Raw genomic sequence first — 64,199 nt, forward strand, 5'->3', positions numbered from 1 at the left:
TTCAGACCTGCTTGCCGCTTGGTCTCATAACTCAAAATGTTTTTTTATCCTCGTATGTACAAAATATATTTGTTATCCTCGTATCTATATTATAAAAACTACTACATAATTAAATAATAAAAATATACACGTACCATTTTACGTACATTGATGCGGAAGAGACCTGAGGTTTCAAACAGGCTTAATTGACCAAAGATATTATATCTGTAGAGTGTAGACTATAGTCAATTAATTTTTCTAGTCACTCAATATTGCACCCTATTTTATTTATTCAACTCTTATTAGTCATTCTCTGAAAAAAGAAACTTTATATAGCATAAGACCCAATCGGGCCGTCGGGCTGTTTTACGGGCTTTGTACGTCGGATTATTTCAAGCCGGGCCCAACACCTAACCAGATCGGCTTGTCTAGACTATCAATCTGGCCGATTTGCTATGACAACTCTAATAAATCTTTTTTAACTACACAAACTACTAAAATTGTGATTTTCGAATTACATGATTAAGACATCGGAACAGTATATGCAAATTAGAATCTCTATATTAATCCCCCTACTAAAAAGAATGACGAAATTTATAAAACCATCATTAAAATTTTCTCGTTGTAAATGTAAAAAGAAGTGAACTACTAGATCAATTATATAAGTAGATGCGAAATTATTCAATTTACTATTTAAAGCTAGTTTTGCTTGATTTTAGAGCCAATTACATAACCTGCTCGAACAGTATTCTTGATATGTGCTGTTCAATTTCTTGAGCAGAAAAATAAGCCTTGTGATAAAATGTTTTTGCAACCACCAAAAACATTTGTTTCGTGGCTTTACTTATGCCATTGGATGAGTCCTGCATCACTAATTGCACCAATAGCTCCATTTCCTTTTCGATTTTCCCATCAATAGTCTGTGTTGGCAAATGAAACAAGAAACAATTACTACTCCATAAGGAATATCCTATATCGGTCTAAAGTGATAACTGAAACCATTGATACTACTCCCTCTGTTTCATATAGTGGAGTCATTTTTTTTCAGCACACTATTTAAGAAAAATTTTGTTAAGTGAGTTGAGTAAAAGAATAATAAAGTAGTAAATGAAAAAGGTAAAGAGATGAAGAGAGAGAAAAAAAAGTAAGAGAGAGTAAAGTAAGTGAAATAAAAATATGTTGACTTTTACTACTAAATAGAGAAATTACTCCACTACTATGGAACGTATTAAAATGGCAAAATGACTTCATTACTATGTAACGGAGAGAGTATGTTTTATACACCACTCCTCTTACCAATTGGTTTTTAGATGAAACCTAATGAATTTCTATTGGTCTACAGCTACGCATTCATTGGGCAATTACTTAATTAAAAAAACTCTATAATAAATTGAACTATTATCATATCTATGATATTTTATTTTACCTTGTGATTTTCAAGCTTGAGAAGGTGGTGGCAAAGTTGATTAGTGAGTTGGGAGAGAGTCTCGTATTCATGGTGAGATAAAACCTCTTTGGAGAGAATATGGCCACCACAAATATTTATAGTCCTTACTATCACTTCTACTTCTGGAATTTCTTCTCCAGTCCCTTCACCAAGCTTCTTTAACCATTCTCCCCACTGTGTAAATTAAATATCCAACTAAGAGGACCAAATTGTCACATCAAATAACACAATAAAACATCACTACACATATAGAATATACCTCATTTAATATACTCCCTTCTTATTAGCAGTAGGCGACACGAGTTTTGACGCAAAATTGATAAATATGAGTGATATAGAGAAAAACTATGGTTGAAGTATTGTAGTGAAAATATGTTTCGTCTCATTATGAGTGACATAGAGAAAAACTATGGCTGAAGTATTGTTAGTGAAAATATGATTCTTCTCATTGTAGAGATAAACTTATCAAAAACATAAAGATACTAATTTATATAAACGTTTACGTGACTATCAGTAGTTCATATGCGTTATATGTATGTATATGCGTGCACACAAGGGCGGAGCCAGCCTTTGGCAATTTTCTCAGAAGGACAAATGCCCCGACACTAGACATACTTCCCATAATTATCTCATACTACATCCGGACCCCAATAGAAGTCTCACTTTGTCTTTTTCGTCCGGTCCCCATTAAAATTCTCATTTCACTTTTACTAATTTTGGCAAGTGGACCGCACATTCCACTAACTAATTACTCCACTCACATTTTATTATAAAATCAATATATAAAAGTGTGTTTCACATTCTACTAACTTTTTCTACCACTTTCATTTACAAAGTCAAATAATTTTTTAAAACTTGTGCCGGTTAAAAATAGGAATTCTATTGGGGACCGGAAGGAGTAGTATATTTTTGTCTTTTCCAAGATAATTTCCTGGCTACTCCCCTACATGCACGTATGTGTGCATATGTACTCACCGCCTCGTGAAGTAGGTCGTCGCTAACATCTCCCTCGATTCCTTCTTGTGCATTTCGAGCAATTTCCTTCATTTGTGTTAGGGCTTCAAACAGTATGGTTATAATCCGTTGTACATTCTTGTAACTGGATTCCTCATGCACAAGTAAATTTCATAGTAAAATAAAATATCTTCCTTAAATCCAATTAATTAAATAAAATGCATACCCTTTTCCAACAACATGGATTTTGGTGCTGAATGCTGTAGAAAATTCAGTGTCCTGATCTTTAAACTGATCACGTTGCTTAATGAAGTAATAAGTTGAAAGAATTTCAGCTAGAATCTGAGATTTAACCCAAGCTAGTCTCTCTCCCGATTTCTCCGCCTCCGATATGCTCGCCACCGCGAAAAAATGGGCTTCTAGAATGTTCTTTCTGCTTATCCCGAACTCCTCAAGGTTGCAATCTTCATACCATCTAATCAAATTAATCATGCAGATGATAATGAATCAATGATGATAATATTGAAATTATTTTTAGCTACTACTAATGAGATTTGATCAATTTTTACACATACTTTTGTAAATGGTTCCATTCCATTTGATGTTGTTCTTGACATTTGTTGTAATCTGATTTTGCAAGCTCAAGATATGTATTCCTTTTAATGTCATTAAGCCTGTAGTAATAAAGAGTTTGGTCAATTAGTCATGAGTTACAGTATTTAACTCGTACTATCATAAAGCTTAACCACAAAAACACATCAAACTAATTACTTGTAAATTGAATCGCCGATCAATACTTCATCTGCGTTGTAATGCTCGATAAAGAATCGAGCATCCAGGCGAGGAAGTCTCGCAAACCATGGTGTTTCTAGCCCATATCTTATCTGTTCAAGTTATCGATGCTTTTTAATTCACAAATTTAAGACGACGAAAAGCAATTCAATTAATTAACTAGAGTAAGATATTTCACCACCAATACATGGTGATGATATATATGATGAAATACAAAAAAAAAGTAACCAATAATTGTTTTGACAGGATTGATTCTCTGATTTCACTAAAATGGTAAATTTTTTAGTAAAAACTGTAATATAACGAACCTTGTCGATTGGTTGCAACTCGAAGCTATCAATAGTTCCAGAACATTTATTAAGCTTCGATTTACCTGCAGTTTCAGTGACTAGATAACGACGGTTAATTTATGCAAGTACACGACACTTTCTCAAGCAGTAATATTTTTTAATCATGGTTATAAGAAATTTTTAAATAATTTTACCTCCTCTTGCATCTTTTCTGAAAATAGGATGATTATTCACATGGGGTGGAATTTGTTGTCTCACATTCTTCCATATCCCCGAACCAGTCTCTTTTTCAAAATATAGTCGAAATTAAAAGAAAATATCGCACATCAAATAATTGAAGTAGAACTCAAACTCATAACATTTGCCAACTTACTTAACACTCACACAAATACAACCTAATAACTACAGCCTTTATGAATTTATAATTGGACCATACATTCTTGATTCTTGAATACACACACAAACAAGAACTCACCGTTGCTGCGATTTTGCGACGAAAGACGACGCCCTTGAGCAGACGAGATTGATCCGCGGCTATTTCCCAAAGGGAAATTGATCGGTGGAGTTGAAAGGATGTACATTTTTTATGCAACTTGAGATTTTTATGTAATGTAATTAAATAGATTATGAGTATATCAAGTTATCAACTAATTATAGTTAATATGGATTACTGCTTATAACATTATAGGGATTAATATGCTATTGCTATTGCAATAATTAAAGTGGTGTAATCTAGTCAACTTAACTCGCTAGCATTAACAACTCTATTCAGTTTTTTTATTTGGGGAAATGAAAATAGTGAGGTTAAACTCTAGAGTTCGTTGTTAATTAACTTGAGTGTTATTGAATTTAAGTTCATGAGTTTTAACATGGCTTACTAAATTCATGGTTCTTTCACTGTCTAGATTGAAAAAGAGCCAGAGTTTTTTTTTCTTTTCTTTTAGCTTGTTTTTTTTTAAATGAGGAAATGACAAATAAACTCCTATAAAAAGCACTGCCGGCCGGAATGTAAAACCATATCCCCAATTTTTTTCTTTTAATTCTATTATTATACCTATATTATTATTTAATGATAATTTTAATACTGTATCTCCAATTAAAATTTGTAAAGTGGATGCATCTGATTGAAACCTAAACTATGCCGCCTAGGAAATAGTGATGTGGTGATATATGCAGCCTCATTTTAGTTTTATTGTCCAATTATGAATATGATACAACATTTAATTAATTCTGTATCTCCTATCGCCCTTTTTTTTGAATTCATGTTATAGTCATAAAATTATATACCCTAATTTTTTTAGATAGTAACACATGAGTATATTTTCTATGCTAGAAATAGTTTATAATATTGTTTGTGTTATTAAGTTTTACCGTCATTATAATTTTGGTCGAACACTTGGAATTCATATAATTTTGTTTTGTTATGATTTTGGATGCATATGCAAAAATATATTAAAAGGAATGAACTAATAGTTTGATAAGGTTACAGTGACCAATGTAGTCACTCGCTCTGAAGAAATGAGGATTCGTCGAATAATAAATATTTGTGTGATTTTCTTTTTTATTGATGTATTACTCTAAAATTAAACAATGTTTCAATGTATAATATTTTTAGCAATATTTTTTTCTGACTGTTATGTACTCTCTCTGTTCCTTGTTAATAGAGGCATTTCTTTTCGGCACGGAGTTTAAGAATAGTGTGTTAAAAGGATGATGAAAAAAATAAGAGAGAATAAAGTAAGAGAGATAAAGAGAGAATAAAGTAAAAAGGATAAAGAGAGAATAAAGTAAAAGGGATAATTACTTTTTACCAAAACTAGAAATGACTCTATTAACTTAGAACTTCCTAAAATAGAAAATGACCCTATTAACATGGAACAGAGGGAGTACCTATTTATCATACTATTCGCACCCCCGAATTAAAAATCCTGAATATATTATTTTTTTAAAATAAACTTTGTCACTGATAGAAATGAGGAAATTGCAACTGATGTCAAGATATTTTTTTAAAAATAAACTTCTATGAAGAAGGAAATCCGAATTAAAAATCCTGAATATATTATTTTTTAAAATAAACTTTGTCACTGATAGAAGTGAGGAAATTGCAACTGATGGCAAGATATTTTTAAAAAAATAAACTTCTATGAAGAAGGAAATGTCAAATAAACTCCTATAGAAATAAAAAAATTGCAACTGATGTCAAGATGGTTCGAACTCGACACCTTATACAATAATAATGTATAAACTCTTTGCTAAAGGACAAAGGCTGTGGACTCTTTTCTTTAGCATGTTTTTTTATACACTAGTTTGTTTAACTATCCTTATGCTATTAGATTTGACTCAACGACAATAATACTTGGAGTTCTTGTGCAATTATTTGCAATTAATTGTTTTGGCAGTTTGCGTAGTTGAGTTACTAAATAAAAAATACGTAATTATCACAATCTTAAATTGAGGATATTTGATGTTATCTTTCAAAAAAAAATCTATATGTACTATTTTTAATATATATTGTTAGCACATATTTGGTAGGGTAGATAATTCATCTAGAGATAAAATTTTATGAAAAAAATGTCAATTTTTGTTTAATTTCCATATATTTAAGCAACAGTAAAAGATAGTTGAGAAATAATGGTTACTTGAATTATGATTTCTGAACTAATTAATGTCCAATTTCCTTCTGACCTTTTAAACACGACAAATAAATACGTCAGAGTAAAAAATTTAGCTGCAACACCCCTTAATTATGGCTGACTAAATTTTAGGTCGGCGGCCAATTTTTTTCGTAATTAATTCGCCATTTTTTTTGTGATTAATATGGAGTATTTAGGTTGTATTTAGTATTCTTCCCAATTTATATAGGCAGTGTTCGGTTTCCAAGATAAAATAATGTCAAGATATAATCTAGAATTGAGTTGTGAGATTCTTTTAGTCATAGGGGATTAGCTATGACTAATTATCCATCTAGAATTGAGTTGTGAGATTGAATCTCATGAACCAAACACAATACAAATTTAATCTCGGATAGAATCTTGCAAACCGAACACCTCCATACTGTATATATAAAACTAATTTTATTCGTTCGAATTTGTTTATTAATTACTAACATACTACTTCTAAAGCTAATACTCCATCCGTTTCTTCATAGTTGAGTCATTTTTCTATTTTAGGAAGTTCCCTCATAGTTGAGTCATTTTCCTATATAATAACTTTTTCTATTTCTTACTTTACTCTCTATTACTTTATTCTATATACTTTATTCACTTTCTACTTTATTCTCGCTACTTTTCCCCCCTCTTACTTTTCTATCTATTTATTTAACACATTCAACATCTCTTTCTTAAACTCCATGTCGAAAAGTTTTGCCTCAACTATAACGAAACGGAGGGAGTAAAATATTGCATCCCTGATCAATGGCCGGTCTGTAGCCCCAGCCTAAAACTAGCACCTAAAACTTATTAACTTCAATCAGCCTTTTATACGTTGCCAACTGCAATTAGAATTTTAATTAAAATAGTTTGCCTCATTATAACTTGTAACACACGAAGTTATTTTAATAAATATATAAAAAATAGGATTGTGATAATATGCAAATTTATTATATTTTAAAAATTTTAAGCTATGATTTGAATATTTAAAAAATGTCAACAGATGACAAAATAACAACAACAAAAAATTTTAAGCTATAATTTGGATATTTATTATATTGTGTTGACTTTTTTTTATTACTGTTATTTTGTCATCTGTTGACATTTTCTAACAGTCCAGATCAAAATTTTGGTTTGTACATTATTTAGAGTTTGCATTTGATTACATTCCATAGTACAGTAACTCTTATGTTGTATACTTATCTTCTTCCACTAATTCTAAATAAATATTATGAATATTATTTTATTCCACACATTCTATAATTAATTTATTTTAATAATTTATTAATGGTTCAAAATTTTAAATATTTATCTTACAAAATTGAAATTTTAAAATGTAATCAATTGTTTTCAGATTTTCATTTATATCTTTTATAAAAATGTGTGAGCAACTATAATAATGTAATTATTTAGCATTATTCTTTTAATTTTTTAATTTGTGATCAACAAGATGTGGGATTTCGGGTTAAGAAAGTAATTAATCTCAAGTTGCATTCGAGTGTGATTAAGAAAAAGTCTATGTGTGTTTTTTATGTAAACTTAATAAATAAATTATGTCGAGTTGACTGGTTCAAATTTCTCATGTAATTATTTGTAGTCATATTATAAACCAGACATCCCATTTTTCTTGCTTTTTGCTGGGAAGAGGGATGCATGGCGCAAATGGACAGCCTCTTCCCTTCAATGCGATGGACATTTTTGTACTCCACTAAGTAGTTTTTTTTTTAATTTAAGTCTTTTTTACAATGGACCAGTAAATCAGCAATTGACTGAAGAATCCAAAAAAACACTTGAATGAAAAGAAATAACTCTATGTGTGGACTAGATAACTTTACTTTCCCCTTAATAAATTAAGGCAAAATATATCCAGAGGTTCTTATATGAGTACATTTTATTTCATTAGGTCCTTCTATAAAAAATTTTGGTTTATTAGATTCTTGTACTAATGCATTTTATCTCATTGAATCCATTATGAAATTATACTAATGCATGTTGATGCAAGAGGTTCTTTGATTGATTCTTTATTTAACAAACTCCTTAATTTAATTAACTTTTCTTGTGTTGATTAATTTTTTTTCTTGTTTATTTTAAAATTAATTCAGTTGCAATACACTCAAAATTATTGGAAAATGCTAATTTATAACTTGTGAACGTGCAATACAATGAATTTTCTATTTTATCAATTATTCTTGAAAAAAGAAAATAAATAAATTTAATTAACACAAGAAAAATTAATTAAATTTTGAAGTCCGTTAAATAAAGATCCAATCAAATTAAAAATAAAAGTACTAAGTAAAAATGAATTACTAGCAAAACAATTATAAAATGATCTAATTAATACTCCCTCCGTCCACGAAAAATAGGGCTATTCCATTTTTATCCCTCGTTTCGAAAAAATGATAATAAATAATTAAAGTGAAGAGAAAGAAAAGTAAGAGAGAGAATAATATAGACAAAAAACTTCTCCATATTATTCTCTCTCTTACTGATACAAGGATCAAATAAACCAAAAAATTGTAGAAACCTAATCAAACAAAATGTTTTGCCTAAATTTAAGTGATATACATGTGCGTAACATGTGTATTTATTTGTATCAAATTTAGGTAGTTTTCCATTTCTTGGTAAATTTCTCTTACCTGGAGTAAGAGAATACTAGATCAGTTTAAGTATAAAACATTTAAAATGCCTTTTGTGGGCCTACAAACTGGTGAGCCCAAAATGGTTGGGCTTAGGACAATAAAGTTCTATTCGAACTATACTAGTTTCCTAGTATTTCCTTTTTTATGTCTTCCATTTCCTCTATTTTTGTTTTCTATAGGTTTTATAAATATAAGAGTGAACTACACTAATTTGATCTTGTCGAAAAATGCACCAATGGTCTATAAAAAATTTTTATATTTTTTTGTCCCTAGAAATTACATTTTTGGTACTTGTCGGTCTTTTATACCCCTCTACATTTGAAAAATCTCCTAAATGCCATGGAGGGCATTTTTGGTATTTAGAAATTACAATTTTGGTATCTCTTCAATCATGCAAATTTTTTTGACATATATAAAAACACATTTTCAGATAGAAAATATTTACATTTCTGATATTATTCCATTTTATATCTTTACAAGATAAAATATTTTCTTTTGAATTATTTCACCTAAATATTTTAAATAATTACTTGAATAACGTAGATTAAGCTTTATAATGAAAAAATTACTATAGTTTACTTTAATATTTTTGGTAAAAAAATATTACTTGCAATAGTTCGCTTTAATTTACGTTAGATATAGTTCACTTAAATTTTGATTATTATACTTAAAAATATTTTTCGCTATACTTTATTTTAATTAATGTAATTAAAATATTTATTTTTCACTTAAGTATAATAATATTGAAAAATTACTATAATTCACTATAATATTTTTTCTTCTCAAATTTAAAAAATTTAAGTAAAAATAAATTTCCCAAAAAATTTTCTGTAGTTCACTTTAATATTTTTATTGAAAAATGTTACTATTAGAGTTATTTTTTTCTTCGCAAACATAGAGATTGAGCTGTATAATAAAGACTAATATTTAATTTTAAAAATAATTAAATCATAATTAAAATATTTTATTTCTTATTTAAAATTTTGAAATTATAAAGCATTAAATATTATTTAAATGAAAGTATAATTGAGTTTCTAAAAGAAAATGGTGATGGAAGAAAAAATTTAAAAAATTAAAGGGAAAGTTGCAAGGTCTAAAATGCCCTCAAACTATAAATATTTACACTAATGGTGCCTAGGGTCGCTATTTTAGTCTTGTCGTACCAAAACCGATATAAAATTTTTTTAGGGATCATTGGTGCATTTTTCTACAAAATCAGGGACTATTAGTGTAGTTCACTCTAAATATAAACTATGGTGCATATGATAGAAGTTCAGAAGGCGAGGATGTTAATCACCTCATTTCATTAATTCAACAAATTGAGGAATGTTATCTATATGCATCTTATCCGGTTCCTGAACCACAAGGTACATGCACCTAGAACGAGAAGTTGTCATGGCAAGGCCCGTTGAGGATTACTTCACGGCCGAGCCACAATGGGGGCATATGTATTCAGTCGCCGGTTTAGGACGCGCACGAATAAATTTCTACGCATAGCAAATACCTCCGCTGCGCAAGAAGAATACTTCGGGCAGCAGCCCAACAGGCTTGATCGGCAAAGCCTGTAAATGCTACAAAGTGTGCATCGGACATCCGAAAACTTGCGACTGACAAAGGTTCTGACATGCTCAACGAGTACTTGCACAGTGTCGACCTGCAAGGCCATTTGTAACGCATTCGACAATACAATTGAAGGCCACGTGCCCGTCCCTACAACATACTAGATTACTATTTCGCTAGACATTCATGATGTCATTTTCTTGCACAACCGAGCCCAATAGAGTTCTTTTTGTTCAGAAGCAAAGAGGATGTCCACAAAGATGTAGAAGTATTCGAAGTTCTTAAAACATGTTTCAACATTATCAAAGACCCGAGGCGTTTGTGGTTACGAAAAGTGCTTGCCGACATCATGTGTGCGTGTATTATCATGCACGAGATGATAATTGAATGAAAGACCAACGCCCCTAATTGAGTCGACGAGGATATCGTCTACTCGTCGAGCTCAAGGTGCACCGCAACATGTACGAAAATAGCTAAGGCGCAGTGAGTCGGCTCGTGATGCCGCTACCCATGATCTAGTCGAACGAATTCGGGAACGCTTCGGTCACATTGACAAGTGATTATGATTTCGATTATTATTTTCCATTTATAACAATGAGTAACTTTAGGATTTAATAAATCTAAAATTTTATTTGTATTAAAAGTAAATTACATATTGAATTTAATTAAAATCTTATCAACATGCATAATTTAGGAAAGAAATGATTAAATATTGGTATTGTTTATCAGGATGATAAAAATTAAAAAGTCATAATCATTCAGAAATGATGAATTATTTGCGCGGGCAGAAATAAAAACGACTCATTTTATCATTTTTTAAATTCTTTTCTTAAGAGTCTTTATCCAAATCAGGTTGTTTTCGTTCAACCAAATAAACTTCCAAATTTTGGATAGCTGAAGCAAATGGCGGTCTTACAGTTACAATCGATTCCCACCATCACAATTCCATCACCACAACCAAAACTCTCAAAATCAAGCATCACATTGTATAGCCGACGACGCTTGAGCCCCAGCCACTATCACCAACTGCAGAAACACCGCCTGAAACGGAGCGCAGTCGCCGAAGAAATCTCAGCGGCGGAGGTCGATCAAAGCGTGATTGGCGATGAAGAAACTCTCAGGCAGAAGGAAACAGTCGGTTATGATTGGAGCGAAGAATGGTATCCGCTCTATCTCACCAAAAACGTCCCCGACGACGCGCCGCTTGGCCTCACGGTGTTCGACAAGCAGGTCGTCCTGTTTAAAGACGGCGCCGGCGAGCTCAGGTGCTACGAAGATCGCTGCCCCCACCGGTAGGTTTGATACTGCTTTTTTGTTTAAATCGATAATTGAGGTCAGCTTTAGCTTCTGCTATGCTAGAAAATTTGGTACCAATTCAATCATAAGTTGAAATTAGGGCACTTAATTTGGGGAGCAACTAATGAACAATCTAGTACATTTCCACATTTTGGCTTAGTTGCTCTAGGTTTATTTTTCAATGTTTCATTCTTTTGAATTGTGTTCTTCAAATTATTGATGTTATCAAAATGTAGGTTGCTGTATACTATGTGCAACAACTGTTTTGTGCTCTCCTGTAAAAGGATATAAGGTGTTATGTATTAGCATAATAATTTGGGGCTTCATGAGTGACGTTTTCGTGTTCGTGTAGACTAGCAAAACTTTCCGAAGGTCAGCTATTTGATGGTAGATTGGAGTGTTTGTACCACGGTTGGCAATTCGAAGGCAATGGTAAATGTGTGAAAATACCACAGGTTTGTTTGTGTTGATTGATCAGTTTCCACAGATTATAAAACATGCTCCTAAAAAACGGATTCCTTCTTCGACAGCTCTCAAAAGGCGCAAAGATCCCATCATCGGCTTGTGTGAGAACATACGAAATCAAGGATTCACAGGGCGTGATATGGATCTGGATGTCGCGTAAGAGTCCTCCCAATCCTGCAAAAATACCTTGGTTTGAGAATTTTGAGAGGCCAGGGTTTCGAGATTTATCAACCATCCACGAGCTCCCCTATGATCACTCCATCCTTTTAGAGAACCTTATGGATCCTTCCCATGTTCCTATCTCACACAACAGATCAGATTCTAATGCGAAAAGGGAAGAAGCAGGGCCGTTGTATTTTGAGGTGACTGAAAGGACAGGGCGAGGCTTTGCTGGCCGGTGGGGTAGAGAAAGAGACGTATCATTGCCAAATCACATCCCGAACTTTCTGAGGTTTGAGGCACCTTGTGTACTTCAGAGTAACCGGGAAGTCATTGACAAGAAGGGCCAGAAGATCTACTTCTCGGGGCTGTTCCTCTGCAGACCATCGGGGCAAGGGAAGTCTATGCTCATAGTTCGCTTTGGGAACACGATGAAGCCCTCATTTGTGTTCAAACTGCTTCCAAAATGGTTCTTGCATCAGACAGCTAGCAAGATTCTTGAGGAAGACATGGGGTTCCTTTCCTCTCAGAATGAGATTCTTGTGAGAGAAAAAGCTCCGACAAGAGAGCTCTACATCAACTTGAAGACGTCAGACACGTGGGTTGCAGAGTACCGAAGATGGATGGACAAAGTTGGACATGGAATGCCTTACCATTTCGGCCACAGCACAGTTTCTTTACCAGAAAACCCTGCACTGGTCGAGCATGCTCCAGCCGGATTCACTGCCAGCCTCTCGGCTTCTCAGCCAGCTAAGGGCGGCATTGGAACAATGCACGCCCCGAACCCTGCAAACAGATACTTCCGGCATGTGATCCACTGCAAGGGGTGCAGGAACGTCGTGAAGTCTTGTCATGTGTGGAAGAAAGCTCTCTCTATTGCTGCTGCTGTTTCTACGGCTTTGGCAATTCTGGCATCAGGGAGGATGTCGAGGGTGCTGTTGTTGCTCGCGGCTGCAGTTTTCGTGGCTGGGATTCAGATCTGCTCGAGTGTGATTGCAATGAACACAACCAACTACATAAGAAGTCATAGGAGGTTGTGATGTGAAGTAGTAGCTGCAAAAGTATGGTATTGCTTTTACATGTGTAGGCAATGTTGAAGTTTCTGTTAAATAAAATATGTTTGTTTGCAGTATTTTTCATGGAAAAGAATTTGCAGGTTGCTATTTTAAAGTCATTATTATTCACCGAACACAAAAGTAGAAAAAAGAAATGTTGGACTAAAACAGTTAACCAGAAGCTGGAATCCTTCAGATTCAATGTTCTCTCTGTAGTCTGAATTTTCAATATGAAAATCATCTTAATGTATCTATGTATTTCTGACATAGTACTAAATATATATACAGTTTCCTTCCAACTCCCACCTACCTGAGCTCTTTCAGTTTCATGCAAGAAGAGCATTTACTGAGTATTTGTCACTGTCCCACTTTGCCAAACCTGCCTCAACCATCTCCAAAATAAATGCAGAGTTATAGGGAGTAATAAATAGACAAAGTCTCTTCCTCTCATGGCGCGTGACTTCTTTCTGTATTAAGGGAATACAGCCAAAAGCAGGTTGCAGAAAGCTCAGCAAAAAATGGATTATGTGTACAAATTGTTGATGCTTATGTCTTCTATCACTCTATGCCTCCTTCCATTCTCTTCTTGCTCGGCTCCCTCTGTCGGTTTCTACGCAGGTTCATGCCCCGCAGCTGAGATCATGGTGAAGAACACAGTGAGATCAGCTTCCGATTTGGATCCCACGATTCCCGGGAAGCTCCTTCGCTTGCTCTTCCACGACTGCTTCATCGAGGCTAGTTACACCTATTTCACTCAGAGATTTCCTACTTGAGATTGCAAGATTCAAATCTCATTATCTTTACAGGGCTGTGATGCTTCCATACTACTTCAAGGTAATGGGACGGAGAGAAGCGATCCCGGGAACGCATCTGTTGAGGGATTTGCAGTTATAGACTCAGCAAAGAGATTGCTCGAAATCTTCTGCCCGGGAACAGTTTCTTGTGCCGACATTCTTGCACTGGCTGCTAGAGACGCAGTTCAATACGTACGTACATACATTCTATAACCAAGTTTCGAATACGCTTTTTTTGAGATTCGAATTCGGATGAAATTTGCGTCTGCAGACAGGAGGGCCGAGCGTGCAGATTCCGACAGGAAGGAGAGATGGTAGGATTTCAGCAGCTGCAAATGTGAGACCAAACATCATAGACACAAGCTTCACATTAGATGAGATGGCTAAGCTCTTCTCTATCAAGGGTTTGTCCATGGATGACCTTGTAACCCTCTCAGGTATACTAATTCAACCATACTATGGGGCCGTTTGGTTGTCATGTTTACTTGTGACTAAATGTCATGTCTTGTAGGGGGTCACACAATCGGAAGATCGCATTGCAGCTCATTCAACAACCGGTTCAAGGTCGACCTGAGTGGAAATGTTACAGTGATCGACTCATCCCTGGACCGGCAGTACGCGGTCCAGCTAACGAAAATGTGTCCTGCCTGTGCCAGGGATGATTCGATCACTGTGAATAACGACCCGGGCACGCCCTTTCAGTTCGACAACCAGTACTACAGGATAGTGCTGGAGCACAAGGGGCTTTTCCAGGCTGATTCTGCACTGGTAAATGATGATAGAACGAGGAGCAAAGTAATTGAATTTGCAAACAGTGAAGATGGTTTCTTTGAGAATTGGGCAGTTTCTTTCTTGAAACTTAGCATGATTGGGGTTAAGACTGGTGATGATGAGGGAGAGATTCGGCAATCTTGTTCGATGCCTAATAAATGATTCCATTATTACCACTGTAATTATTATTTTTTGTTAGCGTTTCATGTGAAAATGTCATTTCATATACTACTACAGTAAATCCAATACTGCAGTGTTATGGATGGTATTATCTAAGTAAATATATTCATTGTGATTATAGATCATACAAAAGTTAATAATTTCAAGTTACTACACTGGAAAATATTTTGATTTGATCATTTTGGGCATACAGGTCTGTAGAGAGTTAGAATTTCATGTAAAAGTATTAAGAGGCTACTGTTTTTATGCAATATACTAGATAGAACAATGTACTACTATTTGCGTTTGTTAAATACTCCCTCTGTCCCACATAATTTGACCCAGTTTTCCATTTTGGGTTATCCCACATAATTTGACCTATTTCACTTTTACCATTTTTGGTAGTGGACCTCACATTCCACTAACTCATTCATACTCACATTTAATTATAAAACTAATATATAAAAGTGGGACCCACATTCCACTAACTTTTTCAACTCACTTTTCATTACATTTCTTAAAACTCGTGCCAGATCAAAGTTTCCCAAATTATGTGGGACGGAGGGAGTACTATTTTACAATGAATTACCAAATTGGCCCCATATATTGCAAGTCTAATGCCAGAAGTATTTATGTTTAAAAAATATTATAAGCATTTAATTTAAGTAAGGGTATAATATCATTTCGTATATTTTTTCACTATTTCGAGCTTTAATGTCATTTTTCCGGATTCTCTTCTCTTTTCAAAATTGGCCACTGACATACTTTTCCTTTCTATTTATTTATAAACAAAGACAGATAAACTGATAAATTGAATATAGTTAACCATACCAAATTCAGTTAGGATTCTAGCGATTTCAAGTACTGTAGGAGTATCAGAAATCGCATCAACTAGCCTTAGCAACTGTTGGAGAAAGAATCCATTGAATGATTGAAGAATTCCGATCTCCAATCTGCTCGTGAATGAGGGCTCTGCAATTTCTCCGCGAAACTGCTCCTCTCAATCTATCATGTGTTGCGGCGGCTCATTGTGACGCCATCAAATCATCGCTCATCACAGACACCTACATTTCCAACAAACTCATAAGCAGGTACCAAAAATGCAAGGAATTGAACGCCTCCCTGAAGGTGTTCGACGAAATGCCTCAAAGAGACACCGCTTCTTGGAACACCGTGATTTCCGGCCACGTGAATTCCGGGAGCTTTTCCACCGCATGGGAGTTCTTGAAAACTATGAAAGGACTCGGCTTTCCGTTCGACGCCTATACTTTTGGCAGCATACTCAAGGGCATTGTAGCAAGTGGCGGATTAATGTATGGCCGGCAAGTTCATGCTGATATTGTGAAGATGGGATTTGGTGATAATGTATATGCTGCTAGTGCTCTTCTGCACATGTACGCCGTTTGCAGTGGAGTCGAGGATGCGAATAAGGTGTTTAGGCACATGAAGGAGAGGAATACCGTTTCTTGGAATACTTTGATTGGGGGGTTTTCGGAGGTGGGAAATCTGTGTCGTTGTCTTGAGTTGTTTCGGTGTATGGAGATTGAAGGTGTTGGAGTCGACGATGCAACGTTTGCACCTATTCTGACATTGCTCTGTGATGCTGAGTTTTATGAGTTGACAAGGCAGATCCATGGGAGCATTATGAAACGGGGGCTGGAGTACGAGAGCACTGTGCTTAACGCCACGATAACTGCGTATGCAGAGTGTGGAAGCGTTGGAGCTGCCGAGAAAGTGTTTGATACAGCTATAGAGAATCGGGATTTAGTGACATGGAACTCGATGTTAGCGGCTTATTTGGATCATGGTCTGGAGGAATGTTGCTTCGCTGTTTTCTTGGATATGATGAGAGGGAGGTTGAAGGTGGATGCTTACACGTGCTCCACTGTTATAAGTGCTTGCTCTGGAGATGCAAAATGGAGCCTCGGAAAATCCTTGCATTGCCTAGTGGTAAAGAGGGGACTAGAGCAGACAACACAAGTATCTAATGCATTGATTTCTATGTATTTGAAATCTGATGGTCAAAACATGGACGATGCGTTGAGAGTTTTTGAACATATAGACGTGAAGGACCATGTATCGTGGAACACAATTCTGACCGGTTTGTCACAGAACGGTGCCAGTGAAAATGCCATAAGGCTCTTCCAGCAGATGCATTTGAATTACCTGAAAATCGACCAATATGCATTTGCGGCAGTCTTGAGATCTTGCTCAGATTTAGCCACGCTCAATTTGGGCCGGCAGGTTCATGTTCTGGTGTTGAAATCAGGCCAGGAGGAAAATGAGTATGTCGCTAGTGCATTGATATTTATGTACTCTAAATGTGGGATCATTGAAGATGCTCGCCAATCCTTCGAGGCCTCTCAGAAGGGAAGCTCTGTGACATGGAACTCGGTCATTTTTGCATATGCACAACACGGGCAAGGGAAAGGTGCGCTTGAACTGTTTTACCTCATGACACAGCGACAAGTGAAGCTGGATCATATCACTTTTGTTGCTGCTCTAACTGCGTGCAGTCACATTGGTTTGGTTGACGAAGGTTTGGATTTATTGAAATATATGGAATCTGAATATGGAGTTCCAGCCCGGATGGAGAATTATGCGTGTGCAGTTGACTTGCTTGGAAGAGCTGGACGTCTCATGGAGGCAAAGGAACTGATTGATGATATGCCTTTTGAACCCAATGTGATGGTTTGGAAAACATTCTTAGGTGCTTGTAGGGCGTGCGGTGACATAGAACTGGCGACTCGGGTAGCTGACAATCTGATGGAACTCGACCCTGGAGATCACTGCACTTATGTTCTTCTTTCTGATATGTATGGCCAACTTAAGAAGTGGGACGAGAAGGCTGCCATGAAAAGGCTGATGAGAGATAAGAGCGTCAAAAAGGTGCCAGGTTGGAGTTGGATAGAGTTGCACCATGACGTTCATTCTTTTAACGCAGACGACCATTCACACCCTAGATCCCTAGAAATATATGATGCACTGGAAGAACTAATGAATGAAATGAGAAATTCTGATGATCCTCTGGTCATAGATATTCACCAGGATGATCTGGATCTTGCTAATGGAAATTGGATGGTGAATTCCGATGATTGTATTCAATCTGTGCTGGTATAAGATGAAGACATGATACTCTCTTCCTCATTATGATACACATTAGATTAAACAGTGGTAACTGGGATTGATGATTCAATCTGAGATCACTCTAAAAGTCATGAGCTCCGTATTATTTAAAAATGACCTTTTGCGTTTAGTCTACGTTCTGCATTCAAACTTGTATAAAAGAAGTACTTTTATATCTGCTTCATTCTCTTTCTTCACTAAATACATAAAACAACACTTTATAAAATTCCATTACGCTCAAAGAAGAGGTCATCTTTATTAGGATGAAGGGAATATATCGATAAAAAAATTTACTATGAAGCCCCTCCCATAATTTATTTCTGCGTCCGCCACTGTCCGTGAGATATTTATATCTTGTAGTGTACTCCCTCTGTTCCATGTTAATAGAGTCGTTTTTCTATTTTGAGAAGTTCCAAGTTAATTGAGTCATTTCTATTTTTGGCAAAAGATACGCCTCTATTAACAAGGAAAAACGGAAGGAGTGAATAAACTAGCTGGAGTTGTTCTTTTCTTTATCCCAGGTATCGATGATGGGTACTAGCACCAACAGGGCAGGCCACTTCGGTCAGGATGTCTTGTCTAGCTCTAGCCTAGCCAGGACAAATAGACCGTTCTCATGCGCCTTGAGTCATTGCCAGATAAGTTTATATGCTTATTTTAATATGTTGTCGCCATCAGATTTACTTACACAAGCATAAAATATTAGCAGATTAATCAGTTTTAGGCTTTTAAGTATATTAGAGCATCTCCAATGGTCGGCGTCACCACCGGAGCGCCGATTTTTCGCCCACGCCGGTTTGACGCCGAACCATTGGAACCGGCGTGGGCGAAATCGGCGTCAAAATCGGCGTCGCCATGCCGATTCCCGCGCTGACGCCGGTTCCCACGCCGATCCTCACGGGCGCCATTGTGGCTCCCGGATCGGCGCCAAACCGGCGTCGGATTTAAATATTTTTTTTTTTTTTTTCGCAAAACACAATATATACGCGCGTTGAACCTCATTTTCATTCGCACCACTTGTTTTAACGAGTACTCTCTCTCTGGCAGGCGTCGACGCTGGCTGGCCGAAGAGGCAGAGACTGAACTATACCGGAGATTATAGCGGCAGCAGCGGTGGTTCGTCAGACCTCCCCGAGACGGCCCAGGAGGTCCCGACTCCTCGGTCGTTCGGTCGCCGACCTCGCCCGGTTGGGCAAAGGCGGGCGCAGCAGGTTGCGAGGGGGGGCACACCGAGTTCCCAGGATGTCCATTCGGCATCCCCCCTCGGCAGGTCTACCGAGGAGCTCAAATTCTTCGCGCGCCAACAAACGCGCGCTCAAATGGTGAAGACCTTAGCCGACTTCCAAGCGGCGGTGGACCCCGAGGTGAAGGATTTTCTTCGCGTATTGCTCCAGAGCCAGCGTGAAGAACTGGAGGCGATGAGGAGGGACACCGGCGGGAATAGCCGCGGCGTAGGTGGCGACGGAGGCGGCGGCGACGGCAGTGAAGAAGCGTTGGGCGACGACGGAGACGAGGACGGCGGCGATGAGTGATTTTGTTTTACTTTTTTAAATTAATGTACTTTTTACTTTTTGTAATTTTTTTAAATTGTTGTACTTTTTTTTAAAAGTAATGTACTTTTTAAATTTTAATATTATTATTCGAATTTTCCGTATTTGTCTCGTAAATTAAATTATGTATGTTGATACAATTGTAAATTAAATTATATAATTGTTATTAGTGATGTGGATAGGTAGTGTGAAGGCTATTTGATGGCTATTTGATGTCCAGTTGATGTGGCAAGCTGATGTGGCAGGAGAATTGTAGTGCTGATGATGTGGCAGTGTGAAGGCTATTTGACGGCTATTTGACGTCCGCCAGCATTGGAGATGCTCTTACTACTACTTTTCATGATTTGCCTTCAAGTAACAGATTAAATAGAGCCTTTTCTATGTATGTTTGTTTGTATATTATAACGATTATAAATGCAGCTCGAAATAGTTAGGTAATCAAGCATAAAAACTAGAAGACAGATTTTGAGACTACTAAGTACTCTGTTTCACCTTTCGAAAATCACATGAAAAAGAAGAAGAAAACAACATGAAGATGGCGTGGCGAGAAGCTGACAGTATTTACTCAGCTGGTTGCAGAATTCTTGTACAATAAAAGTTCCTTTTCCTTTTGATTCTGTATATGAAATGCACCTAGTTTACACACACACACACACACACACACAGAGTTGGCCTGTTCCATGGAAGCAGAGGAAACGAGTAAATATTGCTTGAAGCATGTGAATCTTAGGCTGTGTTTTAGACTTTAGAATAGTAGTACAAGAAATTAATGACTGCAGCATTTTGTGTAGAGTTTTAAAGAAACAAAAGGTAGCTAACTTCCAAAAAAAATCAATGTCAAATTGCGTGTATTATTTCAATAAATAGCTGTATAACTGTTGTCGGTGCCATGGTTTGCCTATTGAACTTGCTTGTATATGTTATATTGCTGCTCTGTTAATTACAAAAGGCGACCTTTGAATATCTGAATTATTGGGAATACCAATTCCCCTTTAATCACGTCGGTCCTATCTCATTCGTGTAATACTCCCACCATTGCTCCGATAGAAATTAATAAAGTAAGAGAGAAAAATGTAATTGAAATATTGTATAATATGCGGTGAAAAGTTTTTAAAAATAAAAAAGTAGATTAGTTTTATGGGACAGACTAAAAACACAAAAGTGACTATTGTTTGAGGATGGAAGGGAGTAGTTTTTTTGTAGTTGACAATTTAAATTGAATTAATTGGTTTTGAAATTGAGGCTTGAGATTAGTTGATGATACTAATATATTTGAAGCTATAACAACTTAACAAGTCAATCTATTCTATTTTTTTCATTTCATTTTTTTGAGTTTTTATCTGTTCTAATTCTAATATACCATACCAAATGGTGAATAAATAATCGATAATTGATATCACTATCATTTTGATATCACTATCATTTTGACTTGTGAATACATTTCCGCATTTGTATGAATTCATAATATTGCATATTGAGCAGTTAAACAAATACTAGATAGAAAGCATTTACCTGTTGTATTGTGTAATTCGGCAGTTTCATAAGATTATGTAATTGAATTAATCACTATCTGTATCTTTCTAATTCTGTACCATACATAATATTCCCTCCGTCAACATTGGCTATTTAATGTATAATTGGTAAAGTAAGAAAATGAAAAAAAAATAGTTAAAACTTAAAATTGCGCCGTGGATGATGAAGGCCATAAATAATAAAGTAAAAGAGAAGCCAAAAAAAGTTGTCATAAATGGATCGATGTGAACTTTTTTATAGGACGAAAAAGGAAGTATAACCTATTTGTATGGGACAAAGGGAGTATATAGATTAACTGCACATGGTTTAATAGTTTTATTTTCTTTTGGATTTAATTAATTCCTACACCGACTGTGATTAATTGAGTTATATTATTATAATCTAGTTCGTATTCTTTTATGAGTGTGTTTTTGCGATGACCCAATAAGTTTTTAACAAGGCTAGCTTCAAAAAAAATGCACAACTAACAATACAAATTAATGATCAAGAATGAGATTCTTGAGTTTTCATATGCTCAAGTTTACTAAGTCATATCATAATGTCAAGTAAAATAGGCCCTCTTATAATGTGTCGATAAAATAATTATCTAGTTTGGTATAAGGCAAAATCATGAAATTAAGGATTATGAGAAAAGAATATACTCCCTCCGTTCCACCCTGACTCTTCTATATTATTCTCTCTCTTACTTAATTTTATCTCCATTTTAATTATTTATCATCATTTTTCCAAAATAGGTGCGAAAATGAAACGTCTCGCTTAGGCTGTGACAGATTGAGTATTATATTACTCTTACTGTCCCACAATAAGAGTCACATTTAACATTTACGATAAATGATAAGTAGGTCTCACATTCAACTAACTCACTTCACTCACATTCCAATTCCATCTACTACATGTTATTCTCTTCTCAATTCTTTGTTAAGTTTAGATCGCGAAGATCAAAATCTTCAAGTTTAAATGAGTTTTTTTTTATTTTTTAAATATGATTTTATATCCTATATAGGAAAATGTATATAATTATAATAAAACCAATATAAAAAAGTGGGTCACATATTTCACTAACTTTTCCAATCCATTATTCTTTACATTTCTTAAAACTTGTGTCCAGACTAAATGTAACTCCTATCGTGGGACGGATGAAGTATTATATACCAAATGGGTCTAATGTAATTCTTAAAATCCTGTTTATATATATAGCCAAGATGATGGAAGCCTAGTGTTCACAAGCCACATCAAACAAAAATCACTCACATCTCACTCACTCACTCATGGCCACTCCCCATTTCCTCTCCACTTTCATCAAATCTTCTTTCCTTTTCTTGGTTTTTATCTCAAGTTTTTTAGACCAAACTCATGCTTTTGAAGCCAAAAATACCAAGATTCAACACTCTTTCCACACAATTCAGATAAGCTCCCTTTTTCCAGCCTCTGTTTGCAGTCCTTCCAAAGGTAACAATTCCTCTCTCTCATTTGCATTTTATTCAAATATTTGCAGCCTTGAAGTTGAGATAAATGAAGGTCAAATCTTTAATTCAATTAATTAATCAACTTTATTATATTTCTGTTTCCTGTCATCTTTGAACTAATCATCAAATCTTATATCCTGAAAATGTAACAAAAACTTTGATAATAATGGTCATTTTTCTAATTTTATGAGAAATTTGGCCTTTCTTCCTGTACGGCATGCAATAAGTCATTTTCAAATTTTTAAAAATATGCAACAAGTCATTTTCATATTTCAACTGTTTAAAAATAGGTGGGCAATAATCCTTTTTGTACCATGGATTAAAATCAATAATGTGAGCATAAAAAAGATGAAAAGGTTCGATTTTGGCATAATATTTGGATTTATGGGTACAAATTCATAATTCCTTAGATATTGAATCTTGTAGTTAGAAGCAAATATCAAGTGGTTAACAGCTATTTTTTAAATTAATTAATCTTTTGGCTTTATGTGAAAAAAACATTAAACAATTAATTGCTCGTGCCTTGTCTTCTTTTGCTGTGTGTTTTTTAGTGTGTGAAAGTCCGTGTGTTTTATAATTCTGTCTCATAATTTAGCCTTAGTTTTCAAGAAATTGATAATGAATTCTTATTGTCTGGATTATTTCAATAATGTTAGTATTACTAGTATTTTATTTCTCTTCACAGCTGAATAGAAGTTATTTTATTTAAAATAAAATTAATATTTTTAACATAAAAATATTCATACTCTTTTGAATTGTTGATTGTGCTACCCTTCAGAATTCGTTATCACAAGAAGAGGTTATATTACTAAAAGTAATTAGACTTTTTTTTATTAATTGAATATCTCATTAAAATATCCCATTATATTAGACAATCATATAATAAATCAAATCCAGCCCAATTACTACGAAACCTAATCCCCCACTCAAAACCAATTAATTGGATCCCACAATCCAACCAACTCCACTCTAATCGATTGGCCTTATCATACCCCAAAAATAATACTAGCAACATACAAAAATTGATCCTCTTATCTTCCCATTAAATATGTTAAAATTTAGGAAATAAGCTAAAAATAGTCATTTGAACAACTATTACTTTACACGATTCTACATTATTTGAGAATGATCTTCCTCTTTTGGTATAACTTTTCTCACTACTTGTTAACCTCTCGCATGCATTAATTGATCAATACATGCTCTACTAGTTAGGTTTAGCTTAACAAGAACCTTCTGTCTAATGCACCTTTTTATAATAGTACTAACTAATTAAAGGATTGTAACCAACATCAAATTAAGCTAGTCCCACAATCTATTGCTAATGTGATATTGGTAACACAATTCATGTAATTTTATGACATCAATAACGCATGCATCTAATACATGGAAAATTTGAGTTATCAGATTCAATCAAGAAGAGGCCATCCACACTAGAAGTTTTCCATCGGCACGGCCCGTGTTCGAAACTCAGCCAAGACGAAGTCGTCGCAACGCCATCTCTAAGTGACATTCTCGCTCATGACCAATCCAGAGTTAAGTCAATCCGAGCTCGTCTGGACTCCATTCGGACCATGGACAAAGTCAAGGATGAAAAGGTCAACCTCCCCGCGCACTCTGGGAGCTCCCTAGGCTCAGGAAACTACCTAGTCTCCATGGGCCTAGGTAGCCCTAAGAAAACCCTCTCCCTCATCGTCGACACGGGGAGTGACCTAACATGGACCCAATGCCAACCGTGTATGCGATCCTGCTACAAACAACAAGACCCAATATTCGACCCCAAAACGTCAACCTCATATTCCAATGTATCATGCACCTCAACCACGTGCTCTGAGCTATCCTCCGCCACAGGCAACACGCCCAGCTGCAGCCTTGGGACGTGCGTCTACGGCATCCAGTACGGCGACCAGTCATTTTCAGTAGGATTGTTCAGCAAAGACACACTCACCATCGCCACCGACGTTTTCCCGGACTTCATGTTTGGCTGTGGCCAAAACAACCGAGGGCTCTTCGGCCGAACCGCCGGACTAATCGGCCTCGGCCGGGACCCGCTCTCAATCGTGTCGCAGACCGCGACAAAATACGGAAAGTACTTCTCGTACTGCCTCCCCTCAAAGTCGAGCTCCACGGGCTACCTCACGCTCGGGAAAGCTACATCGGGAAGCGTGCAATTCACACCGTTTGACTCATCTCATGGCTCCTCATTCTACTTCATCAGTATTACCTCCATCGCCGTCTCGGGCCAGCAGCTCCCGATCGGTGGAGCTGTTTTCAAGACTGCCGGCGCGATCATAGACTCCGGCACGGTGATCACACGCCTGCCGCCAGCAGCATACAGCGCCCTGAGCGCGGCGTTCAAGCAGGGGATGAAGAAGTACCCGGCGGCGCCGGCATTCTCTATCTTGGACACGTGCTACAACCTCTCGAACTACACGAGCATCTCCGTCCCCACCGTGTCGTTCACATTTGACGGCGAGGTGATGATCGACCTCAGCCCGTCCGGGATAATGATCGCGGTTAGCTCCACGGTGGCGTGCCTTGCCTTCGCCGGGAATGGAGACGCCGCCAACATCGGAATTTTTGGGAACACGCAGCAGCTGGCGTTTGAAGTAGTGTACGATGTCGTTGGAGGGAAGCTGGGATTTGCAGCTGCTGGATGTTGATTGATTTATGTCTAACAACTAGCAATTTTACTTACTACTTCAAATAAAACGTACTTTATTAAATTTCCGAAGGAAGGAAATATGTTAATGTGATTTATCTAGTGTATGATATAATATCAGAAAATTTCAAATCAAATAGGTTCCTCCAAGATTGAATTGTTGAAGTGAGTGGCAAATTACACTTGTGATGCCCCATGTTCCATTACAAATTGTACAACATTTTTCAGTTTTTCACTTCCTTGGATATGTGAAGCTATATTTTCACCTACAAATTGTACAACACTTATCGTCCCTACAAGTTATTCATTCAATTTTTTTATGAAAGATGTTACAAACTGTACAACAATTTTGATTGTTTTGCAAGCATCGTCCCCAAAAAGTTATATCCATGTTTGTGGATTTTAATAAAATACTAGTCCTAGATTGCCTAACCACACGTCTATCACATCTTTAACCAGATATGTCGTAATATAAAGGTATAAACATCTCTAGCACGCCAAACTTGATCGAATTACATCTACAAATTCAATTTTCCATCTGATATGAGGACTCAACATGAGCTTCATTGAGTTATTTATAATTACCATTCACTAATTTGGGACTATTATGTTGTTACTCCATAGCCATTTTCCTTTGTTTACAATTCAAGATCTCGTCTTTTCGGATTCAATTCACATTATTCACTCGCCTCGAATACACACAAAACGAAAGGACATTTGGGAATCAAGAATCCGGCCATACGATTAGGAATCCCCGGTTGCATACAAATCTCACTTCATCATAAGAAGACCATAAATTGTGTCTCAAGATTAACTTAATCATATTGATAGTTAGAAAATCTGCACCAGTTCACAAAATCAACATATCTCCCTAACTTATCAAAATTATCAGCTGCTCAATCAATCATATAGAAAATTCCAAGGCCAGCCAGTACTCCCTCCGTCCCACATAATTTGACCTCCCTAATATATATGAAAAGTACTCCCTCCGTCCCACATAATTTGACCCAGTTTTCCATTTCGAGACGTCCCACATAATTTGACCCATTTCACTTTTACCATTTTTGGTAGTGGACTCCACATTCCACTAACTCATTTCTACTCACATTTAATTATAAAACTAATATATAAAAGTAGGACTCACATTCCACTAACTTTTTCAACTCACTTTTCATTACATTTCTTAAAACTCGTACTCAGTCAAAGTGTCCCAAATTATGTGGGACGGAGGGAGTATATGAAAGAAAAAAGTGAGAGAAGAACGACAGAATAGTACAATGGTCCAGCAAGATTGGGTGGTGATTTATGATTCGTTATTCGTCATTCATGATTCATGATTGTTGTACCTCATTCATGCCCTTCCAAGGTAGATGTTAAAGTACATTTTCTTACTGAGTGATTTTCAGACTTCAAACTTACCCTTACCTTCTCAGAAATAGTGGAATCCTGCCAAAATAATAATGGACTGAACACACAATAAAGATTAAAGCAACCCACAACCACAGCAAACCTAAAGTGCTCACACCTCAAGAAAATGAGATCTTTCAAGAAAAATGATGCAAAATATGGCTCTCTCCTTCCTACCTTTTGGATGGCTGGAGAAAAAGGTAGCCATATCCCTTTCTTCATTGTTAGCTTCCCTTCAATATCCATAGAATAATATGATACATTCAACAGTTAACATATAATAAGACGAAGTAAAACTAATGCAAACCAACCAAATTCGGAATTATTAGCAAAAAAGGTTGAGTCCTTTCTTTTATGAAAGCAACCAAAATCTATTTTTTCTTGACGGGGCCATCCTCATCATCTTGTAGGAGTTGAAGAAAACAATAGCTTTTTAAGATACAAGAGCAATCAAGAAGACTAAATTTCCATGACATAACATGAAAAGCACAAATTTCTAGGCCGGAGTTTAATCAATAGCATTGCACTGTGCAGATTGAGCATTCCAAGCAAAAGGCAATAATTATTTATATATCTATAACTGTTGTAGGGTTACCATCATATTATAAACATTTTTCCAAGTTCTTTTTAATGTCAGTGATGAAGAAATTAAAGGTAACACAATCAAAATGGTGAAATTAAATAAAATCACCATTGCAACTAAACGATTATTACTACATTAAGGGATTCATCATAATAGTATTTGTTTAATATACTTACCAATAGCTAAATAACAACGAAAATGATGAGTTAATCAAACCTCATTTTCGCTTTCGCCGCCGCTACTCATCGGCAAAACCTTGCTCGTTGCAACGGCGGCGCTATCAACAAACGTGGCGGAGCTCATCTCCATTTGACAAATCCTCACGGCGCCGAACAGCCGCTCGGGGAGCTCTTCCTCCTTTTGCCCCTCGACCAAAAACCCCATGTCCACCGTCACCGCCGTCACGCAACCTAACGCCAGCTTCAAAATTGCGGAGGCGATTGCGGAGCTACCGATATCGACATCGATTTCCAAATAATTAGGTCCGCGGTGATAGTAGCAATTCAATGCCTTCCCCAACAAACACGCTGAGTAATTCCCCACCGCCGATTTCACAATCCACGGTCCTTTGACGATCTTATTCACGATCTTAAATCGGCTGTTTCGGAAGGCGTCGGAGCCGTTGATGAACTGGTGAAACAGCGGATTCGAGACAATCGGCTCGTCGATTTTGCTGGAGAAGTAGAAAACCGCGGAGTAATGCTCGCGCCCGGGGACTTGTAAATTGATCGCGATGATGAACGTTTTAGAAGATTTCTCGCACTTCGATGCGCGTAGCGCGGTCATCACGCGGTTGTCCGTCCGCGCGAGGACGTGATCGAGTTTTGCGCTGGATCTGAGCCAGTCGACGCCGGCGGGATTCATCAGCCACTCGCCGGCGGGGGTTTTAGCCTTCTTCGCGAGGTAATTCGGACCGCGGACAGAGAAATTGTCCCCCGGCGGCGATGCCCAGCCGTTGGATCCGGTGTTGAGGTCGACGTGCTTCAGCGATCCGGTGGCGATGGCCACATCTCTCCAATCCTCGCCGCTGCCGGAGGTCGCGGTGGAGGGGGAGATGCGGTGGTGATTCTGGCTGTTTTGGTGCTTCTGCTTGTGCTTTACAGAGCACATTGATTTTTGCTTTGCTGGCGACGGTTTCTCTCTCTCTCTGTAGACGTCGGCGTTGGAAGCTCCGCCGTGAGAATAACAGAAAGATGAGATGATTTTGGGAGTGGGATTTTGGGGGCTTAATATATTATAAATATAGGCAATTCGTTACGAATACGATAGTGTGAAGTTACGATAATACCCTCTGCTTCGTGTATTATAAATATAGGCAATTCGTTACTAAATATATTTCGAATCACTAAATTAATACTCATAATCATTAAGCTGGCTGTATTTTGACTATTTATGGTATATAGTACTGCATCGGTCTCATGTTATGTGAGGCGTTTCTTTTCGTCACATGATTTAAGAAAGTTGTGTTTAGTGAGTTAAATAAAGTAGACAAGAGAATAAAGTAAAAGAAAGAAAATAGAGTAAAGTAAAAAAAATAAAGTAAGTAAGATTAGATGTGTTGTTTTTAGTCAAAAAGGAAATGACTCAAGTAACTTGGAATAACCCAAAAAAAGAAAACGACTCAAGTAACTTGGAATGGAGGGAGTAAGTATTAAAATATTAATCAAGCAAGAATATAATTGACATAATGATAATAAATAAACTGCATGCGATGTTTTATCAAACATAATATTAGATATTCATGTCAAATACATACTCCCTCGATCCCTAAAGAGTATAAACTTTGGGTTCGACACGTGTTTTAATGCATTATTGGTAAAATAAGAGAGAGATAAATAGAGAAAGTTTTTAAAGTATTGTTAATGGAGAATGAGTCTCACCTTGTTAGAGAGAAGAGAGTTTCTAAAATTGAAATGTTCATACTCTTTGGGGACGAACGAAAAAAGAAATAGTGCATACTCCTCAGGGACGAGGGAGTACAATTAATTAATTTACCCAATATCATGTTCAAATAATGTTATTAATCTTGCTAGTCAGTTAAGACGATATAGCATGTATTTCAAAGTCGAGATATATCTAGTGACCAAGTTACCGATACTAAACATTTGTATTAGTGAATTAATATTTGTTACACGGGCTGATAATTATTACGCTAGGTTAAATTTTGACTATTTATTAATTCAAATATTCATCAAACAAGAATATAATTGTCATAATGAGATAGTATCATAAGCTATAAATAAACTGCATGAGATATTTATTACACATATATTATTAGATATTCACGTGACCATTCCAATATATACAAAGTAAGACGAATTAAATTCAATTATGTACGCAATTATCGAAATATAATTGAGTTCTACCACCGAGGGTATATTCGCGAAAAGGAAAAGGAATTGATGACGTGTACCATTTGACATTTTACAATCACGGTCACAAGATCCGAGCTTTTTAAGTAGTGCCACCTGGCACTCAATGTTTTACACTTGACCGTTTTCTACACTTTGTCCTTATATACTCATTTTTAAAATTTTTAAAAGATTAGGCATGCACGAATTGAACCGAACCGCCGGTTCACAAATAGGAACCGGCGTGGCAGTTCCGAACCGGCTGACGGTTCGGCGGTTCATGCGGGCCAGTTCAGGTTCAGGAATATCAGGAACCGGAACCGACGGTTCAAATAAAAAAAATTAAAAAAAATATTTATTATTTATTATTTATAAAAATTAATTTTTATATTTAAAAATCAATCAATTTTCACAAATAAATAAATACAAGAATTTCATAATAGCCCATATTTATTTGTTGGGCCTCTGAATTCTAAAAGCCATTCTTAGTTATTTCTATTTTATAGAAACATCCTTGAATATTTTGTGTTTCACTTTCAATGTGGGACAAATATGTTGAAGTATTTTCTCTTATAACTACATGTTTAGCTCATTCATTCTTTTTTTTCCAATGTGAGATACAAAACTTTCTTTTGTCTTCTACTTTTCTTTATTTTTTTACTATATTTTATTATTCACTAATTTTATCTTTATTTTTATCATGATTCTTTTTCCAAGACAAATTTATAGATAATAATAGCATCAAATAGAATATTTAATTAAATTTGAATGTTGCATGTTGCTCATAATTTGTATATTTATATAATGTGGATGTGTTCAAATAATATTTGGATTTAAATGTGCTCACTTTTAATAATTCAAAGAAATCATTCTTGGTTGTTTCACTTATATAGAGACCTCCTTGAATATTTTGTGTTTCACTTTCAATGTGGGACAAAATATGTTGAAGTATTTTCTTTTATAACTATATGTTTAGATCATTCATTCATCTTTTTCCAATGTGGGATACAAAACTTTCTTTTGTTTTCTACTTTTCTTTATTTTATACTACATTTTATTATTCACTAACATTATCTTTATTTTTGTATGATTTTTTTCTAACACAAATTTATAGATAATAATAGTATCAACTAGAATAGTTTAGGTTGAATAGTTTAATTAAATTTGAATGTTGCATGCTGCTCATAATTTGTATATTTATAGAATATGGACGTGTTCAAATAATTGGATTTAAATGTAAGCATGTTGCTAATTTTTCTCAATATATTGATTAAAATGTGAAAAGAGCAACAATTAATATAATTTGTATCATAGTGATAAAAATAGATAACTAAAGAATGATTTGTATATCGATATAATATGGTTTATATATTTATATATTAGTAGTAGACTAATAGTATGATTTTGTATAATAGCTATTATTCTAATAGATGTAGTATAATTTATATAAATAAAATTATTATTTGTGAATATATTCTTGATTGATAAAAATAAACAATTATTGAGTAATATGATTTGTATATAGATAAATAATCATTCATATAATAGTTATTGCTATATTAATACAATTTGTAATAATTATTCTCTTAATGTGTATGTAGAACAGTAAAATATAGAGACATAGTGGAAAAAGTAGTTGTATTTGGTGTATTTTATTACTCAACATAGGCCATATATAATAGTACAAAACACTAAGCTAGGCTATATCACATCACCGATGTGGGACAAAATACTAATATTCTTAACACTCCCCCTCAAGCTGGAACATCTATATTATCCAGATTGGTACAAAGTTCTCAAAAATGTTTTTCCTCAAACATCGGCAGCAATAGTAGTAGCCAAAACTATAGGACAGTAGTAGTTGCAGCTGTTGCATAAGTAGAGCTGCAAGGCAGAGTAGTAGTAGCTGTAGCAGAGTAGTAGCTATAGGGCAGTAGTAGCAGAAGTAGCAGATGCAGAGCAATAGTAGTAACTGTAGCAGATGCAGAGCAATAGTAGTAACTGTAGCAGAGTAGCAGATGCATGGTAGTTAGTATCAGCTGTAGCAAAGTAGCAGCTGTATGGCAGTTGTTGCAACTGTAGTAGAAGTAGCCGATGCAGGTCAGTGACAGTTGTAGCAGAGTAGTAACTGTAGAGCAGAAGTAGTAGATGCATGATAGTAGTGACAGTTGTAGCAGAGTAGTTGTAGAGATGTAGAGGAGTAGAATAATAACTGCTGACAAGAGTCAGAGCACAGGTAGATAAAAAGCAAGCAAGAGCTCTGGCAGATAATAGCGCAGAGCAACGGAGTAGGAGTAGAACATCAGGCAAATAAGCAGCAAGCAAATAATAGCGCAGAGTGCAGCAACGTCAGAAACCTTAGTTTGGGCAGAGTAGCGGAGTAGAGGATAACAAGCAGAGTAGAGTAGAGCATAACAGAGCCGTAATTTTGGGAAGAGTGGTATAGCAGAACCATAATTTCGGGTAGAGTAGTAGAACATAACACTTATAATTTCAGGTATAGTAGATCAGAGTAGGAACGGAAGAGCAGGCAGTGGCAGAAACCCTAATTTCATCTTTTTTTTGTTTTTTTTGTGGAAACCTTAATTTTCTAGAGACGGATTCGAATCCGCCCTGATACCATGTAGAACAGTAAAATATAGAGACATAGTAGAGAAAGTAGTTGTATTTGGTGTATTTTATTACTCAACACATGCCACATATATATAGTACAAAACACTAAGCTAGGCTATGTCACATCACCGATGTGAGACAGAATACTAATATTCTTAACAGTGTAATACTAATATTTATACACAAACGAATCGATAATGATACTTATTAGTTAACATATACTAATATTTATACACAAACGAATCGATAATCGATAATTGATAATGTGGGACGGAATACTAATATTTATTAGTTAACATATACTACATAAACTTATACACAAACGAATCGATAATGATAAAGGATTAAAGAATAATACTTTATGTAATAATATTTGTTGTTGTTAAATTATAATTATACTAATAGAAAATAGTCAAGATATAAACAAAGATGATGGAAATCTACCATGTAGTTACAAATAATGACTTTTATCCCACATTGAAAGAAAGAGCACCACATCCAAGAACATGTAGCTATAAAAGAGAATCATCCAATACACTATCTTTCAACTCAAAGGCTCAAGTCCAACATTATAAGTTGTGACTTGTAGTCTCGGTCAAATAAAGACTAAAACAAAACAAAAAATTGAACCGCCGAACCGGCCCGAAACCGGCAGTTTTGGCTGAAAACCGGCAGTTTTGAACCGCCCCATGAACCGCCGGTTTTTTGAACCGGAACCGGAACCGCCTAGAACCTTGGCGGGTCGGTTCAGGTTCAATGAAATTTGAATCGTGAACCGCCGGTTCCAATGTGCATGCCTAGATTAAACATCAGCGAAACCGGCTATTTTTGAACCGTGTGCATGCCTAGATTAAACTATTTTGATATTTCTATGATTGATTCTATAGCAAATCAGTCAACATTCAGCCGATTTATATTGCCGTTGTTAGAAATATTTCCTATTTTCCAGAATTTAAAAGTAGTTTCCGGTCACACTCAAACTTTCGGTATAATTGATTTTGCTACTTGCAATCAAATTATAATTAGTTAATTACGTCAAAATACATCTATATTTAGTTCTACGCACCTTTCAACTCTTTTTTTTCTTTCGCACATAAATTTAAATATTTATAGTAATAAAAAGACACAACCTTTATTTTTTTCTGGATTTGGTAAAGAACTCCAAATTCAAATAACAATCTTTATTTTTCATGTGGTTATGGTGTCCGTATTAATTTGGATTTGTGAAAAAAATAGTAGTAATGGCCATAATTAATCTATTTTAAGGCAATTGTTCCTTTAAAGTTTATAGATCCTAACTAAGTTGATACGAGCACGATTAAGCTGGAGTTCGTGCATTCCCAACTGTGAACCACCATCTTTTTACTAATAATTTCTAATTATTCTAGAGATGTGATAATAATAGGATAGCCAAAAGAAAAATTATAGAGTGCGAATTAAAGCTCTAGTACATAAACTAACTTTTACTATTATAATGGAAAATATGGCAAGTGACATTGAAATAAAGGCGCAACGAAAAATCAATTAGGTGTGTCACAATCTTTGTACAACCATGCCACGTGAATATTTGATACATAATTATTCCTCTAATTAAATTGTAGTGGCATGGAGCTTCAACATCCATTAGTTTACATATATTTATGTTTGTGCAACCAATCAACTTCCTCAATTCAATGTGACATCTATATTAATTCTTATTCTGATTAGGTAGTACTACTCGTTTTCTTTTTGAATATTTGGAGAGCCACTTGAGTCAGTTAACTACCCACTTTCGAAGAAGACGAAGGAGAAAACAAACATTTGACAAAAGTTCGGACAAAATCACTTCATGAATGAGACAAGTATAAAATAAACCATTGAGATTATGTAAAGTTGGTGTTGTTTTTACCTTGTATTGTAGAACGCAAAATGTCTCTTTCATAACGTCGAACAGTAGCTCTCCAACCACGCCGAAGCAGACTTGTTGTCATAGTAAGCAAACTCGTTGTCATCCTTGATCCTTGGTGTGTGCGATCTCTGCCAAGAATATATCCAACTTCTCCGTATAGAGAGCATCATGTTGAGGTGCACTAAGCTCAACATGAACTTGATCATAACAATAGCAAGAAACAGCAGAACCGAAATCCAGAATGAGTGTGGCATTCGAAAACTTTCCATTATCAGGACCTCATCACCAGGAGCAAATCCACAGCCAGCTATAGCCACTGAATGTTGTCTTGCCTTCATTACTCAAAACATACGCCTCTGAAGTGTCGTCATGATTCAAGAAATCCGCAAAGGGAATCATGGAAACGCCCCTTGAGCTCACCCATGCTCGAGTAGTAACTAATCCATATGCATATGTGAAATCCAGTAGCGTAGCATTATGAAATATTCGGGGAAGTTATCAAAAACCAACTTAACAGCCAAAAAAAACTTATTCCATCCGATTCTTCTGTTTGAGAGTTTCTTTATACAGAGCACTCTGTCGAACCATATCCATTTCCTCATCACTCCAGAACACCAAGCTATGCATATCCTTTGGCAGAGGAGGAAGGCGGCTGATGTAAGGCGCCCACTCAGACTTCTTCCCCAGCCTTTTCTCATGCAGAATGAGTAAAGCAACTTCACCAACTTCATCTCCCAGCAAACAAGCTATTCCCAGAGGAAGATTATCCGGAGCGAGGTGCACACTATACAGAATCTAGAACAAGCAATACCCAATTTGTATATCCACAGCATTGTATATCCTTAGCAGCACCCAATGCTCTACCGTAAGCTGCTTTCATATTGAAAGTACAGAAGAAATCATAGCAACCCTCATCTATATGTGACCCCCCTTAAACACCAGCCGATGATACGCATAAACGCAAACAGAAAGAGGCGAGTATAGGCCTCTGAGACCGAGCCCACAAACTGTTTGTTGTATTGACTGAGTGAAGTAGCATATCACACTGTAACAGAACCTATTTATTGCTTGACTGTAGGATCGAAATCGAAGGAAATGCACTACTCAAATCGGAATCATTTCACATAGATATTTTTTAACGACTTTGAACAACCAATTCATAGATGAGACTAAGTAATAGAGCAATATTTCAATCAAAAATGGAACAATTGTCAGAAAATTAATCAAAGACGAGAAACGTAAATGACGAAAACATATAATGTTCACTTCCTTCGCCAATTCTCCTTTGTAGCCGCTAGTGCTTCTTCGTTTTCTTCGATGCCCTATCCGTAGCTAATTTGTAAAACCAGTAAACCTAAATCAGCCAAAATATATGAAATTAATATCAACAAAGCCACAGAATTGATGATCGATGAGTTTAATTTGAGGAATGGAGATACTGACAAATGCGATGACGTGGGCGGCGATGAGAAGGGCGACAACGAAAGGGAGTAGATCGTTCCGATTCGCCTTCAACTCGAGATTAGCCATTTTTGCTAGAGTTTGTGTATACAGAATACAAATACGTAGTTTTCTACCCTTTTCTTATACGTTTTGCAATTTCACTTTCATACGTATATTGTTTAAATATTTGTCCTTTGTCCTTATATTTATCTTTAAAAGATTACTCCTCTGTGTATTATTTTATTATTATTATTAAACCCCATTTTATTTGAGACTGAGCTAAACAATTGAATTTGCCTCCATTCATTGTGTTGTGCTCCAGATTAATTTACTTCAAACGAGCTTAGAGCATCCACAGTGGGACGGATATCCCGACGGACTTCCCAAAAACACCCTCTTCCACGTCATAAAGACATCCCACTACACAATGGCGGACATCCCGATGGACATCCACAATAATAAAAATGCACAAATTCACCAAATTAAACAATTTACGGAATTAAAATTTCGACAAGAATACGGACGGAGAAAGTGCAATGATAATTTCATTAAATAAAAAAATAAAAAAAAGTACATTTCATCAAAAAAAAGTCTAAACAAATTACATTATAAATATCAACGACAATCCATCTGCGTCCATAGCTCTTCAATTATATCGTTCTGGAGTCGAATATGGGCATGTCGTTGGCGCATGTCGGCAAATGCACGAACTCGATCGGCCTCTTCATGGGGTATCCCCATGAGTACATTGGCGGTGGTCACGCCGTGGCTTCGACCGTCAGCATCAACATCATCATTGGCTTAATCAATCAGTGTTGGACCTTCATCTTCGACAATCATGTTGTGCATGATAATACATGCGTACATGATATCAGCGATGTTGTCAATATACCACAGCCGTGATGGACCCTTCACTGCCACCCATCGAACCTGGAGCACACCAAATGCCCGCTCCACATCCTTGCGCGCTGCCTCCTGACGACCCGTAAAATAGATCTTCTTTTCGTCTGTTGCGCATCTGATTGTCTTCACAAAGACGGGCCACATAGGGTATATCACATCTGCCAAATAATAGCTCATATTGTGCTGGTTGCCGTTGGCGACGAAACTGACAGCCGGACCAACGCCCATGCATTGGTCGTTGAAAAGGGGCGACGACTGGAGGACGTTGATGTCATTGTTTGGCTCGGCTACTCCAAAATACGCATGTCAAATCAACAGCCGATAGTCAGCTACCGCTTCAAGGATCATCGTGGGATTCTTGCCCTTGAAACCGGTAGTGAACACCCCTTTCTAGGCGGCGGGGCAGTTCTTCCACTCCCAATGCATACAATCTATGCCGCCCAACATTCTCGGAAACCCGTGCAGACTCCCGTGCATATCCATCAGAGCCTGACAATCTTCGGGGGTAGGCTTCCGAAGATACCTATCCCCGAATATCTCCCTAAAGCTCTCACAAAAATACTTCAGACATTCGCGGGCAGTCGTCTCGCCGATGTGGAGGTACTCATCGAACATGTCGGCCGCAGTGGCTGACGTCCGGACGGACGTCGTCGGAAATCCACGGAACTCCGGTGTCCGCAAGTGACGTCCACGTCCGCCGGTCGCTAGCCTAATGGAGGACGTCCCGCGCGAATGTCCGGCACGCCGGTCCGCGTCTGTCGTTGCGGATGCTTTAAAGGTGAATTCCTCATCTTCAATTATTACTTTCTAGCTGATAAAGAAGTTATATTAAGAAATTTATTGATTAGTGAAGCTGATACATTGTGGTCGTTTTGTAGTTGATTATAAGTACGAATATTTGCCGCTGAATTTAGGGGAAATTTAAGTCCCTGAGCCTTAAATTTGTAGGATTTTGCAGGGTTGAGTGGCATGGGGTTGTGCATCATTGCTCGAATCCACTAATAGCATTTCGATTTGGCTATAGGTATCCTCCGATCAAGCACAGTTTCTTGCAATGCTTGTCCAGATTATGGGAGCAAAGAAGTGTACTTGAAGTTGGTGTCTATAGATTTGGATTTGGATTTGGATCTGGATCTCTGCTGTGCAGGAGATGCTTAGATACACAATATAATACATTCTTAAATTATAATATTAATGTTTTCTTTAATAAAATAATGTGATGTACTATTAAATAATATCTCATGTTGTGGCGGAATGAACAATCAGTGCTCCTACCTAAAACATGATAATTTTTATTGCTTCACATATAAAATTGTAGTCTCTATTACACTCTCCATACACGGTTAGATTTACTCCTTTAAAATCCCAAGGCAAAACTATGTCACCACTCACGAGTTTTCTGAAACTCCCACCATGTCCATGTGTGATGAATCTTCAGAATATAAGGTTTTAAGAACCTATCAAATTTTGACTCCCTATGTTGTGGTTTGACCCCAAAAACTAATGAAGTTGCCTAAAATATAGACTTAACGAATTTAAATATATAGAGTAAACAAAATTGAATATATACACGCATGAAATCATAACAATTACATTGACAAACAAGTAAAATGTCTTCTTAATTGAAATACACTCCTAATTATCCGTCAAAAGTCGTACCGCTCAAAAAGATTTCTAATTAATAATAAATACTACTACATCTGTCTCAATTAAGATGACACATTTTTTTTACACTTATTTTAAAAAATATGATAAATACTTAAAATAGAGAAAAAATAAAGTAAGTTAGAGAATATTGTGGAAGGCACTATCTTCTATATTATTTATTTATTTTCAATTCACACTTAATTAAGCTGGTAGTATATGACTTATAAAAGTGTTTGACTGGGTCACAACTCAATTTTAGCATTGACTAAACCAACTCAAATTAGGTAAATTTGGGGAAACGAAATCAAGGTGAATCATGAATTTGGCCTTTTCGATATAAAAATTCAATGGTGAAGTGGCAATGAGATAATAAAACGAGGGAAAAAGGACGATTTTACATGATTGATTAGTTTGACTTAATTAATTTTCTTTTCTCATTCTCCTCTCTCCCTTTTTCTTCATCTTCTCATTCTTTCCTCCTCCTTTGCCTGCCTATTTCTTCAGGTACTTTATTCTCTCTCTAGCATATACGTTTCTTTGTCTTTTAATGATAAGCAGAACACGTTGTTTTCATATATTTTCCTTTTGAGATATGAAACTTTGTAATCATATATTGATCAAGACTAGATTTTTAGGGGATTAAATTGAAAGGAATTGGAATTTGTAATTTGGGTTTTTTTTATGATTTGCATATATATGTGGAGAGCTGGTCGAATTTAATCATATTCTATTGGATTAACGAGTTTCGGAAATGAATAGGGGTTGTTGGACGGTTGCAACTTTTTTTCATTTCCAAGGCTCTGATTATGCTGCACATGCATATTAGATCTATACTTGAATGTGAAGTTTCATGTGATTTATTGCTTCGTTTGCCGTGTTTCATTAAATCAAGGTGTAATTTTTAACTATTATTTTTGCAGGATAAATGGAAAAATACCCTTGATTGGATTTGAACCAGTTTGATCTTGTCGTGTTTTGGGTTAATACACATTACTCTTTCAACAATAAACATTTCCCCATTTGGGCCTCTTAAGATTTGTTAGGTAAATGTACAAGGAAGAAATTAGGTGAATTCCTTCCATTAATTAGAAAAGAGGGTCAGATATAGTGAAACAAAAACAGAAATTTTGAATTGGAAAAGGAATAGAAGAGAGATTGATCACATGGGTTATCTGAACTCAGTATTGTCACAGTCTACAAGCCAAGTCCACGTCGATACTGCCCCGGTCAGCGGCGGTGGCCTTAGGTGATTTTCTTGCTCTATTTATTTTTTTGTATTGATATATTGGAATATATGTTAATTCATGTTATCCTTTCTGTGGAAAAAGTTCTGGATTGATGGTTCTTGAATTCGAATAATTCTTTAGGAAAATACGAGTTTTCCCACACCTTTTTAAAAGTCTACAAGAAACGGGACATCCAGCATCTCTATAGCTTATGTGAGAATCTTGATTTTCTAATAGTCCCTATGATTGGTTCGACTTGAAAAGATTTCGAATTCTGGTTTGTCAAACTATTGAGCTTTGTCCGCTTTCAGATATTGTTTTCTGTTATTGTAGAACTTTCAGTCGAATCATAACTATTCATGATAAATGTGTATTTCATTCATACTCAAGGAATCTTATTTCTAACCGGCGATAATGGCTGTTTCTCCTAGCCTTGTTAAGGTGCTTTAAAATGATCATGCAATGCTTCAAAAAAGCTTGAAATAACAGCTCTTGGTTGTTTTAGTATGATAATTGTTATAAGAAAAATGGTTCACTTTTGTTGTTTTCTGCGGTGAACCTGACAACTCCTCCGAGTACAAAGGTTTTTTTTATTGTGTTCAATGACATGGGAATGGATTTATGTAAATGTCTAACAATTAAATTCTGTAACCAAAGAGCTGCTTATATATGGTTTTAATTAATACTCTCTTAACCATGGCTTTAGATTACGCAGTAGAAATTTTTGTCCATGCTTCTTTTATTAGTGACAGCGTGTGTCTTGTCTTTTCTTAAGGTATAATATCTCATAATTCATAATCTCAAGAAAAGGAATGATATCACTTCCAGATATTGTTTTCCATCATTATAGAACTTTTCTTCAAATAATCTCTTATATACCACGCGTGTATTGCTTTCATACTTGGTGAGTCTGATTGTTTACGCACGGATAATGGCAGTTCCTCGTGGGCCTCATAAAATTACCATACTATGGCGGCAAGAAAGGTTGATAAAATTGTTGGTTGTCTCAATATATGCTATGATAGTATTATTTTTTTAGAAAACGGTATTATTTGTCGTCTTCCGCATTAAACTTTGACATGTATTAATCTGGAAACAAATTGTCTATTTATTTATAAATAGTATTTTTTGTTGTTTTCCTCGTTTCACTTGTTTTAAATAAAAATACCCTCTTACCCACGTTTTTTAGATTTTTAGATCATGTAGTAGACTAGTTAATCCACATTTAGTGACGAAGAGTTTCTCATGTCTTTCTCTAAAAGTACAATGTCTCAGAATTCCTATCCTCAAGGAAAGGAACTCCTAGCATGTTTCCTCAGCTAACCATTGTTTCATTGAGCTCAAATTATATATCTAAACATTTCATTTAGTTTGTTCTACAATGCTTTTGAACATTAAGGTTTTGGTTTCCACCTTTATGAATTATTGATATCTGAGAAGTGTATTTTCATGGTTCGGTTCGGTCTAACATTGAGCTTATAAACTTGGTGCAGTCAGAATGGAAAATTCAGCTATGGATATGCAAGTTCTCCGGGTAAAAGATCTTCAATGGAAGATTTCTACGAGACAAGGATTGATGGTGTTGACGGAGAGGTGGTCGGTCTCTTTGGAGTCTTTGATGGTCTCTCTCTCTCTCTCTCTCTGCGTATGTATTTGTGTTGTGTGTGCATGAACATTGCACTCTCACCGCCTAGGTGGATATCTGATTTCCTATTGTTGTGAGACTGACTGAGTTTCAGTTTGAGTACAAATTTATCCACTTTTTGTGTTGTGAATATGGCAGAATATTGTTTCCCATTTAGCAACACGTTTTAAGAACTTTAGTTTTCTATGACTTGTGCATGTGGTTTGAATTTCTTGAATGGGATGACTGGTTATCAAGTCTGCAAAAAGATGGCAAAAAGGGACGTATAAATGCAGATTTGCAAGTGATAGAGGACTTACTCATCCCTATTTTTTTTATACAGTTGTTAGTATTTTCTTTGTTTGTAGGTTCCTAGTTTGCATACGATAAATGCGCTGTTCTTAAGGATATGTATTTTAGTTTCCCAAGTTATGCTCCTCCATCTAGGTACTTTTATTATCTGATTTTCTGTAGAAAATATTTCCCAATAGTGGTAAGTATGTTTGGTATGTATTGCATCTCATCTTAATTTTCTATGATTTTCTTTAACCAGTATCTAAGGTATGATATATTGACAATGTATCATAACTCTAATTAACTTTCATTGTTAGGCCACGGTGGAGCTCGAGCTGCAGAATATGTCAAACATAACTTATTCAGCAATCTGATAAGGCATCCAAAATTTATTTCTGACACTAAATCAGCTATATGTAAGTCCTTTTTATGCTACTCTCTTCAGCTATAAGTTATACTCATATATATGTGTGTATATATACTGTTTTCACATTAACTGTTTTAACTATCTTGTTCTCATTCCAGCGGATGCCTACAGTCATACGGATTCGGAATTCCTGAAATCTGAGAACAATCAGAACAAAGATGCTGGATCTACTGCTTCCACAGCTATCCTTGTTGGCGATCGGTTACTGGTGGCAAATGTTGGAGATTCAAGAGCCGTCATTTGCAGGGGTGGTGATGGTGAGAACCGGAAATCTTTTCCTCGATACCACTTCTTTAAGGAACGTAAAACTAGCGGTGTAGGATTTGAAAAGAGCTGTCACATGGTGAAAGTTTCACTAGAATGCTCAATTTTCTTTTCTTTCCGATGCACGACTAAGTCCAAGTCTAATCCAACTTAACTCTGTTATGTGAACTAAATTGGTTAGACTTTGTTATATCTAAGCTTCTTTTGTGGAGTCAATGAGATTCATTCTGGAACTTGTTGCAATTTTGAATCAATGGTTGTGTTATATCTTGCAGCTTTTGCTGTCTCTCGAGATCATAAACCAGACCAGACAGATGAGAGACAACGGATTGAAGACGCTGGTGGCTTCGTGATGTGGGCTGGTAGATGCCTTTCCGTTTATCTTTTCACTCTTTATTTTCTGCAGACAATGTTCTGGTTTTCTCACCATCTAAATATTCTCTACAGGCACTTGGAGAGTCGGAGGAGTGCTTGCTGTATCTCGTGCATTTGGTGATAGACAGCTGAAGCAGTATGTCGTTGCTGACCCAGATATTCAGGTGTTCTCTCCGAGACGGTGGTTCCAAAAATTCAAACCTCCTTGCTAAAAATGTTATTGTTTGTTGAGATTTTAATCTTAACAGTAGTTACATATTCAAGTGATAAGGAATTTGTTGCTTGAATATAACTTTCTTGAATGTTCGCCCCAGGAGGAAAAGGTCGATGACACCCTCGAGTTTCTCATCCTCGCCAGCGATGGGCTTTGGGACGTGGTGAAAAATGAGGTCCGCTTTTTGGATATAATTCATGTTTATGTGATCTTTGATCGTCTGGTGGTAATTCTCAATTTCTCATCCATGTTTTAACTTTCAGGAGGCTGTTTCTATGACTAAACCGATCCCAGATCCCGAAGATTCTGCCAAGAGGCTGATGCAAGAAGCTAACCAGAGAGGAAGTGGCGATAACATCACCATTGTAGTTGTCAGGTTTCTGGCTGCAAAAGTGGAATCATCTCATACCACTACCACCCAATAAGACTGATTTCTTCTTCGTTTGAACAAAAAAAGGAAACAGCAATAGGGAAAGCTTGTGCAACAGTACTCAACTGTAAAAACAAATAGATACCAGTCTTTGCTAAGATGCACTACTGAAGAAGACTACATAGGCACCAAGAATGTCTGTAACTTGAGTTCTATATTTTATTTATATGAAATCTGGGATTATTCACTAGTGACTTAGTCTGTAACGTATAAAATTATATGAAATGTGTTGTGATTTGCGTCTATGTGGATGTGATTATTGATGAGTGTTAATTTTAGCGAGGCTGGAAACAGCTTGAGGTTTATAATGCATCTGCAGATTGAGAAGGAGAAGCAAAAGAAATAAGTCCCTCGCAAGGATCTCAAATCAGCATAGTAATAGCATTAACTCGGAAAAACTGAAATCCACTCAATATTAAGTAGCAATGTTGACGGCAGAGCACACGGCATAGAGTTTTAGTTCATAAATTGCTATTCAGAACATTTTTCATAGTTCTGCCTTTAGAAAGAGCCACCCCTCAAGGCCAGGACAAGGTGAAGCACCGAACCACCCTCGATATTGTAGTCTTTGGCAGTCTTGTCATCTCCAAGCTGCTTGCCAGCATAAATGAGCCTACAATGTGAATGACTTGGTGAGATCATACATTTTACCATAACAATATTATTGGGCAATTCAGTATTTCTTGCGACTCAAACTCGAAAAGTTACAATTGACATCCTGTTGCACTAGTCACAAACAGAGCAGAGGCCTCCATTTTGAGTTATCAAATCCAGGAGTTCAACACCAATGGCAACAGAAGAAAAATATATGGATTGGTATCATGAGGAGCATCTATGCAAGTTAGTAGCTAAATCAGAGACTCATTCTGGGAATTTTCAACTATAACAAAATATAAACTGTCCTATGTGCTATACTCGTATTACTTGGATATGGGAATAAAAATGCTATACAGTTCACCAATGCAAGACACCCAAATCAATCACATGATGGAAAATTAATTGGGCAATAATGATCTTAAAGGACAAATAAACCATCAAAATCCAAAGAGACAACAAACCTTTGCTGCACTGGAGGAATTCCCTCTTTCTCCTCTACCCTTTCCTTGATCCGGTCGATAGTATCAGTTGGCTCAATATCAATTTCAATTTCTTTCCCAGTAAGGGTCTTAACCTTGATCATAGTACCTCCCCTAAGTCTCAAAACAAGGTGAAGTGTAGATTCCTTCTGAATATTGTAATCTGCCAAGGTCCTACCATCTTCCAACTGCTTACCAGCAAATATTAGCCTCTGCTGGTCAGGAGGGATGCCTTCTTTGTCCTGGAATCTCAGCCATTCATATTCATTATAGTTAGCAAGTTAACTAGGAAACAGGAGATATAAACAGGGAATTAAATATCATTAATAAATGCACATTATGGCCTCAACCTGCCAGCAAACATGTGATTATCGAAGCAAAGTATGTTCTCAAAACATGAAAGTCAATCAAATCAATGCCCGATAATCTGCTAGCATACATGTACCTGAAGCAGAATAACTTCTCCTAACAACAAAGATTGTGCAGAAACAATACCTAAAACAATAACAAGCTAGGATTGCAAGAGATTATGTAACTGTACACAATCTAGTGCACTTTTTACAAACAAACACTGATAAATAAATCAAATCTCGACGCTACTAACACTGAACTGCGTAGCCATGACCAGCGACGAAAGAGCCAATACTCTAATACCAGTTCCAGCACATAGGTTGCTTATCAAAATATACTTATCATCCCGAAACTTCTACACTTATAATTATAGGAGAATTCCTCTTCTATTTTTCAAATTAGCGGATGTGGTTGACACGGATGCTCTCGAGAGGGAGGCCAGAACCAGAACCCACCGGCATCAAAAATAAAAACTGTATTCCACAACTTCCATAAAAAACACAAAATGTGCTACCCACCACAACATAACCCTTCAATCGTCAACTGATTTTCCAAAATTCTACCTTTGAGCATGACCAATACTACCATATAGCTAATTAAATCCCCAAACAAATCAAATCTCCGATATCCCAATTATAATTAACTAGAAACGGTTAGCTTAACACTTGAACTTCACAGCACACCCTTATTCCGTCAACATCAAGTAATAACGTGAAGAAAAAGTAAAAACACAATCAGAAAGTCAAAATCGATAGATAACTCCCAGCAGAAACCGATACAGGCAACAACAAAGGATTCAACCAATTAAACACACGAGTAATCCATGAAAAGAAAAAAGAGAGCAAAATGAATGACCTGAATCTTGGCCTTGACATTATCGATGGTGTCGCTGCTCTCAACCTCGAGCGTAATTGTCTTTCCGGTTAGGGTTTTGACGAATATCTGCATCTTTTATCTCGCTCTTTCGTTGCAAGTGTCGACCCCACCGAATTCAGATTTTCTTTTCCTTCCAACATCACCTTATTTATCATTTTTTTTAGTTACTTAAGTTAAAATTTTATTCGTCGTCAAATTATGGATTCGGCGATTTTTTGCCCAGCTATTTCTTTTCTTTCTTTTTTATTTTCTTGTTTGGGTATTATACCTATTTAATTTTTATAAGCACAGTATAGTAATTTAACAGTGTATTTATTAATCTTATTAGCAATACAATCCCCTCAAAATAATGATTAGCAAAATACTAGTAAAAACATCAAACTGCAAATTGTGATTTTCTTGGACTTTGAAGTTGAAGGTTTCAAAAATTTTTGAAATACTACAAAGATTGGAGACTTTGTCTCCAAATTATATTCATTCTATTGTCTCAAGTATACTTCCTAGTTCCTCCATCCATCCGTACTACGACAAAAAGTCTATTTTGTCCCATAGTTAGAGAGATTTATCAAAAAATGTTTAATTCTTGGTTAAATATCATTAAAATTTTAAAATAAAATATCCTGGAAAATCTATAGAGATTGAAATATGAACGTGACAGTCAAAATTGCATGTCGATTATCCAGATTACACATTACTCAATCGATAGGTAATTTTGAATGGCACCACACTATTTCGTCAAATTTTTTATGGAGTAACAATTTATTCTAAATGAATTCTAAAACATAAGAACATCTTCAAGGGAAGAGGTAAATGGAGAGATAAACCAATACAATTACCATATTTACCTTTTTTTCATGAAAAATTAATTTTCAATGGGAAATGTATTTGAGAATGTATTATATATTTTCTCATTTTAAAGAGGTATCTTTACCTCCCTATCAATAGAGAGGTAAAATCTTATAACTACCATATTTGCCTTCTTTTCATGAAAAACTTTTCTCCAAGGGGAAAGGTATCTGAGAAGATATTACAATTTATGTTTTTAATGCATTTTGTACTATTATTTTATTTTTAAAAAATAATTTACCTTTCTATATACTATTTTCCTTTGGAACGTATTACTTTTTAAAAAGTGTATATTTCATTTTTAAGAAAATAAATACATAATACTATACATTTTCTATATATACATTCTATCGTTGGAGATGCTCTACCCAGACGGTAACATGTAAGCCCAATAACAAGCCCAATAAGCCAACTCCAATTCCGTGAATATTCATTTCGAATATTTTATTTCTCTCACATAAAAATACTTCAATTTATCTTTATAAAACTTAAAACTATTTCCCAAATTGTGGCTGTTTCCGAATCACGAAAATGAGCTCCCATCCATTGTCAATCGGAATTTATAATCCCGCACACAGATTAGGATCTCTCACCAGAAGGAAGCCATGGATAGTTATCCTCTGCTCTCAAATTGAATCTAAACACCACGAATTCGGCTCCACTTAGCAGAAGAGAAGCTCTAGGCATTGGCTTCTGCTTCAGCCTTGTTCAATTTCTTCATCCTCGGACGGACGCTGCGGCGGCCGAGAGCGCCGCCTCCGACACGTGTGAGTACACGGCAGCTCCTTCAGGTCTCTCCTACTGCGACAAGGCTATCGGAACCGGACCTCAACCTGCTAAAGGCCAGCGCATTAAGGTAGCAAATTCAAAATAATCCTGTTGAATTCCTCGCATTGTGCTTTCAATTTGGTGTTGCAACTACTGAAAAAAATGCTAATAATAATATGTTTATTGATGCATACGAGTGTTTGAATCGAATTAAAATTACAGGCGCATTATATCGGCAGATTGCCGGACGGGAAGGTGTTTGATAGTAGTTACAATAGGGGGAAGCCTCTCACGTTTCGCGTTGGAGTTGGTGAGGTACTTTAATTTTGAATTAGGCTATGCTTTTTAATTTTATTTTCGGAATTGAAGTTTTGAACTGTATCAACATTACTCAAATTATTGTATTAGTATGTGATAATACGATGGAATCAGATGAAATGCGATATAACAGCATCTGGAAACTTTAAATTAAGTGATTGTGATTTATGCAGGTGATAAAAGGATGGGATGACGGAATTCTAGGTGGAGAAGGAATTCCACCCATGCTACCTGGTTCTCATTCCTAAATTTTACTTTTGAAATACACGCATCATACATTTAGTACAATATGGAGTATTTCTCATGAGTATATAGAAAGTCGTGGTTTACTGTGTCAAATTCAGTGTATTGAATTGTTTATCATGAAGGACGGAGCTAAGATTTCGAAAGTAGACAAACGATTATACACTTTTGTATCCAGGAGTCGATTTGAACATGTGAATACATTTCTGTATATATACTATAAGTGGGGAACGATACAACGGCCAGCGTGATTTGCTCCATCCCTGATTGACATCATCCATCTCATTCTCATACATGAAAGTCTTTTTTGGAGAGAGAGAGAGAGGGAATGTATGTGTTGATGACGTTTAACTGTTAAGTTCATTGCAGGAGGTAAACGCAAGCTGAAAATTCCTCCAGCACTAGGATATGGCATGAGGGGAGCAGGCTGCAAAGGAGGTATTACATATGCATAATCACCTTTATATTATGAAATCATTATGGTTGCTGAATGAATTGAGATGCATGTTCCGTAGTAACAAAATAATCAAGATAAGAGTACTTAAGATGTTAAAACAAATGTGTGTCATGTAATTTTGACAACGTCGGAAACAGGAAGAAAAAGATGAAACAAAGAGATGCGACTTCCAGTCGGGAAAACCAATGAATGAGAACTCAACTCTCAAACTCTATATATATCAAATGATCATAACACTCCAGGCTGGCATTCACTACATAAAGTAAACTATTCAACGGCTACTAAGTAAAGATAAGTTCATGCATGAGAGACTCTTGAACACATAGAACTCTTTTGATAGTTGGAATCTGAGAATGTGCGAAATATATAGAGAAAGTCATCTGGGCGTTGGTGATTTGGAGCTGTAATGAAGATGTTATGTCTTAATGTGGTTAAAACTGATTGTTCCACGAATTTGAACTAGGTCAATTTTCGACCACACGTCTTTGGTCATTATTGTTGTTGTTGATGTTGTTAAAGGTTAACTATTGTGCATAATTGAATTGGTGGTGCAGGATCGTGCATCATTCCACCAGATTCAGTTATTTTTTTCGACGTGGAGTTCGTTGGAAAGGCTTAACTGAAGGCTTCGCGATGGGTTGTGGATCATTTGCTTTGGAGGTGATCTTTTTTCCACTTTTTACACTTTATGCTATTTTGTGTCTGGTATATGTTAAGATTGAAAGTAACTGTGTAATTTAATAGAATCCTCAAATACAGGGAGAAATTTGGTTTCCATTGTATATATTACAGAGATACAATTGATATAGAAATTAATATGCTCATTTATTCTCAATTAAATGGCTGTCATTTGCACATTGTTATTGTTATACATATAACACTTGATGATGTAAGGAAAAATGGTTAGAGATTACATTAGAATACATTTACTTTACAAAATTAGCCTTCATATATAAACAATTAACTGTCTCAAGTTTCGTTTTTCGTCCGTCCACGATAAAGTGTCTCATTTACTTTTTACTCCCTTGGTCCCAACTACGTTAAGTCATATTCTTTTTTGTGACGTCCCAATAAAGTTGAGTCATTTCCTTTATTAACAAAAAAACAAAACATCTTCATCACCACTTTACTCTCTCTTATCTCTCCTATTTCTTTTCCTATCTCCTATTCACTTCGTTTCATAGTAGTAGAGACATTTTGTCATTTTGGTACGTTTCATAGTAATGGAGTTATTTTCCTTTTTAGTAAAAGTCAATACATTTCTTCTCACTTACTTTACTCTCTCTTACTTTGTTCTCTCATCATCTCTCTATCTTTTTCATTTTCTAATTTATTCTTCATTTACGTAACTCACTTAGCACAATTTTTCTTAAATCACGTGCCGAAAAGAAATGTCTCAATTATTATGGAACATGGGAGTATTTTATACTCTTTCTGTCCCATTAAAAATGAAACGTTTTCCTTTTTGGGTTATCCTATTAAAAATGAAACGTTTTCTAAAATGGAAACATCATCTCTATTTGTTCATCTCTGTTACTTTATTCTCTCCCCATTAACTAACAAAACAACAATGCATAAAGTCACATGCCGAAAAACAAATGTTTCATTTCTAATGGGATGGAGGGAGTAGATTATTATCATTTAACTCACTCAAACACAATTTCTTAATTTTTGTGTCCAAAAGAAGTGATTCAATTCAACTAACTTTTTTTATAGACCCCATATTCTACTAACTCATCTCACTCACTAACTTTTCTACTCACTTTTTATTACATTTCATAAAATTTATGTCACGTAAACTTATAACACTTAGGCTATCTGCAACAATGTCTCTTATCCGTCTCTTAACCGTCTCATCCCTTAACCTTGCGGCGGCTTCCTCTCGGTTACGATGGATGTAAGTCCGGGATCGTCTTTGGGGCGGTGCGGCTTCCTCCGCCTTCCTACGTCGATCTTCTTCAAGTGATTCTTCCATTATTCGTCGCATTTGCTCAAATGGATCCATGAATGGATTAACTTTGGTAGAAGAATAAAAGAGATGATTTGAGATGAAAATTGGAGAGGAAAGAGAGATGATTTGAGAAGAATAGATGTGTGTTTGTGTGTTGGAAAGAGGAGTATTTAAAGAATAAAAAAAGAAAAAAAAGAAATTTTTTTTGAAAATTACCGTTGAACGGTCATATGACCGTTTTTTATTTTTTAATTTTTTTATTAAATTCAAAATTTTTTATTACTTCAGCGTGACGACGCCCACTCGCGGGCCGGCGAGTGGGCGTCACGCATAGCGCCGGAGCGCGTGGCAAGACAGCTCGCGCGCCGTCTCGGTGGGACGGGCTTCTCGGCGGGCTGGGGACGAGACGGGACGCTGCAATGCGTCCCGCGGTTGTCTCGTCTCGGAGGGACGAGATAAGGGACACCCGCAAGACGCGTTGCGGGTGCCCTTAATCTTCAAATTATCATGATTTCGATGGAATGTAATTAAATGCCGTAGTCCTTCCGTCCATTTGTAGCTAAGTTGTTGAGAAACATTTTGTTGGATTGTTCCACAATTGTGTCATTTTCATTTTTAGCAAAAAATAACACATTTTCTCTTTCTTCCATTATTCTCTCTTCATATCCATACTTTATTATCTTTCCTATTACTTACTATATTTTATTTGCACTTTCACTTCACACACAATTTTATTAAATCTTGTACTCAAAACAAATACATTTACTACATCTGGATGGAGGGAGTACTATTTTAGTCATATTTATGTACATTGTACTCTTCTTTGTCGTACCGTCTCATTTCTACATACTACAACAATTGTACATTCAAGAAGATTCATTAACTCCTGAAACCCTAATACCTCTTACGAGAATCTTAACATTACTTTGTATTGTGCCTCCTATCTAAGCTTCTTTGTCGGCTACTACGTCATCCTAGATTCAACTAGGGTGAGAAGAAGATGGCCCTTCGAGAGGCAGTGGTGGTGCCTCGTGAGCCGTCATGGGATGGCGCAAGATGGAAGATTATCGAAGGGTCAATGATGGAATTGAAGGTTAAGTTGATCACTAGCTTAAGGGCAAGTGGATTACGGTTATTGTAGTTAATTGTAGGGAGGTGACGGTGACGGTGGCGGCGGATTTTCTTCTTAATAGCTCCTACTAGGATTAAAAAGCCAATAAAGATCCAATTTTACGTATTATGATCTCAAATATGAGCATAATTGAAATAATAAATAATAAGGAATGTTACTTTATTGTATGCTAAAAATAGTACGTAAATCATTTTGTAGTGTACTCTAAGAAAATTTTCACTTTTTAAAATAGGGTTTTTAGATATACTATGAAATGGAAAATTTGTTTGACTTACGCAAAGCTTTAATAATTTAAGATAATATAATACAAAATACATCAATTATTTTTAATTATTTAAAATAGAAAAAAAAACATAATATATCAATATTATGTACGATCTCAAATATGAGCATAATCAGAAACAATAAATAATAAAGAAAGTTACTTTATTGTATATCAAAAATAGATTATTTTCTAGTGTAGCTGTAGAAAAATTTCACTATTTAAAATGGGATTCTTAGATATACTATGAAATGAAGAATTATTTTTAACTCATGCAAAGCTTTAATTATTTAAGAAACCACAAAAACAATTACAAAATACATCAATTTTCTGTGCTCTATAATCTCAAATATGAGCATAATTAGAGAAATGATAAATAGCAAATCGACCTTTAATTTTTATGAATTTTATAAAATTATAATTTCAAATAACATTTTTTAGTGTATTGGTATTAAACAACAACATTAAACATGCATATAACGAAGATATTACTCACATAAAGTATATATTATATCATTTTTCATTAGAAATAATAAATACAGTGGATAGAAAGCAAGAGAGATAATAAAGATAATATTCTATTACGCTTGTCTATAGTATTAAAAAAAAATACATCAGATAGAAAGCTAGAGAGATAATGTGGAACAATTGCCAATCGGATTAGATTTTCAATTATACTACTAATACTAAAAAAATTTTACGGTGTCGCTGTAAATTACTAGTAGTAATTAATTCAAGAGATCATGTATTGGATGGAACACCGTCTCAGTCGCACTCAGTAGCTATTGCATAAATTTTTACAGGACATAAGGGTGTCCACTATAGGGGGCGGACAGCCCCCTCCCACCGCCGCCCCCCTTCTCGAACCGCCGCGCCGCCGCATCAGCCGCGGCTACTGCAATAGACAGCCGCGGCTATAGCCCCACTCCTTCTCTCTCTGCCACCCTTAGCCGCGTCCTCGCCCCGCACGCGTCCACCCCCGCGGCGGACACCCTTCCCACTATAAGCCGCCCCGCTTCCGTCCCGCCATCGCCCCGCTCGCGGCTATAGCCGCGTCCACCTTACAGTGGACGCTCTAATAAGTAACGAAAATTATGCATATTTTTAAATTGATTAAATTTGAGGTGGGTCCCATATCTAATTACGTGGAGAAATTGGAAAATCCAGCCAGCCAATAATATCTCATTATCTGATACACGGTGGGCCATACCGTTATCTACATGCTACTGCTAGTTAGTTCATTCTCGTGTTTTATTTTTCAGGAAAACAAATAACAAAAATAAATTATCCGATCACCATGCTCCAAGATAGATGGACGTGTTCATGGATTCTTAATTTTTTGTAAGAATTAATCATTTAGAATGATTTGTTTGCAGTTGGCTAATAAACTCAGTAATACAAATAACTTAACATAGCTGCAAAAAAAGCACCACAAAAAGAGAAGTAGAAAAAACTTCACAAAAGAGGAGTACAATATTTACACATGCACATTCTTCATCATCATCATCATCATCTTCAGATGTCCAAAAAAATCTTGCTGAAGATCTCGCTAGAAGCTCGGAACGACGCCGTACGCTGCAGACTCCACTTCCAGCTCCGACCGCTTCGCAAATCTCCCCTTGATTCTCGGACGCGTCTCCGCGTACGCCTTCCTCGACGCGTACCTGATCGTCTTCTCGAACCTCCTGTTCTTCCTCTTCTCCCTGTACCTCATCACCCTCGCTTCTCTGTCCATCCCCACCACCGCCACCGCCGCCGCGCTCTCGCTCCCATCCGCCTCCGGCACCACCCCCACCTCCATCGACGCCGACGATACCTGTCAAATCGCATTAATTGATTAATTTTTTAAGCAAAAATTGAGCATATCGACTGAGTTAGGGTTTATGCTAAATCCCCAATTACTCAATTGGATTAAGGTTTGAAACTTGAAGGGATCATACGCTTTGGCTGATGGATTGTGAGGTGAAGTTGTACATGAAGGGTTTGGGGCTCGGGTAGTCCATTTCGTAGGTGGGGAATCCGTCGACGACGGGACCGGGTACGTAGTGACCCGACCCGTATTCGGGCTTGTCCTGCACCGGCACGACTCCGTCGGCGGCGGAGTAATGCTTTTGCTCGCTATCGACGATTTGGTGCGGCTTGCATTTGAGATCCAGATCCAGATACGGATCCATATCGGAGAACATCGACATGTACTCCGGCGACCCGGATTCCTCCTCAATTTTGCTATTCGGGTCTGGAAGGAGCCACGACGCGGCCTCGGCCTCCTCCTCGGAGCTGGCTGCGGCGGCGTCGTAGAAGGGGGAGACGGGGACGCGGTCGTGGCGGCGGGCGAGGGGGTTGGCGGAGTGGATGTCGGCGTCGCAGGCGGCGCAGAGGGCGGCGGCGTCGGCCTTGCAGGTGAAGGAGGCTGGGGCCTGCTCGCAGACCTCGCAGATCCAGACGCGGCCGTGGAGCGAAGCCAGCTTGTTGGCGGCGTGGACGTCGGCGTCGCACGCACGGCAGAGGAACGCGGAGTCGGCCCGGCAGAAGACGGCGGCGGAAGCCGACTTGCAGGAGTCGCAGAGCTTCGCCGTTATCATTTCTCTTCTTCTTTCTCGCTTTGATTGATGACTGTTTGTGTGATTTTGTTGCGAATTCGATTTCTCTCTCTTCTTCGAGATGAAGAAATTTTAGAGAGAATTGAAAACTGGTGGCTGCGTTTTTATCATTTTATGACTGTAAACGAGCTGAATGGGTAGGGATGATCTCAGTTGTGGCCAATGACGTGACGACATATGGCGGAGTCTTAGCCAAATAAAAAAGGTTGAATTCATTTTATCTTAATTTTGGATTTTGTTGTTTAGACAATGGGTGGGGTCCACGGAGAGACGTGGGAGATTTAGCTAGTTGAGTAAACAGAATTTTCCACTATAATGCCAACGTGTTCAAGATTTTTTCTTTTTTTTGTTGGACGAAGTTATCAATCATCTATGAAGTTTAACGTGGGGATTCAAGAGATATCTCATTTAATGAATCGATGTGCACATCCAAATCATTTAAGATCAAGTTATTTCAAGTAATGGAGACGGTAGGGATCAGACTAGGGTCGGATTCACTAATAATCAAGACTTCTTTGTTCTTCATTAGAGAGCTCAGTCAAACTCTAACCAAGCGACTGATTTACAATTCAAGGTACAATCTTGAATACAGAATACAATACTATTACAACTAGACTAAGATTGTCCTCGCTTCTTGAGAACTCCTCTGCCTGCACACTTAAGAAACACGTCAGCACCACAATAAGGATCCTCTCGGATCTTAGGCAAAAACGCAAGTGAATCAAGATCAAGCAGAAACACAGAATAGATCGGAACTACGGCTCAGCCACCCGCCGATAGAACAAGTCTATTCTCCAGAACTCAGATCTAAGGGAGCACTACTGAATCCACCAGTGATTAACCTCACACACCGGATCCCAGCACTAACAGACTCTACCTCACCGGATCTGTAACTACCGAGAAAGAACTCACACAGAATCTCTCACACACAAAAAAACCCTAGTTTTCACCAACACAAAAGCAACCGAAGTAGTTGCCTTTAGGGCTGGCAATTTTTGACACGACACTATAACACGACACGAACCGGCACGAAAATAATGGATTTGGGTCAGAGCTTATTGGTTTCGTGTCCTTATCGGGTCGACCCGTTAAGGACACGAAAATTTCGTGTCGTGTTCGTGTCGTGTTCGTGTCGGGTTCGTGTTATCCGTTAACAATACATGTTCGTGTCGTGTTCGTGTTATCCGTTAACAAATAATATTTTAATATTATTAATTCTTATTATTTTCATTTTTAATAGGTTTAACCGTTATCAGGTCGTGTTGTTATCGAGTCGTTATCGTGTTATCTCGTGTACTTGTTGTTATCGTGTTGACCTGAATTAGTTCGTGTCATTAATGGGTTCGTGTCGTGTTCGTGTCGTGTTCGTGTCTGAGGGTTTCGTGTCGTGTTCGTGTTCGTGTTTGAGGCTTTCTTAACGGGTCGTGTTCGTGTTTGTTGTTATCGTGTTCGTGTCGTTATCGTGTCGACACGATAACGACCCGACACACACGATTTGCCACCCCTAGTTGACTTCTCTAGCACCCTAACAAGATCAACAACACATTTAACCGTGAGAGATCACAAAGAAATCGCCGGAGAAGCGTCGGAGAAGAAAGCAGAGAGCGAGAGAGAGAATAGATCTGAGAGAGAAGTCGAGAGAGTGTGTATTGAATCGAATAAGAGAATGGGAAGAGTCCCTTCTCACATAACTAACACAAACCTTAATCCAACGGCTGAAAGCCTTGATCCGGGTGGGAGTACACGTGGCTGCATCTGGTGTGTGAGGAGTAAGTTTTGGGCTCAGCCCAAATACAAGTCACCTGGGCTAAAGAAAAAAACAGCCCAAATGATGGTTCACCACTAGCTATTCAACATACTCCACCTTGGACTTCATTCCGGGAAACCAACTTGGACCATAAGCTAAGGTGTAAAATTTATCACAGCCTACAAGGTAGCCCCCTCAGCCCCAAAGAACAAAGTTCACTGGCATTTTGGGAACCACCAAGCTTCCTCTAGACACCAGAGGGTTGAAAACCCATTAGTCTAGGAGGACTTGTTGCCTCAAGTCACCTATCACCCTTACCACAGTAGATAAGGTAACTGAGGTCTTTTCCCCGGGACATGCAATCTATCCTAGATCAAAATGCAGAAACTTTATGCAGAAAAGAAGTTTTTCAACTGGTAAGCTTTTGGTCCCCATGTCAGCAGGGTTTCTATCAGTATGAATCTTTTGGAGAAACACTTCACCTTTTTCTACAATATCTCTAATGTAATGAAACCTCACATCAATATGTTTAGTTCTATCATGGAAAACTGGGTTTTTGCACAACTGTATAGCAGACTGAGAATCAGAAAATAAAGTAGGAGATAACTTCACAAACTTAAGTCCAGAAAGAACTCTCTTTAACCAAACTGCCTCTTTCATTGCTTATGTGATAGCAATGTATTCTGACTCAGTAGTGGATAAGGCCACTATATGCTGCAATTGAGACCTCCAACTGATGCAAGACTTACACACAGAAAAAACATATGAAGTGGTTGACTTCCTCTTATTCCTGTCATTTGCATAGTTAGAATCCACAAAACCAGTTAAAGAAACACCATCTTCACACTTAGAATAACACAATCCATATTTTGCAGTATGCTTAAGATATCTCAGAAGCCATTTCAAAGCTTCCCAATGCACAGGACCAGGATTAGACATATACCTACTAAGACATGACACAGCATAAGCAATCTCAGGCCTAGTACTTACCATCAAGTACATCACTGAACCAATAGCATTAGCAGAGACTTATAGTATTCCCTCTGTCTAAGCTTAAGCTCAAGTGATTGATTTCTTTTTTGCCGTTGTTTTGCGAAGATAATAATAAATAGTTAAATTGAAAAAAAGTAAAGTAAGAGAGAGAATAATATAGAAGAGAGTCGTATCTATATTATTCTCTTACTTACTTTAATAAATTTTTCACAGCTAACATTGTTAGTTGGCATAGTCTAATCAAAACAGCAAGACGAACAAAGAGCCATATAAATTAACTGCGACATGCATATTGAATTTAAGGTTCTGTTGTTTTTTTTGTCCTCCTAATATCCTACTTAATTTTGCATTTTGGAGTAGGATAGGTTTTTAGGTCTAAAATGTTTATTATGATAATTTTTGAATTTTGAATCGTTTGTTAAATAGCGTTTGTCTTGTACATATTTCGTCCTGCATAAATGTTCTGCATGTTGAAATAGATAGGTGGCTTTTGTGGAAGCGTTAGGGGCATTATAGAAAATTGCCAAGTCATTATTATTGACATTCATTTTCATGGCTGGCCTTCATTTTCACTAAAATCTAAAAATAAAAAACTTGGTCTAGTTTCACTTGGTTTAAATTTGGCTTCATTTTCACTAAAATCTAAAAATAAAAAACTTGGTCTAGTTTCACTTGGTTTAACTTTGGCTTCATTTTCAATAGTTGGTTTAATAATTTCAAGATTTGTTTTTAATCTCTGTTGTCGCATTTTTGGGAGGAGAAATTCTGATGTAAATTAGTTACGTGAAAAATGATTTACTCCTAGCAAGTAAACTAGAGGCTTGAGTCATCGCTCTCTCCCTCTTGATTTTTCTTAGTATAATATAGTTGCAAGATTTAATAAAAATTAAACATCACTTGAAAATCCATTTCGTCCTCGCACAGTCGTTTTCAATTTGACATGTGCTACCGTTTTTAATTCATCTACAATTTCAAAATCACAATATTATAATTTTCAAAATTAACACCTTCACAGAGCATAACTAGTTTTAAGCTCTCATTTTGGTTCCAGCATGTTTTAAATGCTAAATTGGTGGTAGATGATGAGAATTAAAGTAGCATAAACTTCACGATATTAAACATGACTTTTGAATTAAAACATAATATATGGGCTTCACATTAGAAAGCCATGTATGTTTCAATTCAATATTGAATTATGAATCTTGCATGGATCATATTTTATGATACTACTATAAGAGCATCCCCAACGCTTGGGGATGGGCCACAATAAGAGTCCCGGCCCGGGCCATGCGTTAAACGGAGGAGATTTGCATCCAGGGACAATCCCGATGCCGCAGTTGCGTCCCGGGGTCCGGCCCGACACAGGGTTAAGCGAGACGGGACGTGACGCGATGCGGTCCGGCCCGGCGTTATATGGGGTTCGGGCCGGACCAGGCCAGAACTTCAAATTTTTTTATAATTCAAAAATTTATCTATAAATACCCTTCCATCCATTTTCATTTTTATTCAACTTCATTTCTCTCCCTCTCACACTATAAAATTCAAAAAATGCCTCCTCGTCGTGAAGGTCAACGAGCAATCGAAGCTCAAATGGCCTGAATGTTAGAGACGGCGATGCCCGCAATCCAAGAAGAAATCAACAACGAGGTGGAACGCTACCAAGCTGCTATTCAAGTGTTGAACGAACAACACGTCCGGGTACCACGTACTCGGATGTATATCCACCGAGACCGTGAACAAGCTGGTTTGCGGCTTTTCACGGATTATTTCTCTAGAGATCCTCAATGGAGTGATCAGATGTTCCGCGGTCGGTTTCGGATGCGGAGGCATCTGTTCCTGCGCATCGTCAATGCAGTTGTAGCTCGTGACTCGTATTTCATGCAAAGCATCGATACTGTCTGGCGGCAAAGTATATCGACTTTGCAGAAATGCACATCCGCCCTACGCCAACTCGCTTACGGAACGACTGCAGATATGTTTGATGAGTACCTCCATGTGAACGAGCAAACTGGACGCAATTGCCAAGCTAGATTCTGTCGGGCAGTGGTCGAAGCATTCAAAGATACATACTTGAGAAAGCCAACGACCGACGATGTTCGCAAGTTGGTGAACATGCACGAGCAGACCCACGGCTTCCCGGGGATGCTCGGCAGCATCGACTGTATGCACTGACAGTGGAAGAATTGTCCAATGGCTTGGAGAGGACAATACACTAGCGGGCACAAGGGCATACATCCAACGATTGTGTTGGAGGCCGTTGCCGACCAACGATTGTGGATCTGGCATGCCTACTTTGGTGTTGATGGGTCGAACAACGACCTTAATGTGTTGAACGAGTCTCCATTGTTCAACGACTTGTGTGCCGGGCGAGCACCGAACGTAGAGTTCACGGCCAACAACCGTTAGTACAGTATGGGGTACTATATGGCAGATGAGATCTACCCTCGATGGCCCGTGTTCGTGAAGACCATCACATGTCCGACAACGGATAGGAGGGCATTGTTTGCCCAAAAGCAAGAGGCGGCTCGGAAAGATGTGGAGCGTGCATTCGGAGTCCTCCAAGCACGGTGGGCTATGGTGAAGGGAGCGGCCCGTGGTTGGCACCGTCCACTGATCGCCGACATCATGTATGCATGTATCATAATGCATAACATGATCGTTGAGGAGGAGAGAGAAAATGTCACTTTGTGGAGCGACGGTCCGCTCTCCAGCACCAGCAGTAGCTACACTGTCACTGACCCACCCGTGCAGGGTGTTCCTCCCGAAGTGCGCAATGTCATGGCCTGTTCAGTGGCGATGCGCCAAGAAGAACTGCACACTCGCTTCCAAGCGATTCTAATTAAAGAAATTTGGACACGCACCAATGATTTTCCAGCATTGACTCTATGTTTTAATGTTTTTTTTGTTTTGGGAATTTTTAAATTTCAATGTTGTAATTTTCTATTTTTCAACTGAACATTGAATTTTCCCAGTTTTAATTGTTCAACGTATTCTATTTTACGAGTAAAATAAGTTGGAGTTGTGAATAGTGCAATTTAATAGTTGTGGCCCGGGTTTGGGCCTGCAGGGTGTTGTAGCATGAGACTCAAGTTTAAGGGAATGATGACGTGGAGGAGACTTAGGGCCTGAATTTGGAATGGGGTTGGGGATACTCTAAGGTTTTAGTTCGAACAAATAATTCTATGACTAATGAGTGTACGGGTTGGCTCACGAGATTGGAATTGGATTCCCAAAATTCAAAATTGCTTTTTGCAGGAGTGAGCATAGCATAGTTCTCACTTATCAGTCAATAATACTTTTGTTCACAAGATTTATCTATCAACAATTTCCCTCTCCATAATGTGTGAATTTTAGACACTGTCGATCGAATAATGACTTTTCAAGTATTTTTACTATTTCTGGATACTTTTGCATTTATTGTAGCACTACATTTTTTATCGAATAATGATTTTTCAAGTATTTTTACTATTTCTGGATACTTTTGCATTTATTGTAGCACTACATTTTTTTACTTCACACATTATTTACATTTTGACTGACACTGTCTAAGCGAAAAAAAGTGAAGTGGACTATGATAGTTAATACTGTTTCATAAAACACAAATATTTCTTTTCTTTTTGTCATTTCTTAAAAATAAAAATCATCCATTTCAGAAAATAGACTTCACAACACACTAACGCTAATTTTACTACTTCTCTATTTTTCTTTCTTATTTTACCTTTTTTTCTTTCATCTATCTTACTTTATCAATTTTGTATTAAAATCCATGTCATTTTAAAAGTTCTTATTTTTAGGAATTAGGGAGTATAAAATTCATTACAAGAGTAACATCACAATTATGCAACTGACTATTTTTGTAGTTCATTCCATTTTTTAATTTGTCTGAAAACAATTAAAAGGAATATCTTTTTTAGTACATCAACTATTTCAAATGAGCAAATTTTGTCTGTAACATTTCATAATATCTTTTAAGGTCCATCAATTATAAGTTAATATCAATTCAACTACTTTTTTACTATTTCAAATATTTTCATGACCAAAGTACCGTTAAGGCTAATGAGGGCAATTCAATCTATTTACCTTCTCATTTTCATTAAAGTATGTAATTTGAGATAGTTGATATACCAAAAAAGATGTTCCCTCTAATTTTAATTTCAAAATAAAAATAAAAATATCTTAATGATATTAAATTATCATACTATATTTAATATTAATAGTGAAATAAGTTAGATATAAAATCTTATCTCCTTTTCTTTCTTTTTCCTCAGTTATTATTTGAGGGTGTAATTTTTACCCACTTTGTATATGTGCAAATGGAATAGGTGGGCCGAGTGGAGTAGACTGACAACTTCCTCACACTCACTTTCTTTCTTTCTGCTGTATAATTTCCATGGAATGGTATATGATCAGAATATAAGGAATCAATGATTTGTAATTAATAAAGACGATAGTGTGGGAGACATGAGTGGTTTGTGATGTGATTGGCTTAAATTGTTATGACATGGGCCAGTTAAATAGTACTTTAAAAAGAATATGAGTGTGAATCAGCCCAAACCATATAAACAGATGAGCCCAAATGTAATCAATATCCCAGTAATTAAGCTCTCAGTTAGGATTATAAACTAATCGTTAACGCTATTTTTAATAAAATTTTTAAAAAAAAGGAATTTTCCGTTCCATTACATTCTTGATTACTCCACCAAAAGAAATTTTGTGGCACCATTTTGGAGATTAGAGTCATTAGACATTATACCCGTTGGTCAAACACTAATAGAATATACTTATAACATGAAAATTATCTTTAGAGGGAACATCTTTTTTAGTACATTAACTATCCCAAATGAGCAAATTTAGTCCGTAACATTTCATAATATCTTTTGAGGTCCATTAACTATAAGTTAATATCAATTCAACTACTTTTTAGCTATTTCCAATATTTTCATGACCAAAGTATCCTTAAGGCCATGAAGGATAATCAATCTATTTATTCACCCACTTTTTTATTTCTTCTAATTTATTTGGGATTAAGTTTAATAGATCTTATACTATTATTGTTAATATATATCATACCTTATTTGAATATTATGATATTACTTTCTAGTGCTAGTTAATACTTTTATATAGTTACATTCTCAATTATTTAGATAAAACTAAGATAAATATTTTATTTTAATGAATCTCGTAATTTTATTAAACTGAAAATTTAAGTTAATCATAATATATAATATATACTACATTGAAATAAAAATTTAATAAAGTAGAAAAAAATATGTACACTTGAAAGGCCATAGCATGCTGATATATGCATGCTGATATATGGGGCCGCCACATATCTACGACCACCCTTAAGCAGCCGGTATCCGAATCCGGCAACTCCATTAACCACAATTAGTACTAATATATTATCTAATTAAATAGTACATATATATTCCATATCTGTGTAATGGCACCATTAGTTAATTAACAAAAAAGGAAATCCCATTAATTAAGAATATATACTTGATCATTTTCTTAGTCTTATCCTCTTTACCAGCACAAATCATAGTGCTTGATGACTACTTCATATTTTATGCACCATTTTCCATCAAGTTGCAAAGACAAGATTAATTATCTTAGCTTGCCACCTTTTTTGCCACTAATCATACATATGTACTTGAAACTTGTTTATTTTTATTCTAATTGAATTTATAATAAGGTCAAGGGTTGGTTTTGAATTTCTAATATAGGTCAACGGTTCATTTTTCCCTTCGTTTGAGGTGTTTACTTGAAAATTCTTCACGTTTAGTGATTACTCCACATGTTTCCCAAAACAGAGATTTTAGGGACGACACAAGTATTAATAGTATGAAATTGATAAAGTAAAAGAGAAATAGAAAAAAATGATTGGAGTATTGTTAAAGGAGAATGAGGTCCATGAGAAAAAATTCAGCGGTCTTACTATACTATAGTTGTGACATTATGATGTGGTGCGTCCATTGATTTTTTGACAATTGAAAATATAAAAGGGCCTCATCCAACTAGACATACATACTAATAGAGTTATTTAGGAGAAATATTTATTTGACCACTTTTTGTGAAAAATTCTTAATCTTAAAATATGAAAACTGCTCATAATATATGAGCACATATAATTAACTACATATATTATATTACATAGTATAATATATAGACATAATGTAATAATATCTTATATATACTGTCAATAGAGAATATAATTATACAATATATCCATATAATATTATATTACTATATAATATTACATATAATATATACACATAGAGGTGCGTTAAAATGACATCACCTCTTAAAGTGACACTATGACAACACGTAGCCTGCAATAGTATAAACGCTACACTGCAATAGTATAAACGCTACACTGCAATCTATAAATTGCAATCTAGCGTATTGGATATTGCAGTCCAATGTATTAGATATTGCTGGCGTGGTAAACTGCAATATTGTTGTGGTAAGACTGCACTATTCAATTAATAACACTGCAATCTGGTAATGTAAAATAAGAGATTTCCTATTTTACCCCTCCGCGTTTTTAATTGATTCTGCAAATCCGGCCACATGGCAGCTTGACAAGCACACAATTTTCAGATCCAATGACCTAAAATAGTGGTATGGTGTCACAATAAAGAGTGTTGTCACAATATAATAATAATCTTATATATACTGTCATAAAATATAATCATACCAAACTTGTTGTTAGTGTTGTTTTGTGGTATAATTTTCTTTTTCTTATTTATTTATTTATGTATATAAATAAATGAAAATACATACAGTATATAAAAAACATGACCCAAAAAATAATCATTTTGTTTGGAGTACTATTAAGTAAATACTAGTATATAATTGTACTCTAATTGTATATACGCAGTTATGCACTGAAAAAAAATAGAAAAACTAAATCATGCGATTTTCATATTTAAGATTGAAGCAATTTTCTATAAAACTGGTATAATAAATTTTTCCCCTAAATAACTCTATCACTTTATATTTGTATGTGATAAAAAATTAATGGTTAGACATACCACTGTTAATGTGGTATGGATGGACCACTAAATTTTTTCTCCGAGGACCACCTCATAAAACAAAAAAAAACATTATACAAAAATGATAGTGAACTAATTTTATGGGATGGACCAAAATAGGAAAAAGAAACTATTGATGGGGCGAAGGGAGTACTATTTAATAAGTACATATTATTTTTGTTTCACTTTTAGAAATAAAATGTCCTGTAAAAAATTCTGGAAATCAAAAACTCATAATATTGATGTTGCATCCAAAATTACACGTCGATTGCAAAATTGGATAATTGACGTGTAATTTCAGTTGTAACGTCGATATTCTGAGTGCCAAAAACTTTTTGCTTGACAACGTATTCCACAATGAGTATTGTTGGGTTTTGGTGTGGCTGGACCAACCATCGGCCCAAGTCATTATTGAGGGCCGAGCTCGATTAAGCTCGGCTAACACCGAGCTCGATTAAGCTCGGCTAACACCGAGCTCGATTAAGCTCGGCTAACACCGAGCTCGATTAAG

The 64,199-nt window shown here is 36.4% G+C and overlaps 9 protein-coding genes, 1 long non-coding RNA gene and 1 pseudogene across 17 annotated transcripts; 6 read left to right on the forward strand and 5 right to left on the reverse strand.

Moving 5' to 3' along the window:
• Positions 1-608: 608 nt before the first annotated feature.
• On the reverse strand, positions 609-4,097 carry LOC121780882 (probably inactive copalyl diphosphate synthase 3-like). 5 transcript variants are annotated; one of them, XM_042178526.1, is made up of 9 exons: positions 3,938-4,097; positions 3,657-3,734; positions 3,481-3,560; positions 3,152-3,264; positions 2,956-3,054; positions 2,607-2,855; positions 2,402-2,525; positions 1,406-1,600; positions 609-899 (listed from the first exon to the last, which is right to left on the reverse strand). In XM_042178526.1, the coding sequence occupies exons 1-9, from the start codon at positions 4,041-4,043 to the stop codon at positions 705-707; spliced, it is 1,239 nt and encodes a 412-aa protein (XP_042034460.1). In that variant the 5' UTR covers positions 4,044-4,097; the 3' UTR covers positions 609-704. The 5 variants fall into 5 exon arrangements, with proteins under 5 accessions (XP_042034460.1, XP_042034461.1, XP_042034459.1 ...); XM_042178527.1 differs by having other exon boundaries at positions 3,481-3,545; positions 3,657-3,746; XM_042178525.1 differs by having other exon boundaries at positions 3,657-3,746; positions 3,938-4,096.
• A 7,061-nt stretch (positions 4,098-11,158) lies between these two features.
• Positions 11,159-13,361, forward strand: LOC121782070 (protein TIC 55, chloroplastic-like). The gene is made up of 3 exons (XM_042179769.1): positions 11,159-11,601; positions 11,958-12,060; positions 12,136-13,361. Exons 1-3 carry the CDS (start codon positions 11,213-11,215, stop codon positions 13,267-13,269), a joined length of 1,626 nt encoding a protein of 541 aa, XP_042035703.1. The 5' UTR covers positions 11,159-11,212; the 3' UTR covers positions 13,270-13,361.
• Positions 13,362-13,478: 117 nt separating this feature from the next.
• On the forward strand, positions 13,479-15,068 carry LOC121782071 (peroxidase 18-like). Its single transcript, XM_042179770.1, has 4 exons — positions 13,479-14,018; positions 14,091-14,270; positions 14,350-14,515; positions 14,590-15,068. The coding sequence occupies exons 1-4, from the start codon at positions 13,803-13,805 to the stop codon at positions 15,009-15,011; spliced, it is 984 nt and encodes a 327-aa protein (XP_042035704.1). The 5' UTR covers positions 13,479-13,802; the 3' UTR covers positions 15,012-15,068.
• A 665-nt stretch (positions 15,069-15,733) lies between these two features.
• Positions 15,734-18,151, forward strand: LOC121782202 (putative pentatricopeptide repeat-containing protein At3g25970). The gene has a single exon (XM_042179941.1). It carries the CDS (start codon positions 15,972-15,974, stop codon positions 18,126-18,128), a length of 2,157 nt encoding a protein of 718 aa, XP_042035875.1. The 5' UTR covers positions 15,734-15,971; the 3' UTR covers positions 18,129-18,151.
• Positions 18,152-22,428: 4,277 nt separating this feature from the next.
• On the forward strand, positions 22,429-25,492 carry LOC121781183 (aspartyl protease family protein At5g10770-like). The gene is made up of 2 exons (XM_042178898.1): positions 22,429-22,666; positions 24,088-25,492. Exons 1-2 carry the CDS (start codon positions 22,486-22,488, stop codon positions 25,341-25,343), a joined length of 1,437 nt encoding a protein of 478 aa, XP_042034832.1. The 5' UTR covers positions 22,429-22,485; the 3' UTR covers positions 25,344-25,492.
• Positions 25,493-26,641: 1,149 nt separating this feature from the next.
• Positions 26,642-28,526, reverse strand: LOC121782985 (protein ENHANCED DISEASE RESISTANCE 2-like). Of its 2 annotated transcripts, none has more exons than XM_042181006.1 (2): positions 26,927-28,526; positions 26,642-26,788 (listed from the first exon to the last, which is right to left on the reverse strand). In XM_042181006.1, the coding sequence occupies exon 1, from the start codon at positions 28,440-28,442 to the stop codon at positions 27,543-27,545; it is 900 nt and encodes a 299-aa protein (XP_042036940.1). In that variant the 5' UTR covers positions 28,443-28,526; the 3' UTR covers positions 26,642-26,788; positions 26,927-27,542. The 2 variants fall into 2 exon arrangements, with proteins under 2 accessions (XP_042036940.1, XP_042036939.1); XM_042181005.1 differs by having other exon boundaries at positions 26,868-28,526.
• Positions 28,527-31,304: 2,778 nt separating this feature from the next.
• LOC121782216 lies at positions 31,305-35,759 on the reverse strand. Of its 3 annotated transcripts, none has more exons than XR_006046275.1 (3): positions 35,628-35,759; positions 34,185-35,538; positions 31,305-31,684 (listed from the first exon to the last, which is right to left on the reverse strand). It is a non-coding gene; the product is annotated as an uncharacterized LOC121782216 (long non-coding RNA). The 3 variants fall into 3 exon arrangements; XR_006046274.1 differs by having other exon boundaries at positions 31,305-31,759; XR_006046273.1 differs by having other exon boundaries at positions 31,305-31,811.
• A 2,773-nt stretch (positions 35,760-38,532) lies between these two features.
• Positions 38,533-43,276, forward strand: LOC121782543 (probable protein phosphatase 2C 59). The gene is made up of 9 exons (XM_042180423.1): positions 38,533-38,681; positions 39,098-39,423; positions 40,897-41,024; positions 41,639-41,737; positions 41,847-42,005; positions 42,288-42,374; positions 42,460-42,551; positions 42,702-42,776; positions 42,865-43,276. Exons 2-9 carry the CDS (start codon positions 39,341-39,343, stop codon positions 43,024-43,026), a joined length of 885 nt encoding a protein of 294 aa, XP_042036357.1. The 5' UTR covers positions 38,533-38,681; positions 39,098-39,340; the 3' UTR covers positions 43,027-43,276.
• Positions 43,277-43,389: 113 nt separating this feature from the next.
• LOC121782547 (ubiquitin-NEDD8-like protein RUB2) lies at positions 43,390-45,466 on the reverse strand. The gene is made up of 3 exons (XM_042180428.1): positions 45,314-45,466; positions 44,090-44,349; positions 43,390-43,644 (listed from the first exon to the last, which is right to left on the reverse strand). Exons 1-3 carry the CDS (start codon positions 45,404-45,406, stop codon positions 43,533-43,535), a joined length of 465 nt encoding a protein of 154 aa, XP_042036362.1. The 5' UTR covers positions 45,407-45,466; the 3' UTR covers positions 43,390-43,532.
• Positions 45,467-46,711: 1,245 nt separating this feature from the next.
• LOC121781668 lies at positions 46,712-48,785 on the forward strand (annotated as a pseudogene).
• A 3,919-nt stretch (positions 48,786-52,704) lies between these two features.
• On the reverse strand, positions 52,705-54,010 carry LOC121782542 (zinc finger protein CONSTANS-LIKE 4-like). Its single transcript, XM_042180422.1, has 2 exons — positions 53,252-54,010; positions 52,705-53,127 (listed from the first exon to the last, which is right to left on the reverse strand). Exons 1-2 carry the CDS (start codon positions 53,891-53,893, stop codon positions 52,861-52,863), a joined length of 909 nt encoding a protein of 302 aa, XP_042036356.1. The 5' UTR covers positions 53,894-54,010; the 3' UTR covers positions 52,705-52,860.
• Positions 54,011-64,199: the final 10,189 nt, after the last annotated feature.

Source organism: Salvia splendens, chromosome 20 (genome assembly GCF_004379255.2).
Source record: "Salvia splendens isolate huo1 chromosome 20, SspV2, whole genome shotgun sequence".
In the NCBI taxonomy this organism is placed as follows: domain Eukaryota; kingdom Viridiplantae; phylum Streptophyta; class Magnoliopsida; order Lamiales; family Lamiaceae; genus Salvia; species Salvia splendens.

Bases quoted from the DNA above. Each gene is read 5' to 3' on its own strand.
- LOC121780882 (XM_042178525.1), bottom strand. From the start codon at position 4,043: ATGTACATCCTTTCAACTCCACCGATCAATTTCCCTTTGGGAAATAGC. The intron at 3,561-3,656 runs GTAAAATTATTT...GTCGTTATCTAG, and splicing joins CAGAAAAGATGCAAGAGGAG to TCACTGAAACTGCAGGTAAA. The intron at 1,601-2,401 runs GTGAGTACATAT...TAATTTACACAG, and splicing joins ACGACCTACTTCACGAGGCG to TGGGGAGAATGGTTAAAGAA.
- LOC121781183 (XM_042178898.1), top strand. From the start codon at position 22,486: ATGGCCACTCCCCATTTCCTCTCCACTTTCATCAAATCTTCTTTCCTT. The intron at 22,667-24,087 runs GTAACAATTCCT...TTGAGTTATCAG, and splicing joins TGTTTGCAGTCCTTCCAAAG to ATTCAATCAAGAAGAGGCCA.
- LOC121782543 (XM_042180423.1), top strand. From the start codon at position 39,341: ATGGGTTATCTGAACTCAGTATTGTCACAGTCTACAAGCCAAGTCCAC. The intron at 42,006-42,287 runs GTGAGAACCGGA...TATATCTTGCAG, and splicing joins CATTTGCAGGGGTGGTGATG to CTTTTGCTGTCTCTCGAGAT. The intron at 42,375-42,459 runs GTAGATGCCTTT...TATTCTCTACAG, and splicing joins TGGCTTCGTGATGTGGGCTG to GCACTTGGAGAGTCGGAGGA.
- LOC121782985 (XM_042181006.1), bottom strand. From the start codon at position 28,442: ATGTGCTCTGTAAAGCACAAGCAGAAGCACCAAAACAGCCAGAATCAC.
- LOC121782070 (XM_042179769.1), top strand. From the start codon at position 11,213: ATGGCGGTCTTACAGTTACAATCGATTCCCACCATCACAATTCCATCA. The intron at 11,602-11,957 runs GTAGGTTTGATA...GTGTTCGTGTAG, and splicing joins GAAGATCGCTGCCCCCACCG to ACTAGCAAAACTTTCCGAAG. The intron at 12,061-12,135 runs GTTTGTTTGTGT...CTTCTTCGACAG, and splicing joins AATGTGTGAAAATACCACAG to CTCTCAAAAGGCGCAAAGAT.
- LOC121782542 (XM_042180422.1), bottom strand. From the start codon at position 53,893: ATGATAACGGCGAAGCTCTGCGACTCCTGCAAGTCGGCTTCCGCCGCC. The intron at 53,128-53,251 runs GTATGATCCCTT...GCGATTTGACAG, and splicing joins CACAATCCATCAGCCAAAGC to GTATCGTCGGCGTCGATGGA.
- LOC121782547 (XM_042180428.1), bottom strand. From the start codon at position 45,406: ATGCAGATATTCGTCAAAACCCTAACCGGAAAGACAATTACGCTCGAG. The intron at 44,350-45,313 runs GTCATTCATTTT...CTGAGATTCCAG, and splicing joins ATGTCAAGGCCAAGATTCAG to GACAAAGAAGGCATCCCTCC. The intron at 43,645-44,089 runs GTTTGTTGTCTC...TTCACATTGTAG, and splicing joins ATTCCTCCAGTGCAGCAAAG to GCTCATTTATGCTGGCAAGC.
- LOC121782071 (XM_042179770.1), top strand. From the start codon at position 13,803: ATGGATTATGTGTACAAATTGTTGATGCTTATGTCTTCTATCACTCTA. The intron at 14,271-14,349 runs GTACGTACATAC...TTGCGTCTGCAG, and splicing joins CTAGAGACGCAGTTCAATAC to ACAGGAGGGCCGAGCGTGCA. The intron at 14,516-14,589 runs GTATACTAATTC...CATGTCTTGTAG, and splicing joins TGACCTTGTAACCCTCTCAG to GGGGTCACACAATCGGAAGA.
- LOC121782202 (XM_042179941.1), top strand. From the start codon at position 15,972: ATGAGGGCTCTGCAATTTCTCCGCGAAACTGCTCCTCTCAATCTATCA.